Below are 72,089 nucleotides of genomic sequence, written 5' to 3' on the forward strand. Positions count from 1 at the left end.
TGGTGAACTTAATTTCTTCTATTTATTTACTTTGAGAGAGAGAGGATGAGTCAGGAAGGGGGGGAGAGAGAGAGAGAGAGAGAGAATTCTAAGCAGGGCCCATACTCAGCACAGAGCCCACTGTACAGCTTAGTCCCATGAACTGTGAGATCATGACCTGAACCAAAATCAAGAGTTGGGACACCTAACCCACTGGGCCACCCTTCAAATGGTGAACTTAATCACTAAATGTTGTGTGTGTTCTGATTGCTGCACAAACCACCGTCTTCCGGCTCCCCCAATCTCTTCCTCTCCTTGGGCTTCATACTCCATGAGAGACAACAATATTGAAATTAGGCCATTTAATGCCCCTACATTGGTCTCCAAGTGTTCAAGTGAAATAAAAAGTTACACATCTCTCAATTTAAATTAAAAGTTAGAAATATTTAAGCTTAGTGAGGAAGACATGTTGAGAGCCAAGACAGGCCCAAACCTAGGCCTCTCAAGACAAATGGTTATTTTGTGAATGCAGAGGAAAAGCTCTTGAAGGAAATTATTAGTTATACTCCAATGAACACATGAATCATAGAAAAGTAAAACAGCCTATTACTGATACAGACAAAGTCTTACTGGTCTGAATAGATGATCAAACCAGTCACACCATTCTCTTTATCCAAAGCCTAATCTAGAGCAGGGCCCTAACTTTTTTCAATTCTGTGAAAGCTAAAAGTGTTGACTATCCAGAAGAAAAGTTAGAAGCTAGCAGAGATTGGCTCATAAGGTTTAATGTAAGAAGCTATCTCCATAACATAAAAGTACATCATAAAGCAGTAAGTGCCAATATAGAAGCTGCAAGCAAGTTTTCCAGAAGATCTAGGTAAGATGTTCATGAGGGTGCCAACACTAAACAACAGATTTTCAATGTATACAAAATAGCTTTTATTAGAAGATGCCATCAAGGACTTTCATAGCTAAAGAGGAGAAGTCAATGCCTGGTTTCAAAGCTATGAAAGACAGGCTGACTCTCTTGTTAGGAGTTACATATGTGGGGACTTTGGGAGCACCTGGGTGGCTCAGTCAGTTGAGAGTCCGACTCTTGACTTCAGGTCAGGTCAAGATCTCACATTCTGTGAGTTTGAAACCTGTGTTGGGCTCTGCGCTGACAGTGCAGAGCCTGCTTGGGATTCTTGCTCTCTCTCCTTCTCTCTCTGCCCCTCCCCTACTCCCTCATACCCCCCCTCCTTCAAAATAAATAGACAAAAAAATAAATAAATAAAGGCCGACTCTCTTGTTAGGGACTTATAGAGATGATGACTTTTGGTTGAAGCCAATGCGCATTTCCATTTCAAAAATCCTAAGACCCTTAAGAATTATGCTAAAAATAGTCTGCCTATGCTCTTTAAATGGAACAACAAAGCCCTGGGTGACAGAAAACCTGTTTCCACCATCGTTTACTGAATATTTTATGCACACTGATATTTTGTGCACACTGCTCTTTCATAAAGTACCTGGTCACCCGAGAGCTCTGATGGAAATGTACAAGATCAGTGTTGTGTTGATTCCTGCTAATGTAGCATGTATTCTGCAGCCTATGGATCAAGAAGTAATTTCAACTTCCAAGTCTCATTTTTAAGAAACACGTTTTGTAAGGCTGTAGCTGCCATAAAGAGTTAATCTTCTGATGGATATGGGTAAAGTTAATTGAAAACCTCTTGGAAAGAACTCATCATTCTAGATGCCATTCAGAACATTTGTGCCATCCAGAACATCAGAAGAGGTAAAAATATCAAAATTAACAGGAGCTTCAAACAGGTTGATTCCAACCCTCAGGAATGACTTTGAGGGGCTCAAGACTCCTATGGAGGAAATAGCTGAAGATGTGGTGTTAACAGCAAGAGAACTAGAATTATACATGGAGCCTGTCACTATAACCGAACGATCGCAATCTCATGGGGAAACTTTAATGGATAAGGAATCGTTTCTTGTGAATGAGCAAACAAAGTGGTTTCTTGAGGTGGAATCTACTCCTGATGAAGACACTATGAAGATTTTGAAACCACAGAGGATTTCAAATATGACATAAACTTAGTTGAAAAGCAGTAGGCAGGTTTCAGAGATTTGAATCCAATTTAGAAAGACGTAGTATTGTGGTAAAATGCTATCAAACAGCATCACATGCAAGAGATTGCTTGTGAAAGGAAGAGTCCGTCAGTGCGGCCAACTTCCTTGCTATCTCATTTAAAACAAATTGCCACAGCCACCCAACCTTCAGCAGCCACCATCCTGATGGGTCAAGAGCCACCAACATGAAAGCAAGACCTTCTACCAGGAAAAAGATGACAACTCACTAGCTCTGATGACAGGTCACATTTTTGGCAATTAAGGATTTTTTTAACGAGATATGTACATTGTCTTTTAAACATGATGCTATTACACACTTATTATACTAACCTGTACTGGCAACATAACTTTTATATGCACCAGGGCGCCAAAAAGTCCCTTTGACTAACTTTACAGCAATATTCGCTTTCTTCTGGTCTGGATCTGAATGCACAGCATCTCTGAGGTATGCCTGTATGTAATTACCTAAATTTTAAAAAAGGAAGCATTATACCATGTTTAAGAATAACTGCACATAACACCTATACTTATCTGGCTAGGATATTTTGACATAGTTTGTGGGAAACAGAGCTACCATTTTTCTCATGACAGTAGCTTTTTTCCTCTTTTGTCATCAGACACTAGAAGACAGTAGACTTTTCAAAGAGATTAGCAATCTATAAAAAAATAAAGGGTTCAAAAATGATAGATACTTGCGTGAGATTGCATACTCATCAGCTGTGTATGTAGATACTTAGGCTCATTTGCCAGTCCAAGTTAAGTTTGACAAGGAGCAAAACGCTTTTTGAAAAAGAGAAAATATTATTATATCGAATCGGTATCCTTAATGGGAAGTTGAGTCTGTCATCTGACAGAAAGAATAACCACTGGTACCTTTTATTCACGTAACAGTGGATGTTTTCTAAAAGTGATTCACACTGGTTATTCCATAAACACCCACCTGACACAGCTTCTCCTGGGTATGGCGCCTTATAGTCCACAGTTTTCACTCATGCTTTTGGTTTTAACTTAAGGTATCTTCGCAGAGATTCTGGGACTGTGTTAGCCTCCGTATTCTAAAGTTGGTGGCCTAGAGGCTACATGAAGTAAGCAGGCTACCCACACTCAGCTCCTAGAGGATCATGGGGAACAGGCTAACCAGGCTGAACCCATAATTTGAGGCTTGTACCATTCCATGTCCCATGCACGTGAGCCTCTGAATCGCTGCTGCTGTGTTCCAAGGGAGTTGAGCTCCAAATGTTTGTGATCCAGTTATTAGGAACATAGAGAATTTTCCTAAGTCCACAGCATTATACAAACTATATCATAGAGAATTCGAATTCACCCATCCCTATGTTTACAGTGTTTTTTCACTGGTAAATTACATTTCATATTCTGGCTGTGGAACAGGATTCGTCCCCACAGAGGAGCATTTAATGACAGAATTTTTGAAACATCACATCTGGATGAAAATGGAAACTCATCCAACTCAACATTCTTCTGGTTTGTGACACCAAGGCATAGAGAGGATAAAGAACTTGACTTGTTTACTCTGACTTTGCAGTGCACAAACAATTTTAGCCTCCTGGGCAGAAAAGAGCTGAAATCCAGCCTGATTCCACTGGGCAAACTGTGTGGCTTGGCTCAGGGCCAGCCGCCTGAAAAGGGATCTTTTTTTTTTTTTTTAAGGTGCCAAGTTACGTGCCTGTGGGGGATGAGTCTGTCCGGGGTTGAGGCCTTTTCCTAATGTGCATGAAGGAGCTGTATAGTTCTGTCTAAATGTATTCACACTCTGGATTGGTCTTGCTCCTTTGCTGTTAGGTCTGTGAAGTTCCTTCCCTGTTGAATACAGCTGTGTGTGTTCACTGTTAAGGTGCCATAACATTCTGGGGAATGAATGCAATGAAATCTGTTCACTGTTTGCTTACAGATATTTGGGTTATTTCCAGTTTTAGGTTATTACAAATTGTGCTGTAAGCAATATCACATTCACATTCATTTTGTCATATTATCAATGTTTCCTGAGTATAACATTTAACATGACTTTGAGGTTCGCCGACACCTGAAATTTGAAAATGAGTTTCCAAGGTCCTATCTGTAGAGTTTTTGAGTCAGTAGATGCGGGTTAGGTCTCCACAATGTATATCAGTGACAGTCTCTAGGTCTTGTGTTAGCTCTACTAAAATCACGTCCTTGGTGTTCCCATTCAGTGAATGGGATATGTTTCTTGCTGGCACTGGGATTCCTTTAGAGTGAGTATCTTTCAGTTATACACTAGTTTACACAGTAAAAACTAGTTTTAGCTACTTTGGTTGGTTTTTGAAGAAAAATCAGTACTACAGTATGTGCACTTTAATACTTGTAAGAGTTCAAAGTATATGTCATAGTCTGCTGTCTTGGGATGTCTTGGCACATCTTGGTATAAGTCTGTGCAGCCCAAGGCTGGATTGTTTGCACTTCACGACGGGGGAAAGGGGGAGTGACAGAAAGATGAGACAGTGGGCAGTTTTAGGACCCCTTCAGCCCATGTTTCACTACTAAACATGGGACACAGGGAAATCACCAACCCCTCTTGTCCACAGATCCCGCCTTCACTCTGCATGCTCCCTGACTGTGATCTGAGAGGTTACCCAGAGAAACTCTGGAAGAAAATGAGGTTAGCCCTCAATGCTCATTGATAATTAACGTAATTTTGATAGTATCAGTGGAAAAAAGTTTATATGCAGGGGTCTAGGTCTTTTGTTTTATGTACTCAAAATAGTAGTAACTTTTTTTTTTAAAGGTAGCTGAAGTTTTCAATAGTTAGAGCTCAAAGAATTTTTTTGTCTATGTTTTCCAGTTATTAGTCCTGAAAATAAAGCAAAATGGAAAAGATCTTAGCTTGGATGAATATGGCAATGAACCGTCCATTATTCAGGCACCACTGGGTATTGATAGAAGGCTCCTAAATCAACATAGTTTATATAAACTTTTCTCTCTTACCAAAGCAGAGGAGTAAAACTTTAAAACCACAAAGCTACCAGGGGTGCCTGGGTGGCTCAGTGAGGTGAGCATCTGACTTCTGTTCGGGCCATGATTTCCAGGTTCATAAGTTCGAGCCCCACGTTGGGCTCTGTACTGACAGTGTGGAGCCTGTTTAGGACTCTGTCTCTCTCACTCTCTCTCTCTCCCCCTCCCCAACCCGTGCTGTCTCTCAAAATAAACAAATGGACTTTAAAGAAAAAAAACACACACAAAATGAAAATAGTTTAGAAAGTCATGCACATGAAGCTGTAACGTGTAGATGGGTGGTAGAGAAGCCGCTGATTGCTCCGCCCACCTCTTCTCCCCACACACTATGTGAAAGGCCAGAAAGCGGCATTTAAACCTGCAGGTGTGAGTACCAGGGGTCGCACAATGTCTGGGAGGGAAAAAATACCCACACTCCCATCTGCTTCGTTTACTACTACCAGCCAGGGAACCTAGAAGAAGAAGGGTAGACCACGTGTGTGAAAGTATAAACCAAAAGTTTAAGAATGGCTATTGGAAGAAACGTCTTTCATGTATTCTACAACGAATACAATCCACAAATGAAAGAAAATAACAGCATGTGGAACCATATAAAGGTATTAGGCTCTAATGTGAAAATGCACTGCTGATCTCTTTGACTACTTTTAAGCTAGCTCTGCCCTCTGTTTTCAAATTTCAAAATATTAAGATCTGAAATATACATCTTAAACATGAAGCACCAGGTAGCTATAATATTTCCATATACGTATTTAATGTTTATAAGGTTAGTTCTGCTTTTAATAACCATAGATACTGTTTTACATGGGGAAGAAGTCAAATGAGCATTAAAACCTTAAATTATTTTTTATCATGTCTTTTCTCTATGAAGTTCATCTATTAATATGTTCATATAATTGAGAGGACAAAGGAACTGTAATAAAGTGAGAGAGATTATATTCATGTCGTATTTTCTACTCAAATATTTTATAAATGAATGGCTAATGTTCTGGAGTATTACTCTTACAAAGTGCTTTTAAAACAGAAAATTAAGAAGGCATCCTTCTCCAATATCTAAGCTTTACTGCATCCTTGTTGGTTACTTTGGAGACTCCCTTCTCCAGATGGAACAGTTACCCACCACCCAGTACAGGGGGAAGAATAGGAGGGAGATGGAAAGAGGGGGAAATGCTATTTTAATATTGTGTCTCTAATGATACCGTGTTGGGGGAAAAAAAAATTCTTGGTCGTTGTTCTCATGCCAGTCAACATAAATTTCTTTTAATAGTTTTTCTTTAAAAAGACCTTAGGTTCTTCAATAATCACGTGATACAGCATAGCACAATAGTTTAGTAACTATATTGCAAATTAAAATGAAGGCTTACCTCTAGGATCAGAGAATGCATTACATTCTATACCAGCCACATCGTGTTGTCAACATCCAGTGATGGTAACTAGCCATCTTTTGAGCTACTCAAGGTCACTGGGAAACCACCTCACCCAGAGAATCAATGGTGCTAGACAGAAATGAGTACCAAAACTATTTTATCATCTCTTGCTGAGTCTAACCTGAAAAGTGTTCCTTCTCTGAATTAACTAAAAGCTTGTGTGATATTTATTTCATATAAAGAAACAAATTATTGTTGCCACCCTATACCCTCCAACAAACTAGGTTGAGCTAAAAACCAGTCTTGGTCCCTCAGCAAGGAGTCTTCTGGTGAAAGAAATCATTTTAATGAGGGAACAATGTCAAGACGGATAACTTGAAAAATCTGTTAATTACATAGCTTCATTTCTCTTAATGACCTATTTCATATTACAATGAAATTTCTGTTGCTCAACAGATGACCTTAAGAGACAAGCCTTTTACTTTTTTCTTCTATTGGAAGGTAATATATGCTCAAAAAAGAGAACTTAGGAAGAGAGGGGCACACCTCCCCCTTGTTCCCCACATCATCCAAAACTGTCACCCAGAAAGCCACTGTTAATACTGTGGTGTGTGTCTTTCTTGTCTCTCCTCTGTATACATGCATCTATGCTAACACAAAGAATCATACTCTATACAGTAATAAGCTTTTTCTTTTGGTGTGTATTGTTAATGTTTTTCCATATCAACAAATACTCTTTTATAACCTTTTTAATTATTATAAAGGATTCCATCACATAAATTGCATTGTCCTTATAAATAAGTAGGAAGGGATGCCTTGCCTATTTCTACTCAGGAGTTTCACAAAGCACATAATTCTAAGGATATTATTAAAAAGTTAAGACATATTTCTAAGTCAGTTAAAACACTTTGGAAAACAAATAGTGATGGATGTTAAATTCAAGTAGAAAAAAAAAAAAGACTTCATATGGACATTCTAGTGAAAGAGCTCAGATGAGGACAGAACAGGGTAGACTCTTCAACATGAAATGATAGAACAAGTCTAGGTGGATTTCCATCATGGTGGCTCCTGAAAAGGAGGCTGTGTTCTGATACGATACACTAGTTCACATATAACTTTCAGGAAGCAAGTTAAGCTTGCCTCTGACTAGCCTTAAAGACAATAAAGCACTTTCCTTCTTGGACTGTACTCTTGCACTTAAAATAAAGAGTATTAAAGCGAACTTACCATTATGAACCGATTTTACCTTACTAGAGGTTCTTCCAGCAGAAACATAGTTGCATTCTTCCCTCACAAAGAATGATAAACAGGATAACATTGCTTTTTCTGTCTGACAAGAAAGGAACAAAACTATTTTGAGAATAGGTATACTGAATCAGATGGGCAATAAAACAGTAATGGTTTTCTTTCATTTAGAATGTTATGCACAATGTATTCGAAGATCCTACAAGCAGTAAAGGAATACAAGTGCTGAGCATCAAGAGGTGAAGTTACTAGACCATCTACTAAATGATCAAAAGTAGGAATGATACAGAGATATTGGGGGCAGGAGGGAAAAGAGTAATGACTTAAAAAAATCAGAATACATTTCATTGATTTGTCATTCACTTGGTTAAAAACATTTAATGATAGTTTTAACTTAAATCTTATAAATACCTTCATGTAACTTAAAGCTTTTGTGACTTTGATCTTCTCACGTATGTATTTTTTTAAACCATAAAAGTATATTATGAGTTTATTTTATTTCACTATCCTATCAAAACTTACCAATTCAGTTCAGTGAACATTTACCTACGACCTACTACGTGCCCAGTGCTGTACTAAGTTCTAGACAGGGAGTGTACTCCATCTGTCTGCACTAAAAGGCCAGTTCATGGTTAGCATTTTTTTAGCAACAAAGAATGTTTTTAATTAATGTATGTACATTGTACTTCTAGACATAATGCTATGACAGTTAATAGATGACAGTATAGACAAGCATAATTTTTGTATGCACTGAGGAACCAGAAACTTTCTCTTGCTTTATTGTGACATTTGTTTTATTGTTTTGGTCTGGAATCAAATCCACAACACCTCCAAGGTATACATATACTGTTGTGTGTCCCATAAGGCCCTTAGGCTCTTTCTTCTTTCTTCTTCTCCTTCTCCTCCTCCCCCCTCTCCTGCTACTCTGACTGAATAATTATAAATGTCATATTCTCCAGGTCACTGATTCTTTCTTCTGGATAATCAAATCTTCTTCTGCAAGTCTGTGTGGAAGTTTTCAGTTACTATATTTTTTAGCTCTTAGATTTCTGTTTTTCTTTTTGGTGGTTTCTGGTTTTTGATCAAACTTGTTTTTTTTCATGCGTTGTTTTCCAAACTTCCTGTTGTTGTCTGTGTGTTCTTATAGTTTGCTAAACTTTCTTATGAGGATTATTCTGAGTTCCTTGACAGTTCACATAGACTCATTTCCTCGGGGACAGTTATCGGAACTTTATTTCTGTTCATGGTGTCATATTTACTTGAGTTTTTGTTTTCCTTGTTTTACATTGATATCTGAACATTCGGGGAATAGGGCTCCTTTTCCAGGCTTTACAAGTTTGCCTTGGCCAAGATCAATCATCATGAGTCAGCTCATTTGGGTGTCTGGGAATGAATGCTGATAATGTCCTGGACAGGCAGGTCAGCTATTGTGGTGAGGTGACAGAGCCCTGATGTTGGTGATGGAAGGGTGTGCCACTGGCTGAGAACAGTTGAACAAGACAGCTGGCTTGGTTCCATACCCAAGCGAAGCTGTAGGATGTTGCCGTAGTTGCCTGAACTTTCTGGTCAGGTGTACGAGAGGATCAGGACTGGGTAATACATTGAATAAGAATGGAAATAAGAATTTGCTTCCCTGTCCTGACAAGTTAGCAGGACTGGACCCCTCAGTGCCTATAAAGCTCATTGTTTGGGGTTGCAAATCTGTTGAGTGTGTACTGAATTACTTGGTCTGATGAGGTCATTGGTTTTGCACTGCAGATAGGGAAAGCTAGGGGCTGTGCTCTTTATTCAAGTGACACTGTAAGTAGAGCTATTAGATGGGTGACACAGCTTCTCGTAGCCTGGTTAGATTTCCTGGTTGGGCAGGCTGAAGGCTGGATTCAATGATGGGTAGGGCTACAAACTGGTTTCCCTGAGTGTAGTAGGACCATCTCTAAAGTCACTGAAACTATTTGTTGTCTCAATCTACTCTGCACCCCAAATTCTCCAGCTAAATAGGCCTTTAGTGATAATGTTGGCATGCCGGGGTGGCTCAGTCAGTTGAGTGTCCAACTCTTGGTTATGGCTCAGGGCAAGGTCTGTTTATGGGTTTGAGCTGCACATCAGGATTCTTTCTCTCCCTCTCTCTGCCCCTCTCCCATCTCTCTTTCTCAAAATAAATAAACTTAAAAAAATTGGTGATAATGTTTAAAACACTAGAAGATATCAAATGATGTTTAATCTTTCTTGGGATTAAGTCTTATTTAAAATTTGAAAGTAAAGTCAAAGGTAGGGAAAAAGATCTGTTCCCTGTGCCCGTGTAGCTGTAGTATAACAACAGAAATTGCAGAGGAGTGTGTGATATTAAAGAGGCAAAAGTAGGCTATGTTGAAAGGGCAACACTTCCATTAGAAGTTACTCAGAAGGTATTGGTGGGCAAGTTATTAAGTATTATGTCCGTCCTCTTTGAGGAGAATATCGAGCCATATTCGGCTTGTGGCCCTTAATTTCATCAAAGCCCAAGGTGTAACATTTCCTGGCTACTGATAATCTAGTTGATGTCTACTTCCGTAAATCTGTTAATCATTGTTACCTATGTAGTTCCACAAGCTTCCTACTTCCTAAGTCCTCTAAAAGTTATTTATGGTATTTTACAATAAAGAAACATTTTCCTGATGACATCGTTTCCATTTTAGCTCTTCAAGTAAGTCTTTTCCTCTCTTAAGTGTTTCGTTACCAAGAAGACAAAATTTCTTTTTTTTTCTAACTATTGTATAACTTTAGAACAGTTAACCTTTTAATGGTGAACAAATAGCCACAAATAACAGGATTCTCTGAGATTCATACCTTTTAAGTCGAGTTTTTCCCTCTCTCACTGTTGCCCTATCACATTGATCTTATTGCCAATTAATTGTTTATCTCTTCCATTACAATCCTCTACTTTCTCTTGATCCTGGTATGGGCCAGAACTTTCAGGACAAGTTTACATAAAAGTTATGATACTGACATTCCTGTCCTTTTATTTTTAATGCAAAGAATTTTAAAATTTTCTTTATGAGTAACTTTGGTCAGGATGAGGGAGATGGGCTCTCTGTTCATTAAGAGCTTGTTCATAAATAAGACTGAATTATATTAAATATTTTTTGCATCATTAAAGAGTATTCTAACTTTTAACTTTAATCCTAATATTTTTATTTGCCTATTACCTTTTAGTCATTCTTGTCTTTCTCAACTATAATATGAATGCCTCAGTGTAGTTTTTTAAAACTGCTGAATTCATTTTGAATGTGTATTTATAAAATGTGATCATTGTGTTGATTTTCTTTATTGACATACTATTTTTTTCTATATAACAGTTCTCTGGTTTTCACTTGCTTCCTTGTTTTACCTAGAATCCATGCTTCATCACTTCACAAAGATTTTGACCATACTCTTAACCTCTGTTGCTTTAACCTCTTTCTAACTCATTCAGCTTGCCAAATTCTGACCTCACTAGATTCTCCCATCCACTTTCTCTTAATTAAAACCAGTAGGACAAAGTCCCATTGCACAAAGTTGTTTGATAGACTGCTCTTACCATAAATTTATAATCTTCAAAGTCAACTGAACTCAAAGGGACTGTGCCTATCAATCATACAAAATAGTACTAGTCAACTCGTACTCCTATACTGGGCAATGTTTGTTTGAAACTTTGTGTGTGTGTGTGTAAAAGAAAACTGTACCAGACACTTGTTAATATTCAGGACTATTGCAATAGGAGTGAGAAATTGAACTCAACTCTGCTGAAACACAAAGAAGAGAGATTTTAAGTGTCAGGGTGAGCTAATGGAAAAGTACTGGAGAACAGTGGAAGGAAATTAGTCATCTATATTTCCTTTTTAAAAATAGAGATTAATATATTTATTGATATACATATTTATATACATTTATATACACACATACACACACACACAGACACCCCCTGTTGGTTTTGTTCCTGTGAAGAACCCTGTATAATCAGTAATGTTGGCTATGTTAACATATATGTATACATCCACTTAAAGACACACATACAGACATACATATATCTATCTAGTATGCTCAGTGCAGCCATTGACATGAATGAGTTTTACTGCCCACAGTTAAAACTAGGATGATGACCAAGTGAAAAGATCAACCTTTCAAGAAAATGCCATCAACAGTGTGATTGTCTCTAGGTTTCAAATTCAGGATTCAAGAGAGAAGGCAATGATGTCAATTGAACGCTGAAGTCTCTTTCTTCTCTGTGCAGGAAACAAATGGGGGAAGGATTCAATTTGCCTTCCAGGTTCTCTAGGAGAGCTTTCCCATTTGCCTGAAAAATGTGGAGCGTTATGCTTTCAGATTTGTTCTTTCTTGAGATTGCTTTGGTTTTCCAAAGTCTTAGATGGTTATGTATAAATTTTAGGATTGTTCTATTTCTGTGAGAAATTATAGGAATTTTGATAGGGATTGTTTGGAATCTGTAGATTTCTTTGGATGGTATGGACATATCAACCATATTAATTTTTCTAACACATGACCACAAAATTTCTTTCCATTGATTTGTTTTATTCAATTTCATCAGTGTCTTACAACTTTCATTGTAGAGGTCTTTCACATCCTTAGTTAAATTTATTCTTATTTATTTCACTTTCTTGGTGATTCTGGCTCAAGTTTTATCCATTTTGCTTATCTTTTCAAAGAATCCGCTCTTAGTTTCACTTACCTTTTCTATTAGCATTTATTTTATATTTTTAAATTTGAGCATTGTTTATTCTTTTTACAATTCCTTGAGGTATAAAGTTAGGTTGTTGGGTTTTTTTTTTTTTATTGATGTAGGCATTCATTATGATGAATTGCCCCAGTAGAACTGCTGTTGCTATAAGTTTTGATATGTTGTATTTCCCTTTCCACTCATTTCAATTATTTTGATTTCTCCTTTGACTCACTCTTTGGAACAGCAGGTGATTTCATCTCTACATATTTGTCATTCTTCTAGTTTCCTCTTGTCATTAATTTCTAGTTTCATACCACTGTAATCAGAAAAGATGCTTGATAAGGTTTCATTTTACTGAAAAATGTTAAGATTTGTTTTAGCACCTAACGTAAGATCTATACTGGAGAATGTTCTATGTGCATTTAAGAATGTACATATGTTGTTTTTGGAAGGAGTGTTATGTATATAGCTGTAAAATCCATCTGGTCTAATGTGTCCTTTTAAGGCCAATGTTTCCTAATTGATTTTCTATATGGATGATCTATCCTTTGATGTAAGTGGAGTAGTAGAGCCCCTTCCTATTATTATATTGCTGTCCAATCTTCCTTTTAGGTCCATAAATATTTGCTTTTTATATTTCACTGCTCCTATCTTAGGCACAAAAAATACTTAAAACTGTATGGTGTATGCAGAGAGTCCCTAGGAGAGTCTGTTCCTCCTTACCATCAGGTACCAAGTATTTTTTGGCATGGCAATTTTATCCTTGGCGGTTAACCATTCACTTTTAGAAAAGGGAGATTAACTTCCACAATTTGCCTATGTTCCAAGTTCAGGCTAGAACATATTACAGAAGCAGAAGCAAAGACTAGGATCTCTGTCCCCAAAACCAAAGTCAAAGGACCTCATTGAATTAGCCCTCAGTGGCTCGCAACCAAATTTCTATGCATTAAAGGTTATTACTGGCCTCAAAGGAGGACTCCTAATGTGGACAGGAGACTGAGTAGGGGATTTAGACCCTAGAAAGCAGACTGTGAGTCTGGTTTTCTCCTCAGTATATGAATGAACCTTCTAAGGTGTTTGGACTTGGACACCCTGACACAGACCCTGGGTTAATGGAGAGTGGCTGCACATGTGAGTGGAAGCTCAGGAAGTGAGGTGGATCATATTACCTGTTCAAGAACTTGACCAGGAGAGCATCTCCACAGCAATTAACCATTAGGCCTCTGCGACCACTAAAGCTACTGTCTGTGGCAGTGAAGACTGCAATGTTGTAATGAAGAACGTACTGACCATATGTGAATCAAGAGCTTGCAGTTTACAGCTGTGTTTTTGACGTTTGGGGGGGGGGTGGTGTTAAAGGATAGGCAGAGCATGGATATAAAAATTTTTATTTTATTAATGTTTACTCACTTTTTGAGAGAGAGAGCAGGGAAAGGGCAGAGAGAGAGGGAGACAAAGAATCTGAAGCAGGTTCCAGGCTCCAAGCTGTCAATGCAGAGCCAGAGACACTGCCCAAACACACGAATGCAAGATCATGACCTGAGCTGAAGTCAGATGCTCAACCGATTGAGCCATCCATGTACCCATGAAAAGATTTTTGAAAAGAAAATATATATACACCCCAAATCCATAAATAATGAGAAATTAAAATTTTATGGTCAGTTCTTCAGGGGTAAAAATGGCCAAGTATTTTCCACTGAGGGCATCTCAACACCATATTTTGTGGTATATAACTATCGGGACATCAGAGTCATTATTACTTTGTGGCATTTTTAATAACAATTTTGTACAATAGCCAAATTATGGAAAGAGCCTAAATGTCCATCAACTGATGAATGGATAAAGAAATTGTGGTTTATATACACAATGGAGTACTACGTGGCAATGAGAAAGAATGAAATGTGGCCCTTTGTAGCAACATGGATGGAACTGGAGAGTGTGATGCTAAGTGAAATAAGCCATACAGAGAAAGACAGATACTGTATGGTTTCACTCTTATGTGGATCCTGAGAAACTTAACAGAAACCCATGGGGGAGGGGAAGGAAAAAAAAAAAGAGGTTAGAGTGGGAGAGAGCCAAAGCATAAGAGACTCTTAAAAACTGAGAACAAACTGAGGGTTGATGGGGGGTGGGAGGGAGGGGAGGGTGGGTGATGGGTATTGAGGAGGGCACCTTTTGGGATGAGCACTGAGGGTTGTATGGAAACCAATTTGACAATAAACTTCATATATGGAAAAAAATAACAATTTTGTATTTATCTTTTAGATCAGCTATAAATACAATAAAATCAGTGCAGACAATGCTGAAAAGGCCTTTTCTCCTCTCGTTCATTTCTTTTCTGGTAGTTGAGCAGAATGGATATAATTGATCAGTTGCCTTTGATATTGAATTAGCTCTCTCATTCACCTATCATTCTTCTCTTTCTCTAGTTATTAAATTTTTGTCTTTAAAACGTCCAATTCTCTGCCTACATTACCCATCTGTAAGGCATACTGTCTATTGTTTTCCATTAGAGTCCTTAGCATATTAATACTAGTTTTTAATTCATAGTCGGATCAGTTCAACAGCCTGGTCCTGATGCTTGCTCTCTTAGCAGTGCTTACCTTTTACTGTGCCTTCTCCATTTTTGTTGCTGTTGTCGAAAGGTAGACATGATGCACTACATAAAAAGGAATTGTACTAGATAGGCTTTAATAATGAAGTCATAATATGTGAGGAAGAGAGCATTCTATATTCCTATGATAAATCTCAGTCTTTGGGTAAACCTCTGTCCCAGGGCTGTGAATATAACCATGGTGTTTCAGTGTCCACCCACTGTGGGTATGACAGGATGGCCAGAGGCAGGTAGAGTCCTATGCCTTCCCCATGAGGCTCTGATAAAAAAATTACTCCTAAGGGCAGGCCTTGCTAAGAAGAACAGAGTTTACTGGTATATTTCAAAATGATTGATTTTCCCCTCTCCCTACTAGAGTCAAGAGGAGATTTTGCCCTCATGTTCTCTGTAAGAAGCTGATTAAGCTTCTGGAGGTAAAAACTCAAAGCCATATGCTTCGCCTCCTTTGGTGATTGGACCCCCTTGCTGTTTATCTCACTGGCTCATCACACACTAAGCTTCCAGAAATTTGTCAATTAGAGTTCAGGTCTTCGTACTGCTGTACGGGTTGCCACATACATTTCCACCATGGGGTTTATGCTTTGGTAAGTTGTGATCGTCTACATTCCCCTTTTTGTCCCACCAATTTGGGGAGGAAAGTTGGCCTTCTTACCTCAGTCCTCTGACAGAATCAATAGCTTCTTTGTTGCTAGTACTATATGAGTTCTTTATATAGTTTGGTTATTAACCCCTTATCAGGTATGTATTTCAAAATACTTTCCCCAGTTACTGGGCTGCTTTTATCTTTTGTTGAGGATTTGCTATGGTGTACAGAACTTTTTAGTTTGATGTATTTATCCACTTGTTAATTTAAAAAAAATGTTTATTTCTGAAAGAGAAGGAGAGAGAAGGAGAGAACAACATTTTTGATGTTGCCTTTGTTTTCGGGTTCACAGCGAAAATATCATTGCCAGGACCTCTGAGGAGCAGCTGCCCACCTATGCTGTCCTCTAGGACTACTGTTTCAGGTCTCACCTCTAAGTCTTGTATCCCTTTTGAATTGAAGTTTGCATATGGTGTAAGATAGTAGACCACCTCATTCTTTTCCATGTGACTGTCCAGTTTTCCCAAGACCATTTGTTAAAGACACTGTCCATTCCCCATTGTGTATTCTTACCTCCTTTCTCATAAATGAACTGGCCATAAATGTATGGGTTATTTTTAAGTTCTGTTCTTTTGATCTGTGTGTCTATTTTTATGCTGATAACATACTGTTTTGATTAGGGTATCTTTGTAATCTAGTTTGAAATCAAGGAGTGTGATGCCTCCAGCCTTGTTATTCTTTTTCAAGATTTTTTTGCCTATTTCACACCTCCTGTAATTCCGTACAAAGTTTAGGATTGTTTATTTCTGTGAAAAGTGCTATTGGAATTTTGGTAGGGACTTCATTGCATCTCTGGATTGCTTTGGGTAATATGGACATTTTTACCATATTAAATCTTCTAATGCATAAGCACAAAAAATCTTTCCATTACTTGTGGCATCTTTATTTCACCAGTGTCTTAGAGTTTTCATTATACATGTCTTTGACCTCCTTGATTAAATGTATTCATATATTTTATGCCTTGAGGGAGGTGCAAATGGGACTAATTTCTTTTTCTGATAGTGCATTATGAGAATAAAGAACAGATTTGTGTACATTGATTTTGTATCCTTCAACTACTGAATTTATCTGTTATTTCTAACAGTTTAGTGGAGTATCTTGGGTTTTATATATGTGGTATTACATCATATGCAAATAATTTTACTTCGTCCTTTCCAATGCCTTTGGATGCCTTTTATTTATTCCTTGCTAGATTGTCATTGCTAAGACTTACCATACAGGCATATCTCACAGAGTTTAGTTTGAAACCCTTCACAATAAAACAAATATCACCGTAAAGCTAGTCAAATGAACTTTTTAATTTCCTAATGCATATACAAGTTAGGCTTACAATATACAGATGGCTATTAAATGTGCTGTAGCATTATGCCTAAAGAACAATGCATACCTTCGTTTAAAAAAAAACAACAAAACATGTTAGGGGTGCCTGGGTGGCTCAGTCAGTTTAACATCCGACTTTGGCTCAGATTATGGTCTTGTGGTTTGTGAGTTTGAGCCCCGAACCAGTCTCTGTGCTGACAGCTCAGAGCCTGCTTTGGATTCTGTCTCTCCCTCTCTCTCTGCCCCTCCCTTGCTTGCACTCTGTCTCTCTCAAAGAATAAAACATAATTTTTTAATAATAAAAATACCTTTATGCTAAATAGTGTTAAGTTTAATCTGAACTTCCAGTAAGTCATTGTCACTGATCACAGATCATCATGCCAAAACGTAATGGAGTTTGAAGCATTGCAAGGATTACCAAAATATACAGAGATAGAAAGCAAGCAAATGATGGTAGAAAAATGGCACTGATAGATTGGCTCAGTGCAGCCTTGCCAGAAAACTTCAATTTGTAAAAAATGCACTATCTGTAAAGCACAAGCAAGTGCAATCACATTAGTTGTGCCTATGTTGTACATAAGTGGCAAGAGTGGGCATGTTTTTACCTTTCTGCTATTGATTATCAAAGGTTAACTATATGTGTGTTATACCTGGCCTTTATTATGTTGGGATACATTCTTGCTATGCCTAATTGTGAAGTGCTTGTATCATGAACAACTGTTCCATATTGTCAAATACTTCATGTGTGTCTGTCGAGAGATCAAAAAATGTATTGGATCATATTGGTTGGTTTGCAAATGCTGGGTCATCCTTGCATTCTAGAGATAAATCCCCCTTGATCATGGTGAATGATCCTTCACTACGCTGCTGAATTCTGTTTGCTAGCATTTTGTTGATTTTTTTTGTCTTTTATACTCATCAGGGATATTGGCCTGTAGTTTCCATTTCCAGTAGTGTGCTTTGCTGAAGTTGATACTGGGGCAAAGCTGGCCTTGTAAAATGAGGTTGAAGTATTGCCTTCTCTTCACTTTCTTGAAAGAATTTCAGAAGGATTGGTGTTGATTCTTTAAATGTTTGCTGAATTTCATCCAAGAAGCCATTTCGTCCTGGGCTTTTCTTCCTTGGGAGGGTTTTGATTGATTCCTTCTCTTTACCAGTGATTGGTCTGTTCACATTTTTTTTTCTATTCATTTTTGGCATATTGTATGTGTCAGAGAATTTTTCCATTTGTCTAGGTTATCCAGTTTGTTGTTCTGTAGTTCATAATCATCTGTTACAATTGTATTTTTGTGGTATCACTTGTCTCCTTTACTTATAATTTGGTGATTTGGATATTCTCATTTTTCCTTGGTATTCTAGCTAAAGGTTTGTTAATTTTATTTTTTTAAAGGACCAACTGTTAGTTTGGTTAATCTTTTCTATTGTTTTCCTTTTCTCTATTTCATTTATAGCTGCTCTATTTTTTTTAACCTTCCTTGTGCTTCCTTTGGGTTTGGTTTGTTCCTCTTTTTTCTAGAATTCTTTCAGGGGTAGAGTTAGGTTATGGGGGTATTTCTTCTTAACGGAGGCATTTTTGGCTCTAAACTTCCATCTTAGGAATGCTTTCGCTGCTTTCCCTAAGTTCTCATATGTCGCTCTTCTATTTTTTGGTGTCTAAGGAAACGTTATTTCCCCTTTATTTTCTTCTTTGATTCATTGGTTGCTTGGGAGAATCTTGTTTAATTTCCATGTATTTGTGAATTTTCCAGTTTTCTTATTTATCAGTTTCTGGTTTCATACTATGGTCAGAGAAAACACTTCGTATGGTGTCAGTTTCTTGAATTTTCTAAGACCTGTTTTGTGGCCTAAGATATGTTCTGCCCTAGAAAATGCATCTTGTGGACTTGAAAGCATATTCTGTTGTCAGATTGTTATGTAATCACTTTTCACTCACTATCTAGAAGTTTGCTTTGTGCCACTGTATTTTTATGAGAGACCTACCTGTGTGCACTATCCAAAAGAAATACAAATAGATTTATCACTTTTATGAAATGGTCATTGCACCTTCACTTTATGCCATTTCTGCTTGCTAAAGATTTCTTATTTTAGGATAGTGGACAGGGGGGTGTTGGGAGCACAATGTGTTTCTGTTAGGTCCATTTGGTCTACAGTGTTGTTCAATTCTCTTTATTGATTCTCTATCTGGATGGTCTTTCTCCATTGTTCTAAGTGGGGTGTTAAAGTCCCCTTCTATTACTGTATTGCCGTTTATTTCTCCTGTTCGCTCTGTTAGTTTTTGCCTTATAGACTTAGGTATGCTGATTATGGGTGCGCAGGTATTTACAACTGTTATATCTTGGCTTGAACCTTTTATCATTATACAATGATACTCTTTTTTTAAAAAACTGTTTAATGTTTATTCATTTTTGAGAGAAAGAGACAGAGCTTGAGCAGGGGAGGGGCAAAGAGAGAGGGAGACACAGAAGCTGAAGCAGGCTCCCATCTATCAGCACAGAGCCCAATGGTGGGGCTCAAACTCACAAGCTGTGAGATCATAACCTGAGCTCAAGTTGGATGCTTAATGAACTCAGCTACCCAGGCACTCCTACAATGATATTCTTCATCTTTTTTAAAGTCTATTTTGTGTGAGTGTAACTACCTTTGCCTTTTTTTGTTGTTGTTGCTTAAAATATCTTTTTCCCTCTCTTCACTCTCAGTTCCTGTGTATCATTAAGGCTAAAGTGAATTTCTTTTAGGCAGAATATCACTGGATGTTGTTTTCTTTTCCATTCACAGTCATTCTATCTTTGGTTGAAAATTTTGAAGTATTATTGTTTTGTAGATCCAATGTTCCTTTCTTTTTATCTGATGGCTTATTTTGTGTTTTGATGGCTTTTCACATCAGTATAGTTTATCATGTTCTTTGATAAAATTGCTACCGGGTTTTCCCTTGTGTGTATCAGGAGGTATACATAAAATACCTTAAAATTATATCACTATGCTAAAATGAGTAAAGTGATGTATACTTTGTCATCTCCTGCCCCTCATGTTTAAGATTACTAATGTTACAATTTACTTTTTTACATTGCATAACTAACAAGTTATTGTAATCAGTTTTTATTTTTACTACATTCATTTTTCACTTTAAGTTAGACTAGAAACTGAGTTGTACATCACCAAAGCATGTTAAACCTAACTTTGACTATATATTTACCATTACCAGGGAGTTTTATGCAACCTTCTTATGTTTTTATGATGTTACTTATTTCTTTTCCAATCTCCTTAGGAGTTCTTTTATGGCAGGTCCCGTATTAAGTTTGGGAAAGTCTATTTCTCCTTTATCTCTGAACGACAGCTTTACGGGGTATAGATTTCTTGCTTGACATATTTGAATATGTTATTCCATTCTCTCCTGGTCTGAAAAGTTGAAAAATCCAGTTCTTTGGGGAGGGGGGGTCCCTTATTTGTTACTTCTTTTGCTGCTTTTTAAATTCTTTCTTGTTTTTGATTTTTGACAATATAATTAAATGTGTCGCAGAATAGCCCTATTGATTTCAAACTTTCAGTTACTTTAGACCTCATACATCTGGATGTTTATTTCTCTCCCTACATAGGTAAAGTTTTAAGCCACTATATATTTATATATTCAAAACTTCTGTCCTTTCTCCTCTGGGATTTTCATAATGCAAATATTGTTTCTTTTCATTTTGTTACATAGGTCCCTCAGACTTTGTTCACTTTTTCTTTATTTTTACTTTTTGTTCTTCTGATTGGATAATTTCAAACAGCCTGGTTCTTCTGCAAGGTTATATTTACCTTTGAAATTCTCTCTTGAAATCTACAGTTCAGGCACTGTATTTATTATTTCAACTCTGAGATTTCTGTAGTCTTTTTGTTTATGGTTTCTGTTCCTTTGTCAAACATCTTATATTCATGCAATTTTCCTAATTTCATTTTAGTCGTCTGTGTGTGTGCTGTTGTAGCTTGTAGGGTCCCTGGTTTGTGGTCTTAATCTGACCCACACCCTATGTTTCATGACTGAACAGGGCCACCGACTCTGCTCTGCAGACTGTCTGCAGTGCCTGCTCAGATCTTGGCTTGAGTGTTGCTGGGTTATACAGCTTCCAGATGTTGTCACTAGCCCTCTGCTCAGAAGGGACTGGGTAGCCAGGGTCTATTGTGAGGGGTTATGTTTTAATTCCATGTCTGGGCAAGACAGGGAGGGGCTTCTCAAGGGAACTCCCAAGTTTCACAAAGGAGTTTTATAGCATCAGGGCACTACTACTCTCAGCATCAGCTACTCTCGGCTTCAAATGAGGCTGTGGATTAATTCCCCTTCCTAGACCCAGCAGGGGAACCCTCCTCCACTGCTATTGGCTTTGTCATAGCTGTGATCAGCTCTACTTGCCCAACTCTCAGCAATGCTTTAGTATATAACCTCCTTGTGTTTTTGCCAATCCTTCTAGACAGACGGGGCCAGGAAATATTCTCCTTACAATTGTGGGACTTTGATTTCCCTCTTGCCTGAGCACATAAGGTGTAGAGCTGGAAAAATTCCTTGTTTGAATGCCCACATTAGGCCAACCTTTATCACCTAGACTTGTTCTATCATTTTATGTTGAAGAATCTACCCTGTTCTGTCCTTATCTGACTCTCCAGACTCTCCATATGAAGTCTTTGTTTAACATCCATCACTACTTGTTTTCCAAAGGGTTTTAATTGACTTAGAAATAGGTCTTAACTTTTTGATAATATCCTTAGAATTATGTGCTTTGTGAAACTCCTAAGTAGTGCCATTTGTCCTGCAGATGAGCAGAACTGTTGGTTGGGACTGCTACTTTGGCTCTGCAGGTTTAAACTCAATCTGCCAGGATCTGAGTGGTGGTCATTGCAGTCCCCAACCCCTTCAGTGTCACAATAACCTTCCAAGTAGTGGAGCTCACAGATTCTCCCTCAGTCGACATGGGGCAAGATCAGAGTCCTTGTTCCCCTAAATGACCCACAGCACTAGGGGAGGGCACAGGATGTCCCCCTCATGCTCTTTTTTTCAAGGGAAAGAACCATAAGCTCAGGGGAAACCACTCATTGTGGTGTTATACCAGCCTTGTTGGAGGGGCAATGCAGACAGTCAGTGTGTAGTGACTTCTCTTCTAATGCACACTAGCCTCACAACACTGATCAGGTATAAATGTCACTGGAAAAGGTAAATATATACTAAAATTCAGAATAATTTAATGTTGTAGAGGTTGTGGTTTAAAGACCAAAGATGTAACTATAATCATTAGCTAAGGGATACACGAGATAAAAAGACGTAAAATGTGACATTAAAAATATAAATTATGGCCAGGGGAAGAAGAGTAAAAATGCAGAGCTTTAGAGTGCTTTTAAACTTCAGCTGTTACGGCCTTTAAAGAGACTGTTACAAATGTAAGTTGTTATAGGTAAGCCTCAGGTTAACCGTAAAGCAAAAACCTATAGTAGATGAACAAAAGATAAAGGACTCTAAGTATACACTACAGAAAATCATGAAATAACAAGAGAAGAGACAGAACTACAAAAATAACCAGAAAACAATTAGCAAAACGGCATTAAGTGCATGCCTATCCCTAATTACTTTATTTTTTAATGTTTATACGTTAATTTTAAGAGAATCCCAAGAAGGCTCCACACTATCAGCACAGAGCTGGACGGGAATGTCAATCTCACAAAGCGTGAGATCATGACCTGAGCAAAAAAATCAAAGGAGGGACACTTAACGGAGCCACCCACACATCCCTCCATAATTACTTTGAAGAATTCAGCCTATTTATTTATATTTAATCAAAATACACAGGGTAGCTGAATGCTGCCCTTGAGAGATTGACCTTAGATCAAAAGACCCACAGAGACAGAGAGAAGACCCAAAATGAGGCATGAAAGAGAAAATCTTAAAAGTAATACCATAGAAATGCAAAGGATTCTAAGAGGCTACTACAAACAATTATATGACAACACAATGACCAGCCAAGAAGCAATGAATATGTAGATTGCATGTTTCTGGGAATTTAAACTAAATCATGAAAACAGGAAAGCTGAACAGATTTTTAAACAAGGAGATTAAATAGATGGCTTCACTGGTGAATTATACCAAATGCTAAAGAAAATATTAATCCCTCTCAAACTCTCCCCAAATTCCCAACTCATTTTATGATGCCAGCCTTAACCTGATATAAAATCCAGGCAGGGATGCCACCAGAAAAATTCAGTCCAAATTCCTGATTAATATAGATGCAAAAATCCTGAATAAATGATAAGCAAACCAAATTCGAGAATGCATTAAAAGGCTTATAAACCATCATCAAATGGGATTTATTCCAGGGATACAAAGATTACTCAACATCTGCCAATCAGTTGTTGTGACTGATACACCATATTAACAACATGAAGAAGAAAATCATATGATTATTCCAATAGATGCCAAAAAAGCATTGTACAGAATTCAACACAAATTTAGCACAAAAACTCTAAACAAAATGGGTAGAGAAAGGATGTACCTCAACATAATACAGGCACAGTATAGGACAAGCTGATAGCTAACATGCTCCTCAATGGTGAAAAGCTGAAAACTTTTCCTCAAAAAATGAAGAATGAGACAAGAAGTATGCCTATTGTCACAACACAGCTCCGGAAGTCCTACCCAGAGCAATTAGGCAAGAAATATAAGAGACATCAAAATTGGAAAGAAAGAAGTATAGTGTCACCATGTGCAGATGACCTGGTATTACATCCATAAAACCTTAAAAACTCCACCAGAAATACTGAACTTATTTATTAGTTCTAACAGTTAAATTGCACGTTACACAGTGTACAAAAACCTGTTACTTTCCTATATACCTATAATGTACTATCAGAGAAATTATTAAAACAGCCTCAGTTATAATTGCATCCTAAAGAACAAAATACTAGGAATAAATTTAACCAAGGAAGTGAAAGACTTGTAGAACCAAAGTTTTAAGATGCTGATGAAAGGAAATGAAGAAACAAATGATTGGAAAGATATTCTCTGTTCATGAATCAGAAGGCTTAATATTGTTAAAGTGTCCCTCCTACTCAAAGTCAGCTGTAGACTCAGTGATCCCCATCAAAATTCCAAACAGAAATAAAAGAAAAATCCTAAAATTTGTACAGAACTACAAAAGACCTCAAAAAGACAGAGTAATCTTGAGATAGAAGGACCAAGCTGTATAGATCACACTCTAAATTATATTTAAAAACTGTAGTAATCAAAACAGACCCATAGAACAAGGGAAGAGACTCCAAAGCCCAGAAAAAATCCCATGCATTTATACTCAATTAACTTAGGACACAGGAGGAAAGAATATACAATAGGAAAAGGACCGTCTCTTCAACAAGTGGTTGTGAAAAAAACTGGACAGCCACATGTAAAAGAAGAAAATTGGAATGCTTCCTAGTCCAAACAGAAAAAATCATCTCATAATGGATGAAAGACTTGAATAGAAGACCTAAGGCACTGTTACTCCTAAACAACCACATATGCAGTCAACTCTTGGACACAGGTCTCAGCAATGACTTCTTGGCTCCAACACCAAAAGCAAACCCTATGAAAGTATCAATAAATGAAGAGGACTACATTAACTAAAATACTTCTGCACTGCCAGAGGAATAAAGAATGATTAATCTGAAAAAAAAAAAAAGTAACAATCAAACCATGTTCCCTTTAGGGATAAATGCAGGCACATGAAGTGCGCTGCATACAAGAAACACATTAATTGGAATATTGGAGTTGTAGGTGAGGATAGATTAAGTAGGAGAGAGGCTCAGACTTCTAATAGTATTAAGGAAGTAACAATTTCTCATTTTTCCTTTTAGAACCTACCCACATTTTAAAGATCTTCCACATTTAACTAGTTTATAATGTAAGATTTAACTTTTGTTTTTATTAAATATTTCTGAGATAATCTACCTGTATATTCACACAGTAGAATCAAATCTGTACTGCATTGTACATAGAGCCTAACAAACCTGTTTCAATTTTCAGTTTCCATTATTTTACTCCTGCTTTCCTAACCCATGTCCCTCTCCACGTAGATATTGTGAAAGAGTTTATCTAATATTTGTTTGTAACACTTTTCTTTTGTAGGTTTTAAAAAACAACTGCATAAAGCAGTCATTATACAACTAAGTTGTGTGGCTATAACACAAAAAGTGGTAATTCGTATGGCAGTAATATGACAGAAGAGAGGTAAGGACAGCGGCTTAATGAAGCCCAGTTTTCATATAATATTGGTATAAATCAGAATTAATCTGAATTTTGGTTGTTCTAAATGAAGATGCTAATTGTAATTCCCAGGAAAACCAATAATAAAATAAGCCAAAATGCTTAATAGCAGTGACATCAGCATGAGATGGCAGCATCATTCTTTTCTCTCCCTTTTTATTTGCAACTGAAGTAGTCCCTTGTAACCAAACAAAGGTGCCTCTGCACAGTAACCTGGAGAACTTAGATTTCCTCCTACCTGTGCTACAGGAAGTGGGTGGATGGGACTTTGATGGAGCTGCAGATTCAAGGGAGTCGCTGAGACTGCCCCACTCCTAGTCATTGCAATTTGAGTAAAAGCAAAACTGGTGAGTGCAAAACAAGGTGAGCCTGCAAGACAAAAGCAAAATTTGTGGGTGTCCAGCTGGCCTGATGGGAGAACCAGGTATGTCTTCGGAGTGCAATGTCAAGACAGATCTCAAGGAATCTGTCCCAAGGCAGCACTGCAAAGTGCTGTGCTTTTGCTGGTGGTGACCATGGTAACCTATCTCATAGAGGAGGTGTAAAGGCAAACTGGTGAATGACTGGTTTATGGTGCACAAGCAGCATGATTTCTAAGGAGGGTCCTCTGACTGGTGGGGAGAGAAAGGAAAGGAAAATGCACAAGAATAACAAAGACTTGAGAAGGAACATGCTCCCTGTTTCCAGCAAGAGTTCTACCCATGGAAATGTGGGAGGGTCCTCATACCACACAGTGGACACCCACAAAGCTTCAGGTGTTCAACCCAAACTTCCCCTGCCAACCAGCTCTTTTTAAAAAAAAATTTTTAACGTTTATTTATTTTCGAGACAGAGACAGAGCATGAACGGGGGAGGGGCAGAGAGAGAGAGGGAGACACAGAATCTGAAACAGGCTCCAGGCTCTGAGCCATCAGCCCAGAGCCCGACGCGGGGCTCAAACTCACGGACCGCGAGATCGTGACCTGAGCTGAAGTCGGAGGCCCAACCGACTGAGCCACCCAGGTGCCCCCAACCAGCTCTTTTTAAAGCACATGTTCAAGAATGCGGCCCCAGAGGCAACTCAGATAAAGAGAAGCCAACACCTTGAGCTATAATGCCATCTTCTGAAAAATGAAAGAAGGGTTCTTAATGGCTAGTCTGATAAACTGTAACAAAGTCAACAACTAATACAGGTTTGTACTACTTAAAATGTGATGGCAGAGAAATATTCCATCAAACACTATAAATGCCAGAGTAATATGATATCATAAAAAATAATAATTATCCCGGAACCGAAACCAAAAGCATGGAATATTTTGATCTAACTGATCAAGATTTCAAATAACTGTCATGTAGACATTCAGTCAGCTACAAGAATACCCAGAAAGGCACTTGAGTGAACTCAGAACCAGACAAAATCTGGAGTTCACGAATTTAATGAATCAGATGAAGAATGTACTAGAATGCCCAATTACGAAATTGGGCAGATCAGATCAAACAAATAATAAGCAATCTGGAAGGTAAGAATTTAGAAATGAGAGCACAAACTAAGATTCTTAAAGAAGTCAAGAAATCCTACAAGAGTTATCGGTATTGATGAGAAAAATGCATATTTAAGAGTAATTTTTATACCAGAAAAAGAAGAAGCAAAGAAGGGAAGAGAGAGTGTATTTAGGGAAATAATAGCTGGGAATTGCCCAAACACTGGGAAAACAGTGGACATACCAGTTCATAAAGCTAACAGAAAACACTATTATTCAACGTAAAAAGACCTCCTAGATGTAATATAATGAAACTATCATCAATGATAAACATTTTTAATGCCAGCCAAGTGAAAAAGAAAGTAGCCTACCCGAGAACCCCCAGAACACTGAGTGGATTTCACAGCAGAAACGCAATAGGCCAGGAGAGAGGAGAGTGACATATTCAGAGTATTGAAAGATGAAAATTGCCAGCCAAGATACTTTATCTGGCAAAGTTAACCTTCAGATATGCAAGGGTAAGTCTGTCCCAGACAAACCAAACATGAAGGAGTTCACCACCACTAGACCTGCCTTGCAAGAACTGCTGAAAACAGTTCCTCAAACTCAAATGAAATGACACGAATTACTACATAAAAGTCAGAGAAAAGTGCAGGTGGTGCCTGAATTACAGTGGTTGACTTCCAATTATTCAGTTGTACAGTGGTGTGAAAGCAGTACACATGCAGTAGAAACAGTACATTGAGTATTGAATTCTAGTCTCCTTCCGGTCTAGTATTTTGCGATGTGATCATCTTTCATAATACTGGCAAGCCGCAGTGAGCGATAATTCTCAGTCAGCCATGCAGTCATGAAGGTAAACAACATACGTGCTTAAAACCACTCTATATCCACAAAACCATCCATTTTTCAACTTTCAGTATAGTATTCAATAAATCACCTGAGATATTCAACACTTTACTCTCAAATAGGCTTTGTGTTAGATGACTTTGCCCAGATGGAGACTAATATAACTACTGTTGGCATGTTGAATCTAAGCTAAATTGAGCTATGTCTGGCATGTTAGGTGTATTAAGCATATCTCTTTTAGGATTTTTTCAACTTAAAGTGAGATTATGTCCCAATAACCCTGTTTTAAGTAGAGGAAGCTCTGTAGACAGCACTCTAACAAAAGTAAAATATGAACCATCTAAGTTCAGAGAATTCTGTATTAGGATGGCATGCTAATGACTTCAGTTATTATGTCTTCACATTCACAATATGAAAAGAGGCCAATTGTGACATCAAAAACATAAGACCCAAATAGTATAAGCATGGAAACTGTATAAATGAATAAAGATAAGATCTAGAGTCATACACATACAGAGACCAAGCAAATCACCATGGAAGACCACCATTTTGCAAAGGTAGACAGACACAATGAGAGTAAGAAACCCATGAAGTACAAAACAACCAGAAAACAGACAGTAAGATGGCAATAGTTAGTCCTTACATATTAGTAATCACTCTCAAGATAAATGGATTGGATTTAATCAAAAGTCACTGAGTGGCTGAATGGATTAAAAAAAGAAAAAAGACCCAACCATATATTGCTTTTAGGAAACTCATTAGGTATAAAGTACACATAGGCTCAGTCTGAAGGATGAAAGAGGATATTCCCAAAGAAAGCAGGTGTAGCTCTACTTATATCAGACAATACAGATTTCAAGCCAAACACTTATCAAGAGGCCATTATGTAATAACAGTAAATGGTTCAATGCATCCAGAAGATACAATAATGGTGAATATATATTTTGGAGGCCCCAAATAGACAACAAAATAATAGAAGATTTCAGTACCCAACTGCCAACAATGGAAAGGTCATCTAGTCAGAAAACCAGCAAGGCAATATTGGAATTGAACTGTGCTTTAGACCAGATGGACTTAGCCTTATATAAAGCATTCCATCCAACAGGAGAATCCACATTCTTGTTAAGTGAGCACAGAACATTTTTCAAGATAGGTCATATGACAGGGCACAAAACACGTCAGGATATTTAAAATTGAAATCATACCACCTATGTTTGCAACAACAAGAGGCGACTTGGATGATATACAAATTAGGGGAAACAAAGAATATAGTTCTGAACAATCAGTGGGTAAAAGAAAAAGTCAAAAGGGGAAAATTTCAAAATAAATAAAAATATAAACACAGCATATCAAACATTAAGGGAAGCAGCAAAAACAGTACTGAAAAGGAAGTTTATCAAACTATATAACCCACCTATAAAAAGACAACAAATTATGCCCAAGATAGCAGAAAGACAGAAATAAATTAAATAAAAATCAGACAACTAATAACTTGATCCATTCAAAATCAGAAATTAAAAAGGAGACCTTACAACAGATACTACAGAAATACATAGCATATAAAATTGTCCACAATAGTCTCTTAAGGTCCTAACAAGTTAGACAACCTACAAGAAATGAATAAATTTCTAGAAATACACAAGCTGGCAACACTGCTACCAAGAAATAGAGAATATGAACAGATCACTGCTATGCAAGATGAAAAAAAAAAAAAAACAGTCAAAAACCTCCCAACACAGAACATCCCAGGATCAGATGGCTTTATTAGTGAATTCTACCAAACATTAAAAGTTAAATCCAATCCTTGTCAAACTCTTTGAAAGAATTAAGAAAATACATCCAAACCCATTTTATAAATCCAACATGACCGTGATACCAGGTAAGGGCACTAGAAGAAAAGTACAGACCAATATTCCTAGTGAATATAGATGGAACAATTCTGAACAAAGTATTAGCAATGCAAATTAAAAAAGATACCAAAAGGATTATAGACCAATACCAAGTAGAATTTATCCCTAGGATGCAAGGATATTTTAACATAGACAAATTAATATAATATATTAACAAAATTAAAGAGGGGGCACCTGGGTGGCTCAGTTGGTTAAGCTTCAGACTTCAGCTCAGGTCACGAGCTCGTGGTTCACAGGTTTGAGCCCTGCATTGAGCTCTGTGCTGACAGCTCAGAGCCTGGAACCTGCTTTGGATTCTGTCTCCCTCTCTCTCTGCCCCTCCCCTGCTCATATTCTGTCTCTAACAAAAATAAAATAAATATAAAAAAAATTTTAAAGATAAAATTCCTGTGATCATTTCAATAGCTGCAAAAGAAAAACTGGCCCTATACAACATCTTTTCATGGTGAAAACACAGCATTTTGAATATAGAAAGAATATACATAAACAAAATACTGAAAACTTTTCCTCCAAAATCAGGAGCAAGACAAGGATGCCCCACTCTCACCACTCTTATTCAATATAGTACTGGAAGTTCTAGCTACAGCCACTAAGTAAGACAAAGAAACAAAAGGCATACAAATCAGGAAGAAGGAATTAAAACTCACTACTTGCAGATGAGGTGATTTTTATATCTAGAAAATACAGAAGACTCAACCAAAACAACTGGTGGAATTAAGCAAGGAATTCAATTAAGTTGCAAGATAAAAAAAATTAACAGATGCCAATTAGTTGCATTTCTATATACTAAGGACAAAACATCTGAAAAAGAAATAAAAACTATTCCATTCCTAACAGAATCCAAAAGAGTCAATACTACACTTACTGAAATTGTTTTACACCTGAAGCTAATGTCATTACGTCAGTTATATCTCAACTAAAAATATGTAATCAAACAAAAGGACATTAAAATACATGCAGCAAAACCTGACCTAACTGAAAGGATCAATAGACATGTCACTATTTTTGAAATGAGACTTACATACCTCACTTTCAATAACATATCGAATAAATAGGTATTAGAACAGCAGGTAGGTAAAACTCTTGAACAACCCTATAAACCAAGTTGACCTAACATCAATTTAATATTTCACCCAACAGCAGAATATGCTTTTCAAGGGTACATGGAACATTGTTTATATCATCCATTCTGTTATAACAAAGTCCTCAATAAATTCAAAAGAAATGAAAGCACACAAGGGATAGTCTCTACCCACAGTGGAATAAAATTAGAAATTATAGTAAAAAATTGGGGGGGTGGCGCCTGGGAGGCTCAGTCAGTTGAGCATCTGACTCTTGATTTCGCCTCAGTTCATGATCTCACCATTAGCAAGATTGAGCCCTGGATCAGGCTTCCCACTGAGTTTGGAACCTGCTTGAGATTCTCACTCTCTCAAAAAACAAAAATAATAAAAAATTTGAGAACCCTTTAAATATATGGAAATGAAACATTTATAAATAGTATGTCAGAGGATGAGGTAAAAGGAAATCAGGGGGAAAAAAACTGGGATGACAACAAAAACACAACCTACTGAAACTTACCAGATGCAGTGAAGTAAGTTTTAAGGGAAAATTTAAAGCTGTAAATTATTTGAAAAAAAATAAAATTGAAAATAAATACTCTAAATCCCCACCCTGAGAAGCTATCAAAGAAGGAAATAAAAAGATTAGAAGGTAAATTAATTAAATAGAGTAGGGAAGCAATACAGAAAAATCAATGAAATAATAAAGTTGACAAAACTTAAATATTCCAACGAAAACAAGACTCAAATTGCTAAAATAAACAGAGACCATCATTAGACCTTATGGAAATAAAAGGGAAAACAAAGAAATAGCATAAACAACTCTATGCCAAAAAATGGGATTACTTAGATGAAATGGACAAATTCCAAAAGATACTAGTTACCAATAGTATTCAATAAGAAATTATTTGAATAGGCCTATAATATGCAAAGAGATTGAATTACTAATAAAAATCTAACAAAAGAGCAGAATTAGTTGGCTTCAATGATGAATTCTACCAACTATTTAGTAAACAGTCTATACCAATTCTTCAAAAATATTTTAAGTTGATTTATTTATAACACAAAACCACTTAATGGCCTGAAATATCACAGCCAAAATTTAAAAGACGGATTATTGCCTGAGGGTTGATACCTCCCATCTCCTTTTATTAAGTCACTATCACTTTGATGCCAAAATTAGACAAAGATATCCCAAGTAAAGAAAAACACAAACATCCCTTATGAATTTAGATGCAGAAATTCTTTTTTTTTTAAATGTTTGTTTTTATTTATTTATTTTTTATTTTTATTTTTTTTAATTTATTTTTAATATATGAAATTTACTGTCAAACTGGTTTCCATACAACACCCAGTGCTCATCCCAAAAGGTGCCCTCCTCAATACCCATCACCCACCCTCCCCTCCCTCCCACCCTTCATCAACCCTCAGTTTGTTCTCAGTTTTTAACAGTCTCTTATGCTTTGGCTCTCTCCCACTCTAACCTCTTTTTTTTTTTTTTCCTTCCCCTCCCCCATGGGTTTCTGTTACGTTTCTCAGGATCCACATAAGAGTGAAACCATATGGTATCTGTCTTTCTCTGTATGGCTTATTTCACTTAGCATCACACTCTCCAGTTCCATCCACGTTGCTACAAAAGGCCATATTTCATTTTTTCTCATTGCCACGTAGTATTCCATTGTGTATATAAACCACAATTTCTTTATCCATTCATCAGTTGATGGACATTTAGGCTCTTTCCATAATTTGGCTATTGTTGAGAGTGCCGCTATAAACATTGGGGTACAGGTGCCCCTATGCATCAGTACTCCTGTATCCCTTGGATAAATTCCTAGCAGTGCTATTGCTGGGTCATAGGGTAGGTCTATTTTTAATTTTCTGAGGAACCTCCACACTGCTTTCCAGAGCGGCTGCACCAATTTGCATTCCCACCAAAAGTGCAAGAGGGTTCCCGTTTCTCCACATCCTCTCCAGCATCTATAGTCTCCTGATTTCTTCATTTTGGCCACTCTGACTGGTGTGAGGTGATATCTGAGTGTGGTTTTGATTTGTATTTCCCTGATAAGGAGCGACGTTGAACATCTTTTCATGTGCCTGTTGGCCATCCGGATGTCTTCTTCAGAGAAGTGTCTATTCATGTTTTCTGCCCATTTCTTCACTGGGTTATTTGTTTTTCGGGTGTGGAGTTTGGTGAGCTCTTTATAGATTTTGGATACTAGCCCTTTGTCCGATATGTCATTTGCAAATATCTTTTCCCATTCCGTTGGTTGCCTTTTAGTTTTGTTGGTTGTTTCCTTTGCTGTGCAGAAGATTTTATCTTCATTAGATCCCAGTAATTCACTTTTGCTTTTAATTCCCTTGCCTTTGGGGATGTGCCGAGTAAGAGATTGCTACGGCTGAGGTCAGAGAGGTCTTTTCCTGCTTTCTCCTCTAGGGTTTGGATGGTTTCCTGTCTCACTTTCAGGTCCTTGATCCATTTTGAGTTTATTTTTGTGAATGGTGTGAGCAAGTGGTCTAGTTTCAACCTTCTGCATGTTGCTGTCCAGTTCTCCCATCACCATTTGTTAAAGAGACTGTCTTTTTTCCATTGGATGTTCTTTCCTGCTTTGTCAAAGATGAGTTGGCCATACGTTTGTGGGTCTAGTTCTGGGGTTTCTATTCTATTCCATTGGTCTATGTGTCTATTTTTATGCCAATACCATGCTGTCTTGATGATGACAGCTTTGTAGTAGAGGCTAAAGTCTGGGATTGTGATGCCTCCTGCTTTGGCTATTCGGGGCCTTTTGTGGTTCCATATGAATTTTAGGATTGCTTGTTCTAGTTTCGAGAAGAATAGATGCAGAAATTCTTATAAAAACTAGCAAATTGAATTCAGCAACTGATGAAAAAAGTTATACATCATGACCAGGTGGGATTCAGCCCCACAACATGGGGTTGCTTTAACATCTGAAAATAAGTCAAATGATCACAGTGTAAAACTAAAGAACAATAATCACATCATCATCCTTATAGATGTAGACTAACACCCTTTCCTGATAAAAACCTCAACAAATAGAATAAAACTTTCTCAACTCAATAAAGAGCATCCATAAGTAATCCTCAGCTAGTATCATACTTAAGAATAACTGGATGTTTTCCTTCTATTATCAGGAACAAGCCCACCCTTATGAGTTCTATTCAACATTTTACTAATCAGGTCAGTGAAGCAAGGTGAGTAAATAATAACATCTAAATTGGATAGGAAGAAGTAAAATTTTCTCTTTCTACAGATCATATAATCCTATATATAGAACATCCCAGGAAATCAACTAAAACACTGATTAGAATAAACTAGTGTAACAATGTGGCAGGATAAATGATTGATATGTAAAAATCAATTGCACTTTATACATTAGTAAAAGAGATGCCTAATTTGTACACTGAAGACTATAAAATACTGAATAATACTAAATGAGATCCAAACAAGAGACATCTCATGTACATGGACTCGAACATTTTAAAATGATAATAACCCCCAAAATGACCTAAAGATTCAACATAATTCCTATCAAAAATCCCAGCTCTTTCTATTTTGTTCATAAACTGACAATTTAGTCCTAAAATGGCTATGGAAGTAACAAGAACAGTCTTAGAAAAGAAAGGTGGGAAACACAATTTCCAATTTCAAAGCTACAGTAACTGAGACACTGTGGGAGTGATAAAAGTATAGGGCTACATACCAATGAAATAAAAACAAGCATTCAGAAATACACTCACATTTATCAATGATTTTTAATCAATGTACCTAGAAAGTTCAGCGGGGAACGAATTATCTTGTCAACACCCACTGCTGAGACAACTAGATACCCACATGTGTAGAATGGATTTGGACCTCTACCTCACACCTTGCACAAAACTCAAAATAGATCATAAGCTTTAATGTAAGAATTAAAACTATAAAGCTGCTTAAAGAAAAAAAAATAGGAGTAAGTCATAACGGGCTTCTATTATGCCATATTTTTTTAGATATGACACCAAAAGTACAATCATTAGAAGAAAAAAACACATTCACCAAAATGTAACCTTTTGTGCTTCAAAGGATTCCAATGAGAAAATGAAAACAAGCCTAAAAATGGGAGAAGACATGTTCAAATCACCTATTTGTTAGGGACTGGTTTCCAGAATATATAAAAGTTTTTACCATCAGCAATAAAAAGTCAACCCAGTTACCAAGAGCACACTGTATACACTGTATGTTAGCCAACTTGACAATAAATTATATTAAAAAAAGACAAATAACCCAACTATAAACTGAACGAGGGATTTGAATAGACATTCCTCCAGAACACATATGCAAATGGTCAGTAAGCACATGAAATGATGCTCAGCCCTACTAGTCATTATGGAAGTGCAAACCACATCTACACTGAGATACCACTTTACACTGTAGGATATTTAAACCCAAAATGCGGATAATAACAAGTGGTGGGGAGGATGTTCAGAATTTGGACAGTTCATACATTGCTCGTGAGAATGGAAAATGGTACAGCCACTTTGTAAAACCTTCTGGCAGTTGCTCAAAGTGTTACATATATTTATGACCCAGCAATGCCATTCGAGAAAGTTACACATGCAAGAAAAATAGAAAATGTCCACTGTACATGAGTGTCCCTACCAACATGATTCCTAATACCACAAAAGTAAAAATAGCCTAAATGTTCATCAACTGATAAATGAGTAGACAAAATGGTACATATTCAGAAGGATATGGGACAGGAATGTGGAATGACTCCTAATGTGTATAGGCATTTTTTTTTTCTTCAGATGTTGAACGTTTTAAAATTACATTGTAGTGACAGTGGTATAAATCCATAAATATAAAAATGAATAAAAGAATGAATGAAAGAGACTTTTCTTCTCACTTCATCAATGAGATTCAGCTCTCCTATCTTCAGGCCTAGAGATGGTAAAGGCTAGCCCAAAGTTACTGCTATGCTTTGCTGTTACCTTATTAAGCCATCTTAGTAAATCATCATTTTATAAATCAATACTCATTAAATTATCATTAAATCGAGGTTTTATAACACCCTCAATTTTTCTTTTGGATTCCCAAATGATACACAGTACTGTGATCTATGAAGGGAAGGGTGGAAAAACACAAGTTTGTATTCACCACATTAGGACCAAGAAGTCAAGGCTTTCCTGAGAACTAAGACACAAAAGGATATTTTCCTGAGTTTGTTGAAACTACATCATGTAAAGGGCACCTGGGTTGCTCAGTGAGTTGGGCTTCCGACTCTTGATTTCAGCTCAGGTCATGTTGTCATGATTCATGGTAGCGAGCCCCTCTGTCAGCTCTGCACTCACAGCACAGAGCCTGCTTAGGATTTTTTCTCTCTCTCCCTCCTTCTCTGTCTCTCTCTCCCATTCATATTCTCTCTATACAAAATTAAAACAGGTAAGGAAAAAAAAAAACTACATGAAGTGGCTTTCTCAGTTGATAGATTTATTGGTACCACATTTCATTATAATTCTATTGTCTCGTATCTGTTCTACCAATCTGCATTATGTAATCAGAACTTCAACCTGAACATTATTATTGCTAGTGTAGCCAATGTAAAGAATATAAAAGGCATGGTACCTTACCAGTTATGGTACATGGTATAGACAATAAATAAATACAGGAAGACCCATGTTTCCCGAGACAGAGAGGGATTTCTTGGCATTGAACAGTTACTGCTTGTGTCAACAATTCCCAGAGATAGTATGTCTACATATCTTATAAAGATGAATATCTCTGTTGTGTGGCTACTAGACTATTTTACCTTCGTGGGAATTAGACTTTTAAATGCCACATCAGAGCCAAGATTAATTGTTCATGGAGCTATTGACCATTCAAAATTTATGACCTTCCCAATTCCCTTAAAAGACTTTGTTTCTTTACAAATCTTAAGAGATCAAACCTTTCCTGGTGGATTAAATGAAAACTCATGGAACGTACTCCTGTGTATAATAATCCCATCCATACTAGCTGGAACACTCAAAGGGATAATAAAAAATTTCCCCATTTGGGCCAGCAGTGGTAATGATAAATTCCATTCCCTTGGGGCATAACAAACAAGTTTATATTTATCAGTCAGTCTTATAAAAAATAACAGAATAGCATTGATTGCCTTTGGCCCATGGGTGGGGGCATCTATGCCATTGCTAATACTCCATGCTAAAAGAAAATTCAATCTGGCTAGGTCCTGCAACACGAATATTGATTACAGAGTACTAAGTACTTCTTTGCATTCACTGTCCTCACAGGTGATTCAAGCTTCAGGTTAATCAGCATTGAAAGTGAAAATGAGAACTACCCAAGTGACTTTATCTTCATGCAATTTGGCAAGAGTGGTGGACTTGTGACAACCCTTGAAGCACTCTCCTGGGTTGACTTAGCACTGAAAACAAAAAGAAGTTCCCATACTTCCAGGAAATGGCTGTTTTAGAGCCATAGTAAAAAGTAGCCATCAGAACCAGTTTCAACCTGATTCAATAATAAATGACAGCTCTCTACAGCCTTGGGAACAAGTACTTTGAGAACTGGATTTTAATAGCTAAACTTATCCTAGTGCATAAACCATAGGAAGTTCCTTGCAATGATAGTTTCTTACTTCTAATTTTGGCCAAAGAAGAACTCACTCCAATGCACAGCCAGCTTCAGGAGCATATGATTAATAAAGGACTTTGCCCTCTGAAAAGGTCCAGTGCGTGGCATTTAGTGATCTATGGTTATTATCTTAGAATTATTAATTTTATCCTTAAATGTGTATTCTATAAATGAAGTCCATTGGATCAATGAAGCATGAGTTAGCAGCTTGGATCCTTGGCTCATGTGCAACCCCACTACTCATCACCACTCTGCATTCTTATTAGGGCAGATGGTAGCTGAGAACCTTCCTAATCCCACTCAACCACCATTGCCAATTTCAGCCTCTCTAATGAGGGCCTCGGGATTGTTAGGAATTGGGTCCAAATAATAGGCCTAAGATTCCTATAAGGGTCTATGTTTAGGCTTTCCTAGAAAATGTGACATTAGACGGCAAAACAAAAATGCCATGACAGATCACCAGAGAGACGACGGAAGAAAGGAAAATGGGTATCCCCCCTGCTTTTTGAAAAAAGGATATCACATTTTAATGTTGGAATGGGCCTTTATTTTATTATTTTTTTTTTATTTATTTATTTTTTTTATTTTTTAATATATGAAATTTACTGTCAAATTGGTTTCCATACAACACCCAGTGCTCATCCCAAAAGGTGCCCTCCTCAATACCCATCACCCACCCTGCCCTCCCTCCCACCCCCCATCAACCCTCAGTTTGTTCTCAGTTTTTAACAGTCTCTAATGCTTTGGCTCTCTCCCACTCTAACCTCTTTTTTTTTTTTTTTCCTTCCCCTCCCCCATGGGTTTCTGTTATGTTTCTCAGGATCCACATAAGAGTGAAACCATATGGTATCTGTCTTTCTCTGTATGGCTTATTTCACTTAGCATCACACTCTCCAGTTCCATCCATGTTGCTACAAAAGGCCATATTTCATTTTTTCTCATTGCCACGTAGTATTCCATTGTGTATATAAACCACAATTTCTTTATCCATTCATCAGTTGATGGACATTTAGGCTCTTTCCATAATTTGGCTATTGTTGAGAGTGCCGCTATAAACATTGGGGTACAGGTGCCCCTATGCATCAGTACTCCTGTATCCCTTGGATAAATTCCTAGCAGTGCTATTGCTGGGTCATAGGGTAGGTCTATTTTTAATTTTCTGAGGAACCTCCATACTGTTTTCCAGAGCGGCTGCACCAATTTGCATTCCCACCAACAGTGCAAGAGGGTTCCTGTTTCTCCACATCCTCTCCAGCATCTATAGTCTCCTGATTTCTTCATTTTGGCCACTCTGACTGGCGTGAGGTGGTATCTGAGTGTGGTTTTGATTTGTATTTCCCTGATAAGGAGCGACGTTGAGCATCTTTTCATGTGCCTGTTGGCCATCCGGATGTCTTCTTTAGAGAAGTGTCTATTCATGTTTTCTGCGGAATGGGCCTTTAAATTATGGAGCTGGTTCTGTTCCAATGAATCCATTTCTCAATGCCAACCAATCAGCAGCCCTGTGCTTCTACCAATGACATCAACTCATTGATGTCAATGAAAGCCAGCCAATCCCTGAAACACTGTACTCCAGAAAATCCTTTCATAAAATCAACAATCTGCTCATCTGTGAGTAATTATGCCTGGAAAACATAACTTCTTATATACGTTTCAAAAAAATGCAATTTGGTGGGCTTCTGGGTGTCTGTTATCTCCAGTATTGTGCAATGGTCTCCTAATTTGACAGAACCAACATTTTGCTATATGAGGACGCCAGAGATCTGGTATATTTCCAGTTCTTTGACACTGAAAAGAATTTTTTGAAACAGAGGGTTGTTAGAATTGGTAAGATGTGCTAAAAAATACCATTGATTCTCTTCTCAAAAATATTTTTCCCCTATATACCAGTAAAAAACTTTATTGCTGAATTCAAGAATTTGGCTTTCATAACATTATCATTCCAGGTTCAGAAGGCAAACTAAGAAAAACTTCTCCAACCTGATTACACTATGTAATTGCCAAACAGCAAGTGTTTAATAAATATTCAATTGAATAAATTCATTTATTCAAGAACACATTAATGAATAATTGATTGCTCCTCACAACTCCTAGTTGAAATCACATTCAAAATGGAAGCAAATGGAATGCAAAGTCTAGAAAACCAAAAATTTTAAATCCCAGCACTGTGGTACAAGTAAAATAAAAATGTACTGGAGGTTCCTAAATGTAAATATATATTAAAGACTCTAGACCAAACAGGAAGTATCATAAAAGCAAGAAATATATAAGAGAAAGCTTATCAATGGGACTTATTAGAAATTTAAGACAAAGTCAAGAAAGTAATAGAATTATGGCCCAAATTTAATATCTACATTATCAGCTTGAGCTTACTATAAATCAGTAAAAAAAAAAATAGTATCCAGAAATGTATTTTCACATGCATACTATGCATTTATATATAATGGTTTGAGAGGAATAATAAAGCAAATGTTTAGATGATATTGCATATAAATCCAACTTGTATTAATTTATTATCTCTTCCTATACTATGATGTCAAAATAAATTGGTAATAAATGTGTAAATTTATTTTGCCCTACCATTAATATACAAAACATTGAGATATTTATTATCCCCAAATTATGACATGAATCTGTTACTCTACACTTTCATTATTTTATTATTAACCTAATTCTCACTTTAATATAAAATTCAAGAGTGTCTAAAATAAAACTAGTTAGAATGGTATTAACCATTCTGTGTTGGTATTTTACTGCTATTTCTCATCTAATATTTTCAGTAATGAACTTGACTATAAGACACTATTGCTGCTGTAAATGCATGGTCTGTTAGTTTAATACGCTTATTGTCATTGACATTTATTTTTCCTAGTAGGGAGAGCATTTTAGCACATCATAAAATACAAATAAACGAAATAATAGAAATCATAGATTCTTTTGTTGTTTTGCAACTTTTTTGTTTTGCTGTGCTTAGATTTGGTTTATAGTTTGGTAAAATAAACAGAAAAGAAGAAAGCTGAGATCACTGATCATGTAATAGTATCATTTAGTCCTACATATGCATATAAGTAGATGTCCTGTCTTTGGGAATACATGTTAATCTACTCTTTGAAAAATAGCGTTAAAATTAAAGAGATGTTCATGGGATGCCTGGGTGTCTCAGTCGGTTAAGCGTCCCACTTAGGCTCAGGTCATGATTTCACTCTGCTGTCAGTTTAGAGCCTGGAGCTTGAATTGGATTCTAGGTCTCCCTCTCTCTCTGACCCTCCCCCACTCATGCTCTTTCAAAAACTGAATAAATGTTAAAAAAAAAAAAACAACAAAACAACAACTTAGGGACAGGTAGGAAGATGGCAGCATAGGAGGACGCTGGGCTCACCGTGCGTCCTGCTGATCACTTAGATTCCACCTACACCTGCCTAAAGAACACAGAAAACCGCCAGAGGATTAGCAGAACGGAGTCTCTGGAGCCAAGCGCAGACCAGAGGCCCACTGAAGAGGGTAGGAAGGGCGGTGAGGTGGTGCGTGCTCCATGGACTGGCGGGAGGGAGCCGGGCCAGAGGGGTGGTCTGCTGGCCAAGCAGAGCCCCCGAGTCTGGCTTGCAAAAGTGGAGGGGCCGAACGGAGTGTGTTCTGACAGCAAGCGGGACTTAGCATCTGGGAGGTCGTAAGTTAACAGCTCTGCTCAGAAAGCGGGAAGGCTGGAGGACAAAGGGAGGGAGAGTTGCTGAACCCCGGGACGACAGAGCTCAGTTAGGCGGGGAACAAAGGCACTCGCCAGCGCCATCTCCCTTGCCCATCCCCCAGCCAAATCCCAAAGGGAACCAGTTCCTGCCAGGGAAATTCCTTGCTCCGTGCAAACACCCAACGCTGTGCTTCTGCGGAGCCACTCCTACGGCAGCGGGTCTGACTCCCTCCCGCTGCCACAGGGCCCCTCCTAAAGTGGATCACCTAAGGAGAAGCCAGCTAAGCCTGCCCCTCCTGCCCCCGTGCACCTTGCCTACCCACCCCAGCTAATACACCAGATCCGCAGCACCACAAGCCTGTCAGTGTGCAAGTAGACCAGACGGGCCACGGCACCCCGCAGTGAATCCCGACCCTAGGAGAGGGGAAGAGAAGGCACACACCAGTCTGACTGTGGCCCCAGCGGTGGGCTGGGGTCAGACATCAGGTCTGACTGAAGCCCTGCCCACCAATTCAAGTTATTCAAGACAGCACAGGGGAAGTGCCCCGCAGTCCCGCACCACTCCAGGGACTATCCAAAATGATGAAACAGAAGAATTCCCCTCAGAAAAACGTCCAGGAAATAACAACCGCTAATGAACTGATCAAAAATGATTTAAACAATATAACAGAAAGTGAATTTAGAATAATAGTCATAAAATTAATTGCTGGCTTGAAAACAGTATAAAGGACAGCAGAGAATCTCTTGCTACAGAGATCAAGGGACTAAGGAACAGCCAAGAGGAGCTGAAAAATGCTATCAATGAACTGCAAAATAAAATGGAGACAACTATGGCTCGGATGGAAGAGGCAGAGGAGAGAATAGGTGAACTAGAAGATAAAATTATGGAAAAAGAAGAAGCTGAGAAAAAGAGAGATAAAAAAAATCCAGGAGTATGAGGGGGAAAATTAGAGAACTAAGTGATGCACCAAAGAGAAATAATCTACGTATAATTGGTATTCCAGAGGAGGAAGAGAGAGGGAAAGGTGCTGAAGGGGTACTTCAAGAAATAATAGCTGAGAACTTCCCTGAAATGGGGAAGGAAAAAGGCATTGAAATCCAAGAGGCACAGAGAACTCCCTTCAGATGTAACTTGAATCAATCTTCTGCATGACATATCATAGTGAAACTGGCAAAAACAAGGATAAAGAGAAAATTCTGAAAGCAGCTAGGGATCAACGTGCTCTAACATATAAAGGGAGAGCTATAAGACTCGTGACCTATCTCTCTACTGAAACTTGGAGGCCAGAAAGGAATGGCAGGAGATCTTCCATGTGATGAACAGAAAAAAATATGCAGCCGAGAATCCTTTATCCAGCAAGCCTGTCATTTAGAATAGAAGGAGAGATAAAGGTCTTCCCACACAAACAAAAACTGAAGGAATTCGTCACCACTAAACCAGCCCTACAAGAGATCCTAAGGGGGATCCTGTGAGACAAAGTACCAGAGACATTGCCACAAGCATGAAACCTACGGACATCACAATGACTCTAAACCCATATCTTTCTATAATAACACTGAATGTAAATGGACCAAATGCTCCAACCAAAAGACATAGGGTATCAGAATGGATAAAAAAACAAGACCCAACTATTTGCTGTCTACAAAAAACTCATTTTAGACCTGAGGACACCTTCAGATTGAGAGTGAGGGGATGGAGAACTATTTATGATGCCACTGGAAGTCAAAAGAAAGCTGGAGTAGCCATACTTATATCAGACAAACTAGACTTTAAATTAAAGGCTGTAACAAGAGATGAAGAAGGGCATTATAGAATAATCACAGGGTCTATCCATCAGGAAGAGCTAACAATTATAAATGTCCATGCCCCCAAATATATAAAACAATTACTCATAAACATAAGCAACCTTATTGATAAGAATGTGGTAATTGCAGGGGACCTTAACAATCCACTTACAGAAATGGATAGATATCTAGACACACAGCCAATAAAGAAACAAGGGCTCTGAATGATACATTGGATCAGATGGACTTGACAGATATATTTAGAACTCTGCATCCCAAAACAACAGAATATACTTTCTTCTCGAGTGCACATGGAACATTCTCCAAGATAGATCATATACTGGGTCACAAAACAGCCCTTCATAAGTATACAAGAATTGAAATTATACCATGCATACTTTCAGACCACAATGCTATGAAGCCTGAAATCAACCACAGGAAAAAGTCTGGAAAACTTCCGAAAGCATGGAGGTTAAAGAACACCCGACTAAAGAATGAGTGGGTCAACCAGGCAATTAGAGAAGAAATTTAAAAATATATGGAAACAAACGAAAATGAAAATACAACAATCCAAATGCTTTGGGACGCAGCAAAGGCAGTCCTGAGAGGAAAATACATTGCAATCCAGGCTTATCTCAAGAAACAAGAAAAATCCCAAATACAAAATCTAACAGCACACCTAAAGGAAATAGAAGCAGAACAGCAAAGGCAGCCTAAACCCAGCAGAAGAAAGGAAATAATAAAGATCAGAGCAGAAATAAACAATATAGAATCTAAAAAAACTGTAGAGCAGATCAACGAAACCAACAGTTGGTTGTTTGAAAAAGTAAACAAAATTGACAAACCTCTAGCCAGGCTTCTCAAAAAGAAAAGGGAGATGACCCAAATAGATAAAATCATGAATGAAAATGGAATTGTTACAACCAATCCCTCAGAGATACAATTATCAGAGAATACTATGAAAAATTATATGCCAACAAATTGGACAACCTGGAAGAAATGGACAAATTCCTAAACACCCACACTCTTCCAAAACTCAATCAGGAGGAAATAGAAAGGTTGAACAGACCCATAACCAGCGAAGAAATTGAATCGGTTATCAAAAATCTCCCAACAAATAAGAGTCCAGGACCAGATGGCTTCCCAGGGGAGTTTTACCAGACTTTTAAAGCAGAGATAATACCTATCCTTCTCAAGCTATTCCAAGAAATAGAAAGGGAAGGAAAACTTCCAGACTCATTCTATGAAGCCAGTATTACTTTGATTCCCAAACCAGACAGAGACCCAGTAAAAAAAGAGAACTACAGGCCAATATCCCTGATGAATATGGATGCAAAAATTCTCAATAAGATACTAGCAAATCGAATTCAACAGCATATAAAAAGAATTATTCACCATGATCAAGTGGGATTCATTCCTGGGATGCAGGGCTGGTTCAACATTCGCAAATCAATCAACGTGATACATCACATTAATAAAAGAAAAGATAAGAACCATATGATCCTGTCAATCGATGCAGAAAAGGCCTTTGACAAAATTCAGCACCCTTTCTTAATAAAAGCCCTCGAGAAAGTCGGGATAGAAGGAACATACTTAAAGATCATAAAAGCCATTTATGAAAAGCCCACAGCTAACATCATCCTCAATGGGGAAAAACTGAGAGCTTTTCCCCTGAGATCAGGAACACGACAGGGATGTCCACTCTCACCACTGTTGTTTAACAGAGTGTTGGAAGTTCAGGCATCAGCAATCAGACAACAAAAGGAAATCAAAGGCATCAAAATTGGCAAAGATGAAGTCAAGCTTTCACTTTTTGTAGATGACATGATACTATACATGGAAAATCCGATAGACTTCACCAAAAGTCTGCTAGAACTGATACATGAATTTAGCAAAGTTGCAGGATACAAAATCAATGTACAGAAATCAGTTGCATTCTTATACACTAACAATGAAGCAACAGAAAGACAAATAAAGAAACTGATCCCATTCACAATTGCACCAAGAAGCATAAAATACCTAGGAATAAATCTAACCAAAGATGTAAAAGATCTGTATGCTGAAAACTATAGAAAGCTTATGAAGGTAATTGAAGAAGATATAAGGAAATGGAAAGACATTCCCTGCTCATGGATTGGAAGAATAAATACTGTCAAAATGTCAATACTACCCAAAGCTATCTATACATTCAATGCAATCCCAATCAAAATTGCACCAGCATTCTTCTTGAAACTAGAATAAGCAATCCTAAAATTCACATGGAACCACAAAAGGCCCCGAATAGCCAAAGTAATTTTGAAGAAGTAGACCAAAGCAGGAGGCATCACAATCCCAGACTTTAGCCTCTACTACAAAGCTGTCATCATCAAGACAGCATGGTATTGGCACAAAAACAGACACATAGACCAATGGAATAGAATAGAAACCCCAGAACTAGACCCACAAACGTATGGCCAACTCATCTTTGACAAAGCAGGAAAGAACATCCAATGGAAAAAAGACAGTCTCTTTAACAAATGGTGATGGGAGAACTGGACAGCAACATGCAGAAGGTTAAAACTAGACCACTTGCTCACACCATTCACAAAAATAAACTCAAAATGGATCAAGGACCTGAAAGTGAGACAGGAAACCATCCAAACCCTAGAGGAGAAAGCAGGAAAAGACCTCTCTGACCTCAGCCGTAGCAATCTCTTACTCGGCACATCCCCAAAGGCAAGGGAATTAAAAGCAAAAATGAACTATTGGGACCTTATGAAGATAAAAAGCTTCTGCACAGCAAAGGAAACACCCAACAAAACTAAAAGGCAACCAACAGAATGGGAAAAGATATTTGCAAATGACATATCGGACAAAGGGCTAGTATCCAAAATCTATAAAAAGCCCACCAAACTCCACACCCGAAAAACAAATAACCCAGTGAAGAAATGGGCAGAAAACATGAATAGACACTTCTCTAAAGAAGACATCCGGATGGCCAACAGGCATATGAAAAGATGCTCAACGTTGCTCCTTATCAGGGAAATACAAATCAAAACCACACTCAGATATCATCTCACGCCAGTCAGAGTGGCCAAAATGAACAAATCAGAAGACTATAGATGCTGGAGAGGATGTGGAGAAACGGGAACCCTCTTGCACTTTTGGTGGGAATGCAAACTGGTGCAGCCGCTCTGGAAAACAGTGTGGAGGTTCCTCAGAAAATTAAAAATAGACCTACCCTATGACCCAGCAATAGCACTTCTAGGAATTTACCCAAGGAATACAGGAGTACTGATGCATAGGGGCACTTGTACCCCGATGTTTATAGCAGCACTCTCAACAATAGCCAAATTATGGAAAGAGCCTAAATGTCCATCCACTGATGAATGGATAAAGAAATTGTGGTTTATATACACAATGGAGTAGTACGTGGCAATGAGAAAGAACGAAATATGGCCCTTTGTAGCAACGTGGATGGAACTGGAGAGTGTGATGCTAAGTGAAATAAGTCATACAGAGAAAGACAGATACCATATGTTTTCACTCTTATGTGGATCCTGAGAAACTTAACAGAAGTCCATGGGGGAGGGGAGGGGAAGAAAAAAAAAAAGAGGTTAGAGTGGGAGAGAGCCAAAGCATAAGAGACTCTTAAAAACTGAGAACAAACTGAGGGTTGATGGGGGGTGGGAGGGAGGGGAGGTTGGTGATGGGTATTCAGGAGGGCACCTTCTGGGATGAGCACTGGGTGTTGTATGGAAACCAATTTGACAATAAATTTCATATACTGAAAAAAAATAAAAAAAAAAAACTTAAAAAAAAATAGGAGAAGTTCATATCATATTGAAGTGAATAAATGAACAGGAAAATAACTGCCAAGAGATCCTGGAAAGGACCCAGTATTTTTCTTTTCACTTATGTAAAAGTAAAAAATAATATGAATGCAGAGTAAACAATCTTTTCATCATATAAAATATAAATAATTTTAATGTAAGAAATGTGTTGTTTAACATACTATCTTATATATTCTGTGTGGTTATTTTCATCCAAGGTATAAGGTTGAGTTGTCTGAAATAAACATGGAACACCTTTTTTCTTCTTTTATGAAATCAAACTAAATATACACTTTGGCAGTTGTGTCTTGTGAAGGAGAGTACTTTCTAAGATATTTATGTACAACAAGAATGATTAAAATATACAAATTAAGGACTTTATGACAATTTAATTTTGCAACGTGAGTTTTAAAAATTTATACTTCTACATGGCAAGACAGATAATCCAGGGAAACTTCCCATGAATTTCCCTCTGCTTGAAAATAAAAAAATATGGTTACTAATAAACCACAGGTCAAAGAAAATATCTCAATATAAAGTATAAAATAAATAGTATAAAATATTTTAAACTCAATTGTACCACATAAAGAAAATGTGTAGAGGAAGCTAAAGTTGTAGATATAAAGAAAAATAAACATATTAGAAAAAGAAAAAAAGGCTGAAAATATAGAAGAGAGTCAGCAAGGCCTGAAATTGCATCTTTGTGAAAACTAATATAAGTGATAAACACCAGTTTAGACTGAACAAAAGAAAGAGCATAAATAATCACCAAGAGCAGTTTAAAAAGGGGAGAGGACTAAAGATCCTACAGGCATTGAAAGATCCTAAGATACTGTAGTATTTATGGCAGTGGTCCTAAAAATAGAGATGATATGACAAAATTCCTAGGAAAATACAATCAATACCCACAGAACAAATAGAAATTCTGCATATAGCCATTAAAGTAATTATGGGCTTTATTTCATTATCTCACCACATCAAAGTGAATTTGACCAAGTGTACTTTTAACAAGCACATCACAAAATTAGAGGATAAATCTCAAAGTCAATGAATGCGTAAAATACCACCCATTATCTTTACTTTGGCAAAATCCAGCTCTATTGAGTTCTATTATCAGTATGCCATACCTATCATAGTCCATATGGGAAGAGTTGTTGTTTGCACCAGGAAAAGAGATGTGGGAAACATTACTTGCTTATTTCTATGACGTTATCAGTACCAGATCTGCTGAGCCGCTATTTTCTTACATCTCTCCTAGAAATCTGGAATCGTACTGTGTTCTCAGTGTACCCACTCTTTCCAAGATTATTAATATTGTCACCTTCCAACCTTCTTCTTCACATAGCCATTGACATGTTAAAACCTCTGACAGTAAGCAGAAAATCTGGAGGAGCTACCATGAAATTGTTTGCATTGAGCTTCAGAATTCTAGAGACATCATAATTGAAAACTGGAGTATTACACTTAAAAATATTTTTTACCAAAGAAAAAATTATGTGATGTCATTTTTCAGTATGTTCTTGAAGAGTACTACTTGTAATTCTAGTGATGTTTTTTGGAGCACCTGGGTGGCTCAGTCAGTTAAGCGTCCAACTTCAGTTCAGGTGATGGTCTCATGGTTCGTGTTTTTGAGCCCCTCATCAGACTTTGTGCTGGCAGCTCAGAGCCTGGAGCCTGCTTCAGATTCTGTGTCTCCCTCTCTTTCTGACCCTCCCCTGCTAACGCTGTCTCTCTCTTTCTCTCTAGCAAAAATAAACAAACATTTAAAAAATTTTTAATAAAAAATAAAATGGTGTTTTATCAACACCAATGCAATCCTCTACTTGTAGATGAGCGATAATCACTATAGCACAGGCCCTCTCACCTCTTAAGAAAAAGTGCTTCTCTGTAAGTGAAAAAAAATAGGTTTCCCTTGATCCTCTATCTTGGAGTAACCTCAGAAAATTATTCAGGCAGAAATATTCGTAGAGAAAAGTTTTCAAAATGCATGGGCTTGCACCTGAGTGGTTCATCTTGTCTTCACACTTAGGAAAAAAACCCACAATTCAGCTTAGCTATGAATCAACTTCAACAGGATAAATGGGCTACCATTACCACTATAGGCCTAACAAAACTACATAGGACCAGTTGAGGGATGATGGACCGGTTCCAGTACACCATATTCCCTATGCTTTGCATGATGTCCTATGAGAGAGCATTTTGCACCTCCAAAGAACTAGTTTTCTGGAACAGTGTAAAGGGAATAATCAACATGGGAGTGGGCTGACAGGAAATGCTGTGGATGACTATGCAATTCTTTCAGGTTAGTAATATATTTCCATGTGTTCCCAGGCAATAGGCAGTGCCAGAGGCCACTACAAGAGATCGGAGCTTTGTGGCTACCCTAATTAATAGCCCAGAAATTTAAACAATCTAGAGAAAGAAACTCAAGTATAACACTAAGGAAAGTCATTAAAATGAAAGAAAAAAAAAGAGAGAGAGAAAATAATCCATTAAAGAATGGTTCTTTGAAAAGATACAACCTTGGGGCACCTGGGTCGTTCAATTGGTTGAGCATCTGACTTTGGCTCAGGTCATGATCTAACTGTTATGAGTTCAAGCCCCACATCAGGCTCTATGGTCACAGCTCAGAGCCTGGAGCCTGCTTCAGATTCTGTGTCTCCCTCTCTCTCTGACCCCTCTGCTGCTCGCATTCTGTCTGTGCCTCTGATAAATGAATAAATACTAAAAATAATTATTGAAAAGATACAACCTTTAGCAAGACTCACCAACCAAAAAGAAAGCTTAACTAAAATCAGAAATTACAGAGAATTTAACAACCAACACCACAGAAATCAAAGAATTGTAAGAGATTACTATGAAAAATTTTATGCTAACAACTGGACAACCTAGAAGAGATAAAAACCTAGAAACACCAATATTCCAAGACTGAACCAGGAAGGCAAAGAAAATCCAGATAGACTGATCGCAGGCAGTAAATTACATCAGTTAAAAAAAAAATCTTCCAGCAAACAAAATTCCAGGATGTTATGGTTTCTCAGGTAAATTCTACTGAACATTTACAGAAAAGTTAATACCTGTTTTGCTCAAATATTCCAAACAATTATAGAAGAAGAAATGCTTACAAATTCATTATTTGAGGCCAGCATCATCCTGATACCAAACCATCCCAACACACACACACACACACACACACACACACACACGCGCGCGCGCGCGCGCGAGAAGAGAAAGGAAAATAAAAGAACGGGTTGATATCCCTGATTAACATAAATAAAAAATCAACAAAATATTAGCAAACCAAATTCAAAAACATATAACAAGGATAATTCACCAGTATGAAGTGGGACTTATTCCAGAGATTTAAGTGTGTTTCAATATTCACAAATGAACATGATACACAACGCTAACAAAAGATAAATATCATAGGATCTTCTCAATAAAGAATAGCATCTGACAAAATTCAACATGTATTCATGATAAAAACTCTCAGCAAAGTGGGTATAGAGGTAACATATCTCAACATAAGAAAGACCATATAGGTCAAACCCACAGCTAACATCATACTAAATGGCAAAAAGCCAAAACTTGGACTCTGTGATAAAGAATAAGACAAGAATGTTCATCCACTTTTATTCAACATAGTGATGGAAGTGCTAGCCACAGCAATCAAACAAGGGAAAGAATTAAAAGACATCCAGACTTGTAAGGAAAAAATAAAACTGTAATTTTTTGCAGATGACATGATACTATATACAGAAAACCCTTAAGATTCCACCAAAGAAGAAAAACCCACTAGAATAAGTAAGTTCAGTAAAGTTTCAGGATACAAATTTGATGTATGAAAGTCTACTGCATTTCTATACCAGTAATGAACTAGCACAAGGAGAAATTAAGAAAATCCCATTAAGAATAATACCAAAAAGAGGTGCCTGGGTGGCTCAATCATTTAAGTGTCTGATGGCTCAGGTTAGGATCTCATGGTTCATGAGTTTGAGTCCTGCAGTGGGCTCTGTGCTGACAGCTTAGAGCCCGGATCCTGCTTTGGATTCTGTGTCTCCCTCTCTCTCTTGCCCCTCCCCCACTCATGCTTTGTCTTTGTCTCTGTCTTTCTCAAAAATCATTAAAAAAATTTTTTTAAAAAGAATACCAAAAAGAATAAAATACGTAGGAAGAAATTTAACAAGGAAGTGAAAAGACCATACTCTGACAACTATAGACATTGATGAAAAAAACTTATGATAACAGAAATAAATAGAAATATATACCATACTGATGGACTACAAGAATCATTATTGTTAAATGGTCACACTGCCCCAAAAAATCTATAGATTTAATGTGATCCCTACCAAAACACCAATATTTGTTCTGTTTTTCACAGAAGTGTAAAAAATAATCCTAAAATTTGTAGGCAATTACCAAGGATCTCTAAAGTCAAAGTGATCTTGAGAAAGAACAAAGCTGGAGGTATCACAATCCCAAATTTAAAACCATACTACAAGCCTGTATTAATAAGAGCAGTATATTACTGACACAAAAACAGACAAATAGATCAGTGGAAAAGAATACAGAGCCCAGAAATAAATTCATGTTTATGTGGTCAATCTTTGACAAAGTAGGCAAGAATATATAGTGGGAAAAGGTTTCTTCCATAAATGGTATTGGGAAAAGAACAGCTACGTGCAGAAGAATGAAACTGGACCACTTTTTTTTTTAATGTTTATTTTTAAGAGAGAGAGAAAGAGACAAAGCACAAGCAAGGGAGGGGCAGAGATAAAGGGAGACACAGAATATGAAGCAGGCCCCAGGCTCTAAGCTGTTAGCATACAGCCTGACTCAGGGTTTGAACTCACAGATTGGGAGATCATGACCTGAGTCCAACTCTGATGCTTAACAGACCGAGCCACCCAGGTGCTCTGTCGACCACTTTCATATACCATATATAGAAAAGAACTCAAAATGGATTACAAACCTAAATGTGAAACCTGAATCCACAAAAGTCCTAGAAGATAACATAGGCAGTAAAATCTTGGACATCAATCTTAGCACTATATATATAAATTTTTGTATCTGTCTCCTCAGGCAAGGGCAACAAAGGAAAAATAAAATATTGTGACAAGATGGATGGACCTAAAGAGTATACTGCTAAGTGAAATAAGTCAGACAGAGAAAGACAAACACCATGTAATTTCATTTATATGTGGAATCTAAAAAAGAAAAACAAACAGAAACAGACACATAAATATAGGGAAATGGTTGTTGCCAGAAGGGTGGGGTTTAGGAGATGGGTGAAATAGGTTAATGGCATTAAGAATACAAACACCTAGTTATAAAATAAGATAAAGGGATGAAAAGTGCAGCATTGGGAATACAGTCAGTAAGATTATAATAACTTTCTGTGGTGACAGATGGGAACCTTGTGTCATGCTGAGCATTTCTTGATGTACATAGATATAGGATCACCATGTTCTATACTTGAAACTCATAATACTCTGTCAACTATAACTCAAAAATATATAATTACATAAAAATAATAGAATACGAGTAAGATAAAAGACTTTCTGGATTTAAAAGACTTTGGGGTGCCTGGGGGACTGAGTTGAGCATCTGACTCTGGGTTCTGGCTCAGGTCACAATCCCAGGGGTGTGGGATTGAGCCCCATGTTAGGCTCTGCAGTGAGCATACAGACATCTTGAGATTCTCCCTCTCTCTCTCTCTTCATCTGCCCCTCCGCCACTCACTCAAGAGTGCTCCCTCAAAGTAAATAAACCTTCAAACGTGTATATAAAAAATGGAACTCAGAAGGAAAAACAATAAAAGAAAGAATATTGATCTATGATAACTAACATGATCATATCATGATGCACTGAGCACATACTTGGCCTGAGCACTGGATAATTTGTCTCTTGGATATGGTTAACTGGGCATCTCATTCTTCAGCTTGCATATGTCATTCGTTTTCCTAAGCTGATCTGAATGTTCTAGTCTTCATTTGTCTTGTATTAGACATTAGGCATCCTCCTCAGGATAATATGCTGATGAAGTAATTCATTCGTAAATGATGACATTAATCCAGGATACAGTAATACACAGTAGATGGAGTAGTTTCAACTTATTTATTTAGAGAGAAGGTGGGGCGCAGAGGGAGAGAGAATCTTAAGCAGACTCCACGCCCAGTGCAGAGCCTAACATGGGGCTCAATCTCATGACCATGAGATCATGACCTGAGCAGAATCAAGAGCCAGATGCTTAAGCGACTGAGCCACCCAGGTGCCCCCAGTGATGTTTCAATATAGAAAATTTTGCATGCACTGCTGATCTGTGCCTCATTCACTAACATGAGTAGACTCAGTGCACAGGTTCAGGGTCTGCATACATCAAGGTGGCTTCACTTATCCTTCCTAGATCCACCACTATATGGGCACAATCCTCAGGCCTGGGTGACAGAAAATCACATTCGTGAGCTGTTAACAACTGTAGTTATTGTTCCACTGATTTTCTTCCTCCACCCTGCCACCAGGAAGGATTGAGCCCTCTTAAAGGCATCAGGATTTGTAAAGACCTGATGAGTATGATGCTGGAAGTCATAATAATTACAACTGCCACAGAAACTCTTTAGGAACAGTATTCCATCATTCATATGAATTGTTTCAGGGAGCCCGCAAAACAATTATGATGTCCATACATTATCCCCTTTGGCAAAAGGATAAACCAAGGTTCAGCAATGTTAAAAAGGTATGTCCTAAATTACCCAATCAGCAATTAGTAGAGGTGTGAAAGCATACTGATCAAAATTTGTGAATTTCAGATATTGAACTAGTCGTAACAGAAGGGGTCTATATTTCATAACAGGGAATAGGGATGCTTTCCTTCTAACCCTCAATACACAACTGCACAGGTAGCTCTCTTTTCTGTTTAAATACTTTGCTGGGTTTTAGCTAAACCTAAAACTACTGTAAGATACAAACTTGAAGCTACTGTAGCATACAAAGGTAATTTAGAAAAACAAACAGTACTTATTTTCTATAGGTACTGGAAAATAATGCCTGGTTTTCTTGTAAATAACCCACTGTGTCTGGATCAAGTGTTTGCAATAGTCTCATGTTGGCACATACCAAGCTGTGTGTTCACAGCACAGATATGGCCTCAGGCTTTAAAAATCTGCCCGGGGTTGAAAAGCCCTTGGTCTATCCAGAGTGTATCTATTCATGTTTGTGTTTGTGCACGTAAACAGTCACTTGCCCATCTGTTTGTTTTATCATTTACTACTCCCAGCAAAGGAACAGTTTGTAAGTCTGACCAATATAAGCTTAGAATCATGTCGAGTCACCTTGGGCCTGTTTGAGTTGTACCCTCAGTACAAAATTAGGAAGTAAGAAAATGAGAGTTTGGCTTATGAACAACAATTTGTTTGGGGGCTTTGATCAGTGTGCTAGAGAAATGCATTATCACCAAAGGAAAACCCGCATTTCAAAAACCTGCTACTTAGAATTTGCTTAAACTTAATGAGACTCGCATCTATTGTATTCGGTAATTCCACAGTTAGAGCTTATCATTTTAGGACTATTTCTGGCAGTATTCTTGTACATCTAGCAACGGAGTTCAATTATATGCAGGGATTAAACTGAACCACAAAGCAAGACATTTTGCTTGTTCTTATGATTTCTGTTTTTGTTTTTAGTGCCTAGAAAATGTCCTTGAATTGATTTATTTTGAAAATCAAAATATGTAGGAAGAGAGCTCAGAATTCATTTAAATATTGGCTTTTTCTTTACTATTACTGATTTCTTCCTTCAGAGAATGGATTCTACTAAAACAATAATATATTTCAATACAATGTTTAGTTTTAAAGGAGTCACTTTCCTGAAGGGAAAAATCAGTAATAGTAGAAAAAGGTTTTATTTAAATGAATTAAAAATACATTTATCTTGGGGCGTATGGGTGGCTCCATCAGATGAGTGTCTGACTTTGGCTCAGGTCATGATCTCCTGGTGTCCTAAGTTTGAGCCCTGCTTGCGGCTCTGTGCTAACAGCTCAGAGCCTGGAGCTTGCTTCAGATTCTGTGTCTCCCTGTCTCTCTGCCCCTCCCCCACTCTCTCTCTCTCTCTCTCTCTCTCTCTCAAAAATAAATGTTAAAAAATTTAAAAAAAGAATATACTTATCTTGATGAGCACTCAGAAATGTATAGAATTATTGAATCATTATATTGTATGCCTGAAAATGATATAATATTGTATGTTAACTATGCTTCAACAACAAAGAAAGAAATCAAGAAAGAGGAGTCCTTGGATGATTCCAAACTCTGGTAAACAGGGAAAATTTTTCTTTTTATTTTAAGATAACTCTGAAAGACCTACTGTCTCCTTAAGAAAAAAAGGACAATATTCATTAATATTATATTGTTTCTATTAACAGTTCTGGGGCAGCTGTATCAGAAATGACCATTTCAAAAGTAGTCATGTGTCCAAGTAGGTCATCAACCCTATGTCTGTAAAACCACAATGGGGTCTTCAAATCCCAGTGTACAGAGTAGTCTAAAGAAGAGCCTTGGGGGATAGATGATGAAATGGCTCAAGAGGAAGCACAATTTAATAAAAACTCAGGTGAGTAGCATCAGGAAACTGAGCCCAACATACACTATGAAAATAAACATTTTGGAGCACCTGGGTGGCTCAGTTAGTTGAGAATCTGACTTCAGTTCACGTCATAATCTCAGTGTTCTTGAGTTTGAGCCCCACATCAGGCTCTCTGCTGTCAGTGTAGAGCGAGCCCACTTTTAATCCTCTGTCTCCCTCTTTCTCTGCTCTCCTTCACTTGTGCTTCCTCAAAAATAAACAAACATTAAAAAAAAAAAGAAAATGAACTTTTCTTCTATAAAAAGGAGCCTGTTTCAGTCACTTAACCCAGCAGCATATGACTGGGCTTACATGTCAAAAAAAGCCAGATAAGAGAAGGATATAAAAGGTGAACAAGAAAAGAAGTAATAACAACAACGTTTAGAGTAGAAAACTGTAAGTAACAGAATTTTCCATCTTTGTGTGTGAAGAGAGATTTAAAAAGCCCTGCTACTAATTCCCCACAGCCTTAGTCTCAGCAGAATCAAGTAAGGCAGAAGACCAGGCATACTTGAGGAGGAGAAAGTGATTCAGCAATTCAGATGTGGATGCGTTGGATGCACTGAGTCAGTTTTAGATTTGTGCACTGATTTTTGAACTAATCAAGAAATACATAGCAAGCCATTATTACAGTTCTTCTTAGATCCTTCGTTTCAAAATTAAAATTAAAGAAGTTCACACCAGGGCTGCTTAAGTAAAAACAGCAATACCAACTATCTCATTGTGGTCATGCTTTCTGGGTCGGAAACGCTCGAATCTTTAGGGAGCCATGAATTAAAAACAATCTGAGCAAGTGTTCCTGGTTTAGACCCACTCACAGTCTATAAGCGGAAAGAGGGTTGGAGGTAGGGCCTAACAATGAATTCTAGATTCTTCATTAAATCTTCATAGGTTTCTAACACATTTAGAAACCGTGTTTTGTTATTTAGTTTCATATAATTACAATACTCATCTAAAATGTACTGGAGAAATCTTCCCAAAATAAAATTAAAACAGAAATGTTGAAATTAAGAGTTATTTAAGATTTTCTTTGGCCACTAGCTAGATTCATCTTATTAACCCTCTCATACCTGCCACTGAAAGACATATAGAAGATGCAAAAGAACAGTGGCACTGGAAGCTCTATTTATTATACTAGGTCTAATCACATGCTACATTCTGACAATTTTAACACAAGTACAGATTGGTTGTTTTGAAAAATAATTAGCAACTCTCTCAGGACTTGACCTTTTAAAAAGCAAAGTACGGTCCAAGGACCAAGAATTATTACACAGTTTACATATGCCCAGATATTTTAAAGTTATCTCAGTTTATCAAAACAAAAGGAAGAAGCACAAATCTGTTTGCACTTTTCATGACATAACACTTTTGAAGGAATATGAACAACTCTCTCCCATCTCACACCTCTAGCAGTACCTGTCTTTGTGTGTATGTATAGAAGCAGTCGATTTTAGGAATCTGGCAACATCAGAGGGAAAGAAGATGAGTAGGAGTCAATTTTTATCTTGACAGGTGGCAAGTGTAAATTAGGATACATTTACACAGGAATAAAAAGGAAGAATAATGACAAGAAGTGTATTCTGGGCATTACACATTTTCTGAGTGGAGTATGATAGGTCCTTTCAAATTCTTTAAAATTAAAAACCTTTATCTTCTTGTAGACATTGTATGAGATCATGAGAAAAAGAGAATATTGTTTATACCAGCAGACCCACTAGATATATCTGCTAGATATACACATTAACCTAGATTTTGTGAAAGTGAAATTATCTTAGGTTTAAGATCTAAAAATATAATCAAAGAATTATTTCTCCATCTATTACCTGCCCCCCCCATGCCCCGGAGGAGGGAGCTGACACTAAAACCAATTTTTTTAACTTCAAAACAGAAAAAGATCAAAGCCTCCCTACTCATTTAATAAATCTTGAATCATCCCAACACCAGTATGACAAAGATAGCACTAATATAAAAGTTAGAGATATCTCTCTTTAACAAGTATTGAGTGATAAAGTGTACAATGTTCATGAAAACATGCATAAAATAATTAAGACTAAGTAAGTATATAAATAAATAGCAAAAATTAATATACGCGTAATTATAAACTGATGGCTTCAGATCTATACACCATTTTGGCAGTGCTCTAAAGATACACCTAAGTAACGTGACCAGGTAGAGACATCTAGGTTCTTATGGCAAATTTGTTTGGAATCTGTTTTCCTTCACCAAAAAATAGAACCTCAGAGATCACATTGGCAAACTTCTAGGAAAATTACACACAGACGTGACTATGTGAATGTACTAAATATATATTTGTTTATAAAAATGCTTACATAAATATGGAAAATTACATTTTTTTCTACAGAGAATGCAAATGGGCTTTGCAGTTATTATACAGCAGTCTATACCTATAGTAGTCTACCCTACAGTAGTATATACCTCTTTTTCTTGTTCTCTAACAATGGCATTTTCATATGCACCTCCATGCATACCTTAAGGCCTGGAGGTAAGATAGGTGACAGTATTTTGTAATAATTTTCATCCTATTTTTCAAAATATCCAGGTTTCTTTAAAGTTCTTGTCAATAGACTTTACCTCTCTTCCCCCTATTCATTTCATGTCTAATTAATCTGTTGAATTTCAATCTGCCCCATGCCTTTATCACTCACACAATGGTATTTCCACAACTACTTTTGTCAACATAAACTGGTAGAATGCCAAGGACAAATAGACAAATACACAATTACAAAGATGTCAACACCCCATTTGTCAATAAATGAATGAACAAGTAAACATAAGATCAGTAAAAATATAGTAGACATGAACAACAGTATCAACCAACTAAATCTAACTCACATTTATACAACAGTCAGAATACATTAATACAATTAATAACAAAACACATATCAATATATCTGAAAGAAATGATGTCATTTGAACTACATTATCTGACCACAATGGAGTTAAGAAATTACAGAAAGATATCTGAAGAATTATAAGAAATATAAAATAAAAAATTATACTCATAAACCACTCATGTAAAAAAAAACCTATAAAGTCTTGTGATCAAAAGGAAAATGGTCACATAATATATTAAATTTTGGCTAATGTATTTTAACTAGTACTTATAAAGAAAATCATGGCTCTAAGTGCTTATAACAGAGAAGAAAAATGGTGTCAAATCCATTATCTTAGCTTCTATCATAAGAAACCTAATTAATTAATTAGTAAATCAAACCCAAAGTAAACAGAAGGAAATAAACAGAATGGAAATTGTAATGGAATGGAAAGACAATACAACAAAAGAAAATTGACAGATCCAAAAGCTGGTTCTTTTAGAAGATCCCTAAAATGTACAAACCTCCAACCAGACTCATTAGGGGAAAAAGTAGCATTACTAATATCAGGAATGAAAGAGGTGATATCGCTGAAGATACTACAGATATTAGAAGAATAAGAAGGAAATATTATGAACAAATTTATGCTCATAAATTTGAGAGTTTAGATAAAAGGGATTAATTTCTTAATTGACATAAATTAGCAAAGCTCACTCAAGAGTCAGTAGACAACCTGAATAACTCTCTATGTATTAAGAAAGTTAAATCTTTAATTAAAACCTTATGCTCTCTACTTCCCCAAATAAATCCTGGTCCAGATGACCTTACTGGTGAATCCTACCAAATATTAAGGGAGAAATAATACCTGTGCTAAAGAAACTCTTACGGATAATTGAAGAGAAGGTAATACTTCCCAGTTCATTCTGTGAGGTCAACATTTCCATGATATTAAAACCAGACAATAATTAATATAAAACTTCTAGCACAAATCTCTAGATAGATAGATAATAAAAATATATTAACAAAAATTATTAACAATAAAAATAATAATAATTAACAAAAATCTGTCAGGTCAAACATTCAATATATTAAAAAGGGTGTTACTTTATGACTAAATGAGGTATATTCCAGGAGAATACTTATTTAATATTAAAAACTAACCAATGTGATCTATCATATTAACAAACTAAAAAGGAAAACTGTATGATCTCTCAAAAGATGCAGAATGTTTGTTAAAATCCAACATTTATTACTGATAAAAATTCACAGCAAAATGTCAGTTAAGCATCCAATTTCAGCACAGGTCATGATCTTGTGGTTTTAAGTTTGAGACTGGTATGGGCTTTGTGCTGATAGCTTGGAGCCTAGAGCCTGCTTCGGATATTGTGACCCCCCCCCTCCCTCTCTCTCTCTCCCTCCCTCAAAAATAAACACATGAACAAACAAACAGAATTCACAGCAAACTAAAGAAGAGGTCAATTTCCTCAAATGGTTTAAAAGAACCTGTTAAACATCTATAGCTAACATCACATTTAATAGTCAAGTCCAAATGTTTAATGCTCAAAAGCAGAAGAGATGACAAAGACTGCAATTATCAAATTTCCTAAACCTTGTACTAGAGGAACTATCCAGAGTTCATACAATCTAAGGAAATAAAGTGCATCTAGATTAGGGAAGAAGAAATAAAATTGCTATTACTCCTAGATCCATATGCAAAATCCTACAGAACTACAAAATGCTACTAGAATTTAGGAAGTCATTTTAGCAACATTACAGGTTGCAAGTTCAATTTACAAAAAATAACTGTATTTCTAGATACTAGCCACCAGCAACTGAAAAGTGAAATATAATAAAATAAAGTTTATAATAACTTCCAAAATTTGGGATACATAGGGATAATCTAGCAAAAGATAGGAAAGAATAATATACTGAAAACTACAAGAGCGGCTCCTGGGTGGCTCAGTCAGTTGAGTGTCCAGCTCTTGATTTCAGCTCAGGTCATGATCTCAGTTTGGGAGTTCTCTCTCTGCCCCTCCTTGCTCATGCTGTCTCTCAAAAATAAACAAACATTAAAAAAAACTGCAAGAGATTTCTGACAGAGAGTTAAACATATCTAAAAGAAATGGAGAGATACTCTGTATTCATGGGTCAGAAGACAGCATATTGTCAACATGTCAGTTCTCCCCAACTGATTCATAGATTCAACATGAGCCTAATTAAAATCTTAGCAGGGATTTTTGCAGAAATTAATGAACTGGTTCTAAAATTCATATGGAAATGTTAAGGATATAGAATAGACAGAGTAGTTTTGAGAAACAATTTTAAAAGACAAATGCTTCATCTTTGAAGAAAAATGCTACTTGACTTGAAGACTTATTTTAAAGCTATAATATCGTGACAGTATAATATTGGAGTCAGGGTAGATGGTAGACACATATTTTAATGAGACACAATAGAAAGTTCAGAAAAGACCCACCTATTAATGGGCAACTAATATTTGACCAAGATCCAAAGACAATACAGTGGTGGACAGGTAATTTTTGCAACAAATTATGCTGTTGCAATTGGATATCCATAAGCAGAAAGCGTGACTTTTAATGAATACTTCACACCACATGCTAAAATTAATTCAAAACGAATCTTGAAGCCAAAAGGTAAAACTGAAAACCATCCAACTTTTAGAAGACAGTTTTGTGTTATACAAGGATTTCTTGGATATAACACCGATATTCTAGGCCATGAAAGTAAAACTGTGTTAGGTTTTAAGCAGTTCGACATGCCACATGACTCACCCTCACGCTTCCACACAAGTATTCTTAGAAACTTCAGTTTTAGTAGCCAAACCTGGAAACAACTCATCTATTCTTCAACAAGTGAATGAATAAACAGTTGTAGAATAGTCACATGATGGATTAGTGAATACCATACAAGTTCATGAAATGTTGACTACAGAGTGCAGATGAATCTCAAATTCATCAAGAGGTGAGAGAAAAACTCTAATGTCATTTATATTAAATTTTAGAAAATATAAATACATACCAACAGACCACAGGTAAGTGGATGCCTGGAGACACAAGGAGGGAATGAGATTCAAACAGGAGGGAAAGGCCACAAAGGGGAACAAAACTCTTGGGGGTGATGGATAGGTTAACTGATCACAGGGATGGATGGGTTCATGGTTGTAGACTTAGGTCAAAACTTTTCAAATAGTGCATTACATTTTAAATATGAGAAGTTTATTATGCGTTGATTTTACCTCAATTAATTTGTTGAAAATATACACAAAATAATTATCTGTCTTCTTTGATGCCAGATCTAGTGGTCACATCTGTACCTTCTTTTTAAATGACCAATCAGGAGCATTTGTTAGGACTACTCTGTCCTTCTTATAAGTCTTACTTGCATTTTAACTCTCTTACCTTTTCTCTTTCCTCTCTGACCTCTCTTTACCAGTCTCTTTGCAAGCTGTATCATTTCTGCTCAGACCGTTTCTGCTCCCCCATTCTACATTAGAACACTCTTTGCATTTAATGTTATTTAGCCCAATGACTTAAAATGCCTTCTCAGTGCTAACTATCCCCAAATGCACACCTCCAGGCTCAATTCCTTTGAAATACTCTAGATGCATACATTTCTAAATGGATATTGGTACTAGGCTTATTAAACATATCATGTTCAAGATGAAACTTGAACTTGATTTTAACCCCAACCTATTTTTTCCGGTTTTCACCATTTCAGTAAATGTCACCACCACTCACTCCTTCTCCTTAAAGCCAAAATCTTAGTTATTCTTCTTGATGTTGCCTTCCCTCCCAGCTTCTATCCAATGTAAAAGAATGTCCTATTAGCTCTATCCCTAGCATATAAATGAATCCAACTATTTCTGTTCATTTTTACCATAAGCTTTTGTTAAAACTATTACCTCGGACTTACACTGTTGCAGTAGTTGTCTTACTCTCATATATTCATTTTGCCACAGAGCAGAATGATCCTTAAAAATCATAAATGAGATTTTTGTCACTAGTGTACTTAAAACCCACCTATAGTTTCTTAATGCTCTTTAAAAAAAAAATCCCAAATTTATGGCCTAAGTGGTTCAGCACGGTCCCAACTTTAACTCCCATCCTCCTCTCTCTTTTATCTCCTGGGACCCAGACACAGTGGCCTGCCTTCAATGCCTTAATCACACGGTACTTGGTAAGGCCTACAGTTAGGATTAGTTGGTTAAGGGGAAGAAAGCAGAAACCAGAATATTCAGTTCATGCCTTAGCTTGCCACTTAACTGCTTGTGGGATCATGGTCAGAACTTAGACAGCTCTAAGTACTTTAAAGACCAACATGGAAATATTAATTGAATGAGCAAAAAGCAGAGAAGACAGATACTGATAAGAGGTAGCAGTATTTGTCCCATCTTGTCTCCTTGTCCAGATTTTTCTTACAAAGAGCACATTCCTAAGTGACTTAAATTTTTTTTTTTCACAACAAAATATTTTATTTCATTTTATTTTTGTTCTTTGCCAGTCTGGTAGAAGAAAAACCTGTTGCTTATTGTTAGAATTTTCATGATGTTTATACTGTAGCTGAATGTCTTTTCATATGTTTGTTTATTTATTTATTTATTTATTTATTTATTTATTTTTCCAATCAGAGGATTTCTGTCTTTATTTTATTTATTTATTTATTTATTTTTTTAATATATGAAATTTATTGTCAAATTGGTTTCCCATGGGGGAGGGGAAGGAAAAAAAAAAAAAAAGAGGTTAGAGTGGGAGAGAGCCAAAGCATAAGTGACTTAAATTTTTAAGTGGCATAACCACTTAATGTTAATTTTATTAAAATTATAGAAAGCATAATATCTTTAAATTTTCAGTAGAGCTATAGTCTTCATAGTAAGGCATCCATGGGTTCCCATTGTAGTTTACTTCAGTTCACCAAAAAATCACTTTGACAAACTGAGTGCCTGAATGTGAAAGACGTAATGTTTTAAGTCTGAATGATCGTGAGTACAGTTTTCCCAACCTAACAACAGCTCAGAAACAGAAGATAAGCTTGAGTAAAGGCTTGTAAGAAAAATCCACCATGCTGTGCTGAGTAGAACTGCCTTGCTTCAGACAGAAGTTCAGCATTCAAGAGTTTCTAAGAAGTCATTAGTTCTGAACTGCCCAAGTAAAATCATCCACTTTTTCATCCAGGTTTCCATACAAATTTGTAACTCATGTGTCTAGACCATTTACCCATTAAAAAAAAAAATAATAAAATGTTTCCCTGGCCCTGTAGACTGTGAATTACTCAAGAATACAAACCCTATATCTGTAGAACAAAAGACACCTTCTCTTCACTTTCTAGTTGCTTCACTTGTGTTATTAACTCTAAGTAGCATGTCTCCTGTTTTTTTTTTTTTTACTAAAGTACTCTTTTTTATTTTAGTTATTTTTTTTATTTTTAAAGTTTATTTATTTTCAGACAGAGATAGCATGAGTGGGGAAGGGGTAGAGAGAGAAAGAGAGTGAGAGAGCATCTCAAGCAGGCTCCATGCTGCCAACACAGAGCCTAATGTGGGGCTCCAACTCATGAAACCATGAGATCATGACCTGAGCTAAAAACCCAGACTCAGACGTTTAACCAACTGAACCATCCAGGCACCCCTATTTTTTTTAAAGAGAAAGAGAAAGTGAGTGGGGGAGATGGGCAGATGGGGGAGAGAGAGAGGGCCAGAGCCTGGTGCAGGGCTCAATCCCATGACCCTGGGATCATAACATGAGCTAAAATCAAAAGCCAGATGTCAGATGCTCAACAAGCTGAGCCACCAAAAACCCCAGACCAACTTATTCTGAAACACTGTTTAATAATCTTTTTTTTTATTATTTTTTTAGTTTATTTATTTATTTTGAGAGAAACAGCACAAGCAGGGAGGGAAGGGAGAGAGGGAGAGAGAATCCCAAGCTGGCTCCTCACTGCCAGCACAGCACCAGATGTGGGGCTTGAACCCACCTAACCATGAGATCATGACCTGAGCCAAAACCTAGAGTCAGATGCTTAACCAACTGAGCCACCCAGGCACCCCAATAATCTTATTTAAAGAATGATGTTTGACGTATTGGATGCATTTGATCAATTTGCTGATTAATTTGCATTAAAATATTGGTGGTAATTTCTCTTAGTGGTAGAGTCAGGGTTTAAAAGTCCAGGAGACAAAAACAAACAAACAAAAAAACAAACAAACAGAATCTCTCTCCTAGCTCCAGGTGCATTCAGTAGCAGAGCCCAAAAACAATTATGATTTTCAAGAAGGTGCAACTGATAAAACTCTTTCAGAATGTGTTCTCTCATCAGATGAGTTTATTTTCCAACTCATGTGCATTTAATGCTGAGGTACAAAGTGCTTAGTGTTCCTACAAAGGAGGAAGATACAACAAAAGAGGAACCCCTCTCTAAAGAAAAAGGAGAAATCCCATTATTTTGGCCTGAGGGTATATAGAAAGAAGAGGGGACAGACCATAGAAGAGCAGGTCAGCAGTTAGATGAATTATGAAGGAACATGAGAACATCAGGGTGAGTAACACAATTCCCAAGGTGTATCCTGGGTGAAGCTTTAAGATCGTGGGAGGGGAATGACATTTGATTTATTCCTCAATCCAATTTGAAGTTAGAGTACCAGGATGACACAGATAGAAGAGGGTGTCAAGAGATAAGAAAGAGACAAATTTTGTGGCTTCCTGGGTCTGCATTTAGTTCTAGGGCTTCCAGTAGGTTCCACATGCCACAGGGAATTGACAGAAAACTTTTAAGAGAACAAGTAGAACAGCCAAGTTTTGAGACTGAGCAATGTATCATGAATGAGCTCTTTACAACAGGAGGCAACTGGTGTGGACTACAAACTTCAACCATCAAAGTCTGCAAAATCCCAGATAAGAGCCAGGTGATCTTTTGGGGCAGTAGTACAGTGTATGGGGCAGACCAACCAGCATGGATCAGAACACATTAAAAACCAGAAAAGAGCTTGACCATCCAAAGACCTAAACCCATCTCCTTTAGCAAGTAAGGTCCTTTCAGTAGAAGAAAGGAACAGGATGAGGAAATTTGCCCCCCCCCACAAAGACTGAGTCTAACAATGGGTAATAATGAAATGGAAATTGAACAAGTTTTATCTGTCTTATCACTTTCCCCATATCCCACATTTTTCTAGCAACCATATTGCATATTAAATCAGTTCTAGAAAATGAAATGCATATAAGAGCTTCTCTGGGATTCTTTAAAATCTCTGCACTGTTTATTCCAACCTTGAAGTAAGAGAGCTAAGCATCCTAAGGCCCCAGATGTGACCTTGTGACACCAAATGTTCAGAGTCAAAGAGAAAATAAGAGGCAAGTAAGGGAGAGAGACAGACAGAGAAATTGGGACATTTTCTGTCAAGTCCTCTTTGTAGACAGTGAATTTGAAAGTCAATTCAATTCCAGTTGCAAAAGCTCTGTCCATTAAAGGGGTCCTTATGCTGCATTTGAGTGTACTTTGGCTTTGTAGGACAAACTTCCACAATCAGTCCGGAATCAGAACCCAGAGCCAAAAATGCAAATACTAAGTCAGATTGAAAACTTTCTGTCAAACCTGAAAATAGACCATGGGACTTGTGCAAAACTAACCCAGCATATACTCGTTGCTTCTGAAGCCAGAAGCTAAGACCAGAGACTGGACAAGAACTTCAAGTGCTCTTAATCTTCATATGCAAAGGAATCATCTTGTGAACCTTTACAAAAATCAGCCTCCCAGATATTATGATTCAACTGATCTGGATGTGTCCCTTGCCACCTCTTCCTGAAAAACTTCGTAGATGATTTTAATGTGTAGCCAAAGTTGACAGGCTCTCATCTGAATTCTGGGGGAAATGGGTTATGGTAAAATTTGGGTTTGGGGTTGCGAGGCCACACTTCCTTCTGTCTTTGAGCAATGATAGCTGTTGGATATAGCATAATGCTAGAGTCTGAGACTTTTTTTCATGCAGTAAATGTTTTTATCCACTTAGGTGGCTGGGCAAAGTGTTTTTGACCCAGTACTTAAAAGGCAGTTTTCCTAGAGATGAGCCCCAGTGTTAAAAGGTGATCATTTCACCTATTATCCAGGCTTAACCAAGACACATCTTTAAAGAAAAGCTAGGGATTCAGAACTGAGAAGTTTGGAACCTGTAGAAATTCCAGTTTCTTTCTTAAAAGTAAGGGAATCCCTAGGTGACAATAAATATTCTCCAATAACATAAGGGATTTCTCTAAGCAATAACAATTTATAAAAGAAATACTATTTTATAAACACTCTTTTCCCTACAGTTGCCCTCTTATTATCAGACCATTATTTTCTTCCTATTCCTATAAGGCATCAAGGTAAAGCAAAGAAAAGAAACTGTGTCATTGGAAAGAAAAAGGGTATTACATAGAGGAAGTTCCTGAGAAGAATAAGAAGTCTAATTCATAACCTTAGGAGTATGGAAAAGTAATAAGATACGAATGAAAAATTGAAGAATTTAGTTGCTACAGGGTTTTCTATGCTTCTGTGCTCTCTATCTGCCTTAAGGCTGGACCTTGAAGTGTGGATAATGGAAGAAAGCAAATAAGTAAGAAGATACTTTGGGTTCTAGCCTACTTCCCTAGGGATAATAAGGGTAAGGGTTAGGTTTCTAACAGAAGCTTCACATTTATTGTGAAACCATTTCCCAGGATGTACAAGATATGTGCCTCAGCCTCATCAGAAGGAAGTGACTATGTAACCTTGAGAAGTGGTAAAGATTATCTAAAATTTCTTGTCCTGAGATGGTATAAAGATTATCTAAAATTTCTCCCTTTCTTTAGTTGGGGGAGGATACAGGCAGTTATGGACTGCATGGGTAAACCAATGGAAGACTGAGATCAGGGCAAAGAGTTTGCAGAGTTCAGGGACTTCCTGACTGGAAGTACACGGGGAGACATGTACTTCAGTGCTAAAGTACGTGGATCTAAGAGCCTTCTCCCTTTAGCTGAAACATGTGTCCATACCCTCTCATTCCAGATGCCCTCTTATGGAGGAGTAAATAGTGGAAGAGGATCGAAGGACATCTCAATGATAAGCTTTTTCCTTCAGTACATTGAATAATTCAAAAAAGACCATCTAATGGGAGAGACTCAGGGACCATTAATTGGTCAATGGAAAGCTGTTTCTGTTATTGTTTCCTCAAATATAGACAGCTTATGAGGAAGAACCTAAATAAGAAATTAAAAGCTACGACTTCTTTGTGACATTTTTTTTTTGGTGTCGATTTTGGATTTATCCACATGATTAAAGGTCTAATCTCAAATAAAACTTAACAACAGAAAAGGATCTCTGTCATGTGACAGGTTTCTCTCTGCTTTTAAACACAGCTGCTGCCCACTCAGATTCTGAAGGTCTGTATCTTACAATGCTGTATCTTTGTCAGCAAAAAAAAAAAAAAAAAAAAAATGCCCCATAACAAAAATAGGCAAAGGATGGGATAGTAACATGATCAATTTACATAGAACTTTATACCATGAAGGAAAATTTCACATTCTTTCTAGGTTTTTTTAAAACGTTTATTTGAGTGAGTGAGAGAGCGAGAGAGAGAGCGAGCACATGAGCAAGGAAGGGGCAGAGAGAGAGGTGGGGACTATCCCAAGCAGGATCCACACTCAGCACAGAGCCCGATCCCATGAACTGTGAGATCATAACCTGAGCCAAAATCGAGAGTCAGATGCTCAACCAACGGAGCCACTCAGGCCCCCTAAGTTTCACATTCTTATGTACAATAGATATGTAATTACCAGCTTTGGTCTAGTCATCATTATTTTAATTTTTCTCTATACTAAATTGTTCATTTAATAAAATCATGTAGAACCTCTGTAATGTAGATGGCAGTTTTGAAAAAAAAAATCCTCTCATTTCTTTCAACACAAGGTAAGTGGATCCTCCAGAGTGTTACAAAAACTCTACAGGGCAGGAACTTTCAACACAAGTGATCAGAAAGCCAGGACCAGTGTCACTGATCCTCTTACTTCAGGAATGGGTAACCTGATGTGCTGGTGCGCCAGTAATTCTAAAAATACACTCTTGTCAGACATCACATCTGTCAGTTTAGTTCCCCAAGTCTTGAGAGCAGCATTGACTAGACTGAGGCAAAGCTCCTATTATTTTTCCAACACCTCATCTCCCATTATAGAAATGCTAAAGAAAATCTTCATGTCATGCCAGACAACTCCTGAAAACCCATATACTTATATTTCTTTTATGCCTTTACAGGAAAAGCAGATACCTTTAGTACTTCTGTGTAAGTCTTCCCAGAAATAAGAAAAAAATCATATTTAATAAGTTAAAAATGCCTTGTCAGGGTTTGGGGATTTTTTTTTTTTTTTTTTTTTTTTTTTGGTAAGAATCACCATTTCTTGCTGAGGACAAAACCCATATGGATACAATCTCAACCCAAACACTACCTAATAAGCCAGCATCTCAGAGATTAAGGGCTATATATGTAAAGAGTCTTTTCTGTGGTCCATAGCAAAAAAGTACTGAGGGAAGAATTGCAAAGGCAATAAAGGCAGAGAAAATCTAATCAGTGACTCTTTACAAATAAATAAAAATTTCAATATTCAATCAAAAACTCAAGGAATCATCTATCCCAGAGAGAAGGTACAATCACTAATTTTGTAAATATATTGAAATTTACTCATCTTAAAATGTCTTTTTAAAAATTATCTATTAAAGATACAAGAAGCATGCCTAAATTTAAAAGACTGTAAATCAAATAGGACCAATTAGATGCAAACATATAGTTACTTGCACATAGGAATTGTACTAATATTCTCCAAAGAAATAGAACCAATATATCTTCATACATACACACAAATACATATACATGCACATTCACATATACATATACACAGAGATTTATTATAGAAGCCGGGCCACAATTATGGAGGTTGGCAATTCCCAAGATCTAAGATCTGCAGAGTAAGGTGGCAAGCAGTAAACCTAGGAGAACCTGAAGGCTAGCTTCCTTGAGACCTAGGAAGAGCCAATGCTCCAGTGAGAATCTGAAGGCAGTAAAAAAAAAGAAAAAAAAAAGTCCCACTTCAAAAGCAGTCAGGCAGAAGAATTCTCTCTTATTTAAAGGAGGGTCAGTCTTTTTGTTCTATCTTGGCCTTCAACTAATTTGATGAGGCCCACCCACATTCAAGACAGCAACAGCCGTGGTAGACTGATTTTAATGTTAATCTCATCTAAAAATGACCAGATTAATGTTAGACCAAATAGCTGTACACCCAATGGCCCAGTCAAGGTGACACATAAAATGAACCAATTACTTAATCCAATAACAATTATTTGAGTCAACTCAGTAACTATTTACTGATGAAAAAATTAAGTAGGTAGAGCAGTTAAATATATTGATTTCCTTTAAGAAATACATGTAAATGGGTTGTAACCTGAATATCCTTATATGAATAGTTAATTGTGAATTAGAAGAATGGTCTTTATGAATATATATTAAGATATTAAGGGGCTCAGGTTCAAGATGGCAATGTAGAAAGATCTGGAGCTCACTTCCTCCCACGGGCACTGACTCTACAGCTTTATAAGAAAAATGTCCTCTGAAAAAAATTGAAAGTCTGCCTGAGCAATCACCACACAAAGAACAGCTGAGAATAAAACCACATCAAATTGTGTAGGAGAGGCTGGAAAACATAATCTCACCATATACCTCCCCCCCTGGCATGGTGACCAACAATCAGGAGGGGTCTAAACTGAGAGTTTCTTCCTGAGGAGGGAAGAGTTTGAACTCCACATCAGGCACCTCAAAATTTAGGACCTATACCTGAGAGACAAGCCCCTACAACATCTAGCTTTGAAAAATAGCGGGGCTCTTGTCCACAAGACCCACAACACTGTAGTGATCTGGGAAATGGCTCCCAGAAGGCTCATGCACTCATGCCCCCCCAGTGTTGGGCCTGGCACAAAGGAACCTGATTGCAGTTAGACTTTAACTGAGAGGGTTGTTTGAATATGTGGGGTAGGCAGCTAACACACACATCTGTCAGAGCCAGCAGGAATATTTTCTGGGGATAGACATTAGTGGGTACCATATTTGGGCTCTCCCTCTGCTTTACTCTTATTAGCAGGGCCATCTTTTTCTTTTTGCAGTGGGCACCATCTTTATACCCCCCCCCTCTGCCATGTTCTAGAGCACCAGTATCTCTTGGAAGGGATTTTTTATGCATGTCTGGTGCCCTGAATTTTATGGCTATCACCCAGGGACACCATTGATTACCTGGCTCACGTGGTCCATAAAGCCTGTGTTCCTGGGTCCCATGGGACTATCATATTCGGAGGGATGGTTTCTGGCAGGCTACCACCAACAGGGCAATGAACGCAGAGACACCTGAAACACGCTCTCAGTCATTTGGTAAAAGACTATGCAGTTGTCCAGGAGCTTTGGCCTGGGGGACAAACTTATGGTTTGATGCACATCTAGTGAGCCACAGAAATAATTTTAGGGAACAGAGGCCAGTAGACACAATCTCTGTGCTCTCCTTCTGTCTCACTCCAGCCTGCTGATGTCACCCAGAAAGACAGCAAATAAGACACACCCGAAGAGAGCCACACCAGACACCTACCAACCAACCAAGAATACTCTACCTAAGCACAGTTATCATCCAGAATTGAAAGAGAAATACAGTTTTCAAGACAAGGAAAACCTCGAGAAATTCATCAGATTTCTTTAAACTGAAAAGAAAGGATATTCGTTAATAACCATAACAACAACAACAACACAAAAAAAGAAAAGGATAAATCTCACTGGCTCATGAGAGAGGTAAATGTCTAGTAACAGTAGTGGATTAATCACATTATAAAGACAGTATGAAGGAAAAATACTGAAATAGCAAACATAACTGTAACTACAATTATTAGCGAAGGGATCCAAAAGATAAAACGATGTAAAATGTGACATGAAAAACATAACACGAAGGTGGGGGAAGTAAAAATGTAGGCCTTTAGAATACGATCCAACTTAAGTTGTCATCACCTTATAATAAAGTCTACAAAGTGAACATACCAGAATAAAGACCATGTATGACAAATCTAGGGCTAATATACTTAATGCTTAAAAGCTGAAAGCTTTTCCTCTAAGAAACAAGACAAGAATGCCCATCATTGCCACTTTTATTCAATAGAGTATGAGATGTCCTAGTCAGAGGTCTTAAGCAAGGAAAAAAAAAAGGAAAAGGTATCCAAATTATTAAGGAAGAAGTAAAAAAGTCAGTATTAACAGGTAACATTTATATAGAGAGAAAACCCTAAAGAATCCATCCCAAACCATTAGAGCTAACCAACAAATTCAGTAAAATAGCAGGATACAAAATCAGTACACACAAATCTACAGAGTTTCTATACACTAATAATGAACTATCTGAAAGAAAAATTAAATAAATAAACCCATTTACAACTGCATCAAAAACAACAAAATACTTAGCAATACATTTAACCAAGAATATAAAAGACCTGTACCCTGAAAACTATGACATTCTTCATGGAACTACAATAATTTTAAAATTTGTATGGAACCCTAAAAGACCTGAAGAGCCACAGCAATCTTGAAAGAACAAAGCTGGTGCTATAATCCTCCGTGATTTCAAGCTGTATGGCTTTAGCAATCAAAACATATGGTATTGTCATAAAAAGAGGCACAATGAAACAGAACAGATAAAAAGATAAAGTGACACTTATTTGTTCAATTAGTGTGACAAAAGAACTAGGAATATACAAAGGAGAAAAGACAGTGTCTTCAATGAATAATGTTAGGAAATCTGGATGACCACACGCAAAAGAAGAAACTGTACTGTTATCTTACACCACGCACAAAAAGTTAACAAAAAAATGCGTTAAGGACTTGAATATAAAACCTGAAACCATAAAACTCCTATAAGAAACCATAGGCAGCAAGGACTTTAACATAGATCTTAGTGAGGATTTTTTAAACCTAACACCAAAAGCAAAAGCAAAAGCAACAAGAGTAAAGAAGTGGGGAAAGCTTCCACAGAGCAAAGGAAACCACCAACAAAATGAAAAGGCAGCCTGCAGAATGGGAGAGACTATTTGCAAATCAGGTATCTGATTAGGGAATTATATCCAAAATATATAAGTAACTCATACAACTCCATATCAAAAAGACAACCAATCCAATTGGAAAA

General features: G+C 37.2%; 1 long non-coding RNA gene across 3 annotated transcripts; it reads left to right on the forward strand.

Annotated features, from left to right (window-relative positions):
* Nucleotides 1–15,158: 15,158 nt before the first annotated feature.
* LOC122231263 lies at nt 15,159–37,191 on the forward strand. Of its 3 annotated transcripts, XR_006208450.1 has the most exons (4): nt 15,165–15,237; nt 15,363–15,591; nt 33,658–33,717; nt 36,796–37,191. It is a non-coding gene; the product is annotated as an uncharacterized LOC122231263 (long non-coding RNA). The 3 variants fall into 3 exon arrangements; XR_006208451.1 differs by lacking the exon at nt 15,363–15,591 and having other exon boundaries at nt 15,159–15,237; XR_006208452.1 differs by lacking the exons at nt 15,165–15,237; nt 15,363–15,591 and adding an exon at nt 25,096–25,191.
* Nucleotides 37,192–72,089: the final 34,898 nt, after the last annotated feature.

Source organism: Panthera tigris, chromosome A1 (genome assembly GCF_018350195.1).
Source record: "Panthera tigris isolate Pti1 chromosome A1, P.tigris_Pti1_mat1.1, whole genome shotgun sequence".
NCBI lineage: Eukaryota > Metazoa > Chordata > Mammalia > Carnivora > Felidae > Panthera > Panthera tigris.